Here is a 56,776-nt window from a genome sequence, read left to right as displayed (position 1 = left end):
CCAGTCGTCCGTCAAGCTGGTAAGTTCTCTAAGAATCAGTCTGCCTTGAATTGTGATTGGAGCGAGAAACCCCAGAGGGTCGTAGAGACTGTTGACAGTAGAGAGGACACCTCTACGTGTGAAGGCCTTTTGCTCATTGTCAACTTTGAATGTGAAGGTGTCTGTGTCAACATTCCACAGCAGCCCCAAACTGCGTTGCACTGGCGAGTCTTGAGCACACAGGTCTAACTTTCCAATGTTTTTTGCCCTGTCCTCTGGTGGGAAAGCTTCTAGGACTGTAGGGCGGTTGGAGATTACTTTGTGTAGTCTGAGGTTTGAAGAAGCAAGAGCCCGTTGAGCTTGTTGGAGAACTTGTATGGCCTTTTCTTCAGTAGGAAATGACTTGAGAGCGTCATCGACATAGAAATCTCGCTCAATGAATGTCCGCACCTCAATCCCAAAATCTAGCTCACCAGTCGCTGCTGCTTTCTTCAACCCATATATGGCGACAGAGGGGGAGGGACTGTTCCCAAAAATGTGCACTCGCATGCGATACTCTATAACTTCAGATGACATGTCGTTATCTTTGTACCACAAGAAGCGGAGAAAGTCTCTGTGGCTCTCTTTGACAACAAAACAGTGGAACATATGTTCAATGTCCGCCGTTATGGCCACCTGCTCCTTTCTGAATCTTATGAGCACCCCAACAAGACTGTTGTTGAGGTCGGGGCCTGTTAGCAACACGTCGTTGAGAGAGACTCCTTCATGTGGGGCGCTTGAGTCGAACACGACCCTAATTTTGGCGGGTTTCTTTGGATGGTAAACCCAAAACAAAGGGAGGTACCAGCATTCCTGGTTCTGACTGAGAGCTGGTGCCACTTCAGCATGTCCTCTGGTAAGCATGTTCTCCATAAACTCCAGAAAGTGTGTTTTCATTTCAGGTCGTTTTTCAAGAGTGCGCCGGAGTGACATAAGGCGATCGTAGGCCAGTTGTCTGTTGTTCGGGAGCCGTTGTCGAGGCGATCGAAAAGGCAGAGGACCAACCCAGCTATTGTCGCTGCCCTGATAGAACTCTGAGTCCATTATTTGGAGAAACTGCATATCCTCAACTGATGGTGCAAGTTTGTGATCATCCGCTGTTCGTGTGAAGACCTGCTGACCAATGCTGTCCACATTACATCCTGACACAGGAAGGCTTGGGAGGCTGTGACTGCGCTCAGGAGCTTTGGTAAATGTCTCTTTAACAGTTATTTGACCGTTGCATGGCTGAAAATGGCTTGCACGGCCATTCTCCAGTATGAAAGTCTTATAGCTGTTCACGTGTTGGGGTCTGTGCACTCCATCGAGACAGATGTCACCTACCACGACCCAACCCATGTCGAGTCTCTGAGCAAATGGGGCGTCGTCTGGACCATTTATTTGCTCCCGGACTTTGTGGACTCGAAGCATGTCTCGTCCCAGCAGTAGTAGTATGTCAGCATTTGGGTCTAATGGCGGGATCAAGTTGGCAATCTGTCGTAGATGGGCGTGGTGTTGGGCAGCTTCTGGAGTTGGTATCTCAGAGCGGTTATCTGGAATTTCGTTACATTCGAGGAGTGTTGGCAGAGGAAGACTTGCCTTTCCATTCACTGACTCTACTATAAAGCCAGAAGCACTTCTTCCTGATACTCCTGTGAGTCCGGCACACGTCTTTAACATGTACGGGCGACTCTCTCCTTGGATCTGAAAAACATCAAAGAACTGGGAACGTGCCAGCGATCGATTGCTCTGATCGTCCAAGATTGCATACATTTTCTTTGTTTGATCTCTGTGTCCAGCAGGGTATACATTCACTAGTGTGATTTTTGAACATTCTCTGGCGCTCACTCCTTCCCCACACACCTCAGTACACCGAGATGTGACTTCTTGGGTGTCTGCTTTGTCTCTCTCCCCGCCTTGCTGTGGGGAAGGGGGCGATTTGGACTCCCATGGTGCTGGACCTGGGTGGAGGGCAGAAATGTGATTTTTGCTGTCACACTCAGTGCACGTGGTTTCTGATTCACAGTTCTTGGCTAAATGGTCAGTAGATGAGCAGCAGCGAAAGCAGACGTTTAATTTTTTGAGGATCTGTTTGCGCTCTTCCAAGGGTTTCTCTCTGAACCCTCTGCACCTTTTCAGAGGATGAGGCTTGCTGTGAATTGGGCACTGTTTATTTGGATTCACAGCATACTTAGACTTTTCTGCATCTGCCTTGTCCTGTACTTGAGTTTTGTGAACAGATATGGGTCCTTTGGAGAACCTTTCGTGCATGTGTCTTCGTTCTGATGTTATGGGTTGGTTAGGGCTGTGGACGCTGAAGCTAGGGTCAGTTCGTGTTCTGGCTTCAGTGCGAATGAAGTTGACAAACACAGTAAAGGGGGGAAAGCTGACGCCATAATCGTGCTTGTACCTTGAACAAATATTCATCCACCTTTCTTGTAGATTGTACGGCAATTTTTCGACTATCGCTTGGATCCCTCTTGATGTGTCTAAGTAGGTCAAGCCAGGTAAGTAACCGTCCAACTTGGCTGTCTCTAGCTCTAACATTAGGTTGGCAAGATCACGGAGTCTATAAGGCTCTTTAAGTGTGATTTTAGGGAAGCTGTCGACCTTTTGAAAGAGAGCTTGCTCTACAGCTTCTGGGGAGCCATATATTTCTTCAAGTCTGTCCCAAGCCATAGCTAAACCAACTTCAGGGCATCTGATATTGACAGCTCTCATTTGTTTGGCTTGTTTAGCTGAATCTTTACCAAGGTAGCGCACCAGCAAATCCAGCTCTTCTCCTGGTGAAAGGTCTAACCCTGCTATTGCGGTTTTGAAAGATGATTTCCATGCCCAGTAACTCATGGGTTGGTCTTTAAAGCTGGTAAGGCCTGTAGTAATGAGCTGGCTGCGGGCTAGATATTTGGCGAGGTCGTAAGTGTGTTGGCTCGGGGCATGTTCATTGCCCTGAGTATAACTGGATTTATATGGTGTCTGAACAAGAGGTGTAAACTCTTTGTAGTTGGTGGATGGGGGCTTGTACAGTTCGTTATGAGTAGCTGCACAGTTTGTTTTGTTTCCTTCTTTTATAGCAATTTCTTGAAAGGCGGGTGTAGGGTCTTTGTATTCAGTTTTTACTGGGGCTGTTGATTCTGCTGCATTGATAGCTGTTTGTTCCAAAACATACTGCGCAGTGCATTTTTCTTTGCTCTCAGATAGGGGTGGCCCATAAGCTACACTGCGTGTTTCGAAGCCTAATTCAAGTAGACCAGCTTCTAAAGAATTAGCTTCTGCTATGGCAGCTTCCTTCTCTTGTTCCGCTCTCAGCGCGTCAAGAGTAGCTTGCTCGACTTTAATTTCTATTTCTTTCTTTGTATATGAGGCTCTTGTTTGAGCAGCTTCAGCCTTTGCTCTTGCTCTGAGCAGTTCAATGCTAGCTGACGAACCTGCTCTTGATGGTGGTTTGCGGGAACGGACTGACTCTGTCTCGGCTTTGGAGGATTTACTTTCAGACATTTTGGATTTGTTGTACTTTGATTGTGTCCGCCCGTATACTTTACTTAGCTTATAGGATGGTCGTAGCTCCACGCGGTGGCTTCTGTAGCTATGATGTTTGCTGTGGTGCTGTCTTTTCACTGTAAATGGCCTCGCTAGAAGTCTGACTAGCTATCCACACAGCTAAACATGAACCCAGGAACTCCAGACAATAGATGAGATCTTGAGAAGTTTACTGGTTCTTTCATTTTGTGAAACTGTAACAATAAACATATGTGGAAATGTACATTACTCATCTGTACTGTAAACAACAACTTGTGCCAATGACAATAACAATGCATTTGAGAAGCTAGCATGACGATTAGCACCGCGAATTAGCATATGAACTGGCGATCTCATTTACATATGAATAGCACATAGAAAACTTGTTAACTGTGGTCCATCACACATAAAGACAACACTTGGAGTGTCTCATTGCTTTTCCATTGAGTACTTACAGACAATGCTTTAACAAACACCCAAAGAAGGACATGAATGTGGAGCAGCCATCTCGAAGCAACATAGCAAGAAAACATGAACTTCCTGTCTAACTCTTCTTCTACTGTCACAAAATATCGACTTAAAGGGACCACAGGGCGGCGCATTTACTGACATTTAAAACATGAAACTAACTAGGCAGTAACATAACACTAGCTTTTTTTCAAGGCTGTGGTATTTGCCCGCAAACAATACCTTTCAGCTAGCTAAAACAGAATATTATGCTATCACCGAGCAACATGGCTAATGCCTTTCACACAGCTTTGTCTCAACTCCAAAGAGCCACAGAAGTAAAAGCTCATAATAATAATTGAAACAATCTTTGAAAAAATGACTTACCAAGCATGGCAAACAACTCAAATATGTAGAGCAAAATGTTCTGAAACGGCTTCACTTCAGCTTCGATTGGAGCCGTGCTGGGGGCGGAGTCTGTGAATTTACTCTATTGGTGTCATAGCCCCTGTAGGAGTTCAGAGTTAAGAGGTCAAGAGTTAACGTTTCCATTGTAACACCTCCAGATTTGACATAGAAACACTCATTTTTAACACTCGATTTTAACTACTGTCATTTTACACCTCAGAGTTACATTAAAAGAATGTGACTCTACTTACAGTAAAATTAACTCTACTTTTGCAAGAAGACTATTAACACCAAAACATTTAACACTTTTGAATTTGCTGTGTGGCGTATGTTTGAAATATGCTGGTGCTTAGAATCACAGGCCATCCCTTTTCAGTGCTCCGTGGCTGTGATTCTGTCATTTCTTCAGGCACTGATTGATAAAGGTAAAGCCTTCTCCACCATCAAGGTGTATTTGGCAGCAATTTCAGTCTGCCATATTGGTTTTGAGGGGAAGACTGTTTGCCAGCATCCCTTAACCCTTTAAAACCGGTCAGAGCGGGCACGCTCCATTTTGCACAACTACTTTTAAATCCCGGTAGCACTGCAACCACGTAAGCTAGCGCAATAATTTTTTTTTGCATATGAAACCGGAGAAGTTGTACTTACATCTTATGCCATCAGCTTGTCCTAGGTCACAGTTTCCTTCCATATATAGCTTTGCAAAAACTGCATAAAAAGCGCTTGCAGCAACAAAAACATAATATTCCAGAAACACGCTTTGCCGATCCGATCAGCTGTTCATAACACTTCCTACGTTGGAATAGATGTCAGCGCGAACTATCGCATGTCCGCCATGACCTGCCCGAAACCGGAAGTGACGTCATTTTTTAGTTTTTTTACCATCAGGGCCTCATGGGCCTATACTGGTGTTTTTAAAAGTTACGTTTGACTTTATGACTCTCTGTGTCGTTTCTGGGATGCTTAGGACTAATATTGCACTGCTGGAAATAGTTTATTTTGATGCATATGCTGCTTTTTTGAAAATTTGCACTATAATATTATATTATTTCGTTTTTCCTGCAGTGTATTAAAATTGGTGTATTTCAAAAATAAAACTATGAAGACACTCAAAATAAATTTCCTGTGGTGGGAAACTTTTGTGCAACTTTTTTGTACGTACAGTTTTGAGGGATAAGCCTCTTAAATTTCTCTAACTAGAAATATATGTTAAAAAAACAAAAACGATTTTCAATTTTTTTTGTAGTTTATTGCACTTCTTTGCAATTTATGTAATTACTATGCACTTAATGCATACATATTATTAAAATGTAGGCTGTAATGGTTGTATTGATGTATAGCAACTTGAAATGCTCCCAAAAATGGCACTACAACATGTAAAAATATAATATAAGCTCTGGCGGACTTGGTTCTATGGTAGGTCTTAAAGGGTTAATATGCCATTTCATGATGGGTGCATGAAACGGCATATTAACCCTTTAAGACTGCCAGTGGCCTACATCTAGGCCACTGGCTCCATCGTGGGACCTTCCCACAGTATTAGCTGCGCTCTCCTGTTGCCCATTTGAACACCTGGAACAGGTTGAGTTAAAATTTCTGTCCTTGAAGACAGCTCTATTAATTGCTTTAGCTTCAGCTAAGCGTGTAGGAGAGATCCACGCTCTCTCAGTGCATCAGTCATGCATTCAGTCCTCCTCGGATAATACGAGGGTCAGTATGCGGCTCAGCCCTGCCTTTATCCCAAACGTTGTCAGCACACGTTCCCCTATAGAACTGCCGGCCTTTTACCCACCGCCTTTCTCCTCAGAGGAGCAACAGCGGCTGCATACCATGTGTCCAGTCCGTGCTCTGCTCATTTATATGGACAGAACCCAAAGTGTCAGACAAAGTGACCAGCTGTTTGTGTCCTGGGCTAAACCACACATGGGAAAGTCTGTGTCTAAACAGCGCCTCTCCCATTGGATAGTAGGAGCAATTGCCCTGGCCTATACTAGCAGGTGCCTTCAGCCTCCTGCTGGCTTGCGTGCACATTACACTAGAGGTCTGGCAACCTCATAGGCTCTCTTTAGGGGAGTTTCTATTCAGGAGGTGTGTGCAGCTGCATGCTCGGCCTCACCTCACACATTTGCTAGGTTTTACAGGTTAGATGTAACAGTACCTAACCTAGCGCATTCAGTCCTCAGTGCAGGTTCTTCCCAGTTGGGAGCTTCCCCCCTGTGAAGTTGTGTTCTTAACAGGTATGTCTGGCAATCCGGTAGACAGTATTTCTCCCATAGTGAGACACGAATGCTATGAAAGAGAACTTAAGGTTATGTATTAGGGGTGCAACGATACACAAAATTCACGGTTCGGTTCGATACTTTGGTGTCACTTTTCGATATTTTTTCGATACAAAAAAAAAATGGCCATGCCTTTTTAATTTGATTAATTTCATTTATTAAAGTTATAAATATATATTTTAACTGAAAAGTACAGTTTTTAAATTTAATGGTACTGAAACAACAAAGTAATAAAAAAAATAAATCTATCTGATCGAGAAATCACTTATCTTTGGAAAAGAGAGTTTATTACAGAGAAATGGCTCTTTCCAAAATAAAAGCTATACTATATGCTTCTTCTGGGCTATATTCTCAGCAACATATTAAACATATCAGGTCCCCATAAGGAGAATCATGTGCTAACAGCTGTCTAAATGACTCGGGTAAAGTTTGTAGCATGCGTGCTTGCTGTTTTTGTCTGCTTCCACTTGTTTTTGCACTAGGATGATGTCAGAGTAAATGTGCAGTCATATTCGTTGTGTTCCAACTAGTGCTGTCAGTGTTAATCTCGTTGAAATGACGTTAACGCCACAACACAGCAAATCTCCATTAACGAGCTATCGCGGATCGCCCCGTGCGTGGGGCTGGACGGCGTCAACACGTTAACGAGCAAACTGCGCTAACGCAGTAGTTCCCACCAATGTAATTGAGCATTGCGTGGCACATCCAACATACTGTTTTACTTTAGTCCATGACGCGCTTACCTTCAGGGTCATGCTTCACATGGAAACCAAAATAGTTCCAAACGCCAGATCTCGAATGAGGGTGGGGGAGGTTCAATTTGCCATGTTGCAAGGAGAGCTTAACTTCTGTCTCACTAGCTTGCCCTGCGGTCAGTGAATCTGCGTTTGACTACTCCGCCTAGGCTGCACTTTCGAGCGCAGATCCACTGAGCGCTCAACACAGACAGCATCGTCAGAAGGAAAGTTGATAAAATAAATTGAAAATTTTGTATTGTTCGATACATATGCATGGGTGAGGAAGGGGTCCAGAAACCCCATGACCACGAAGAACTTCCATCTCCTCCCAGATCCTGGTGCAGACCCACTCCTCTTCTCCTCCGTCCTCTTCTCCTTGGAGTATGTGTCCTTGAGGCTCTTCCACTTTCTCCTGCAGATGTAGCCGAAAGCAGAACAAGACTTTTATTCTTGAAACTGATTTCTGGTGTATTTCATAAACTATAATTAAGTATTAAATGATCTCAATCCACTTTTACTATTAGGTGAAAAAAATGAAAGTCCCCAACACAATTAACTACAACTCTGTAGTTAGCACTTTGTATTCCCCTACAATAATAGCATGATTTGTTGTATTTATGATATTCATCAACCGAAATTCCAACGCCAAAACAACAATGGACCTCAAATTTAATTTTGACTAAAATACTAACTCACAGCAATAACAAATAAAAATGTTTAATGTTAATATTCATATTTATGTAACTGTAGTTTCAGAGGACCGATGAGGTTATGGCATGGTGAAACATCTGTCAGCTGTCTGTCAATCCACAAGGATCGCTCCTCATGTCACGTCTGCTGGGAGAGGGTGTGTGGACCCAAATGCAGACAGAGATGGAGTGAGGAGATTTAAAAAAAAGCCAGCCTTTATTTGGGGCTGAACAAAACTACAAACAAAAGCAGAAACTAACAAAACCTAAACTGGGAAGCAAGAAACTGGGAACATGGGAGGCCACAAAGGGAGACAATCCAGCGACAGGCAAAGAAAGAAAAAGGACTAACTACAAAAACAATAACGAGGGAATGGGAAACAGGAGGGAAACACAGCTGGAACTAATCAGACACAATGAGACAGGGAGGAAGCAAACAAGCATTTGTGCTAAAGATCATATTTGTTCAATTTATACTTGATTATATTCTAATCAGTATTCACCATTATTAGCTATCAGCAAAATCACATATAAATCATGATCCTGTATTTTTCAATTACAACATATGAAATCCAGTTGAAATTCTGCATGATGTTGGGACAGATACACATTTCTTATCGTCCACATTCCTGCAGCCAGTCTTACACACACAGGCAATAATCTTCCAAGGTCAAAGCTGAATCAGGACTGCACTTTGAACCAGACGGCAGAGTGCAGACTGCTGGCTAAGACAAAGCAGGAGCAACCTGGGATTGTACAAGGCTTGCAGCAAGTTCTGGGGGCCCTGCCTAGGGCTGCACAGGGCTTGCAGACTCTGGTGATGGGTGACCCTTGAGCTAAGGCAGAGAGGGTCCAACTGGCTTGGTCCCTGAGGCGTGGAGGCCACAGGAGGCTGGGCAGGCTTGGCATAGAACCAGAATAGTCAATGGCAGGCTCAGAGGCAAAACAAACAGACAACTCCATAAGGCCAGGAACAGAGAGAAACAAATTTGGACTGGTTGTCTCAATCCCACTAGACTTACTTTGATTATTTTCTGGATTGAAAACAAGACCATCATTACAACCTTCAGAATACATTTCTGTCTCTTTGTTTACATTGTCACAACCTAAATGATCATGTAAGGTTCATTAGTTTGGCAGTTATGCAGTTAAAAAAAAAGTTCTTTTGAGAGTTTAACATTAACATTTGAGACTGTTACAGGAAAAATGATTCTGTTTCTTTACCTTCTTTTAAATGTACAAAGATGCCTTTTGTCTGCCCTTTGCCTATGGTTAGATTAGTTTAGAATTATCTTTTTAGACTTTCTCAGCAAAGACATACTGTTTTGGGACATATTGTTTTAGATTGTTTTATCTCTCACAGCCTTCTCCCAGCTCTCTGCTGACGAGACTAGCGCCACATATGGAGTTGTTTATTTTATTTGTTTTGTATTTTCTTATCCTGTTCTCACTGTCTTTCCTATAAAAATTACCAAGCCACTGTGCATGGTGTGAGTTGTTCTTAGCAGCTCACCCGTGTACACGTTTGATAAAGAAAGTAACTTTGTCTCATTGTGTCTTTATTTCTCCTGGATCTTTTACAGAGTTTTCCCCCAACATTTCTTGGTCCTTCGACAGCCGGATCACCTCCATCGTGTCCCATCTCCGTGACCAGTCCACGTTGTTCGCCTGTCGACAGCCCACACACCAGGTGTGTGGAAAAAGACCAGGAGCGTTAAATTCGGGTCTTGGCCAACGTCTTAGAAAGCGACCCACGGTGGTGGGACCCGATCGAGGTGGACCAGACCCGGCGACACCGACCAGGTAGATACAGACACACTGACACAATCTTGCGTAAAAGCGCATTTTGAATTCAGGGAATTTAAAATAGCGGAAGTAGCTCGTCGACTGGTAGCTCTGGGAGCTCGTCGACTGGTAGCGTAGCTCGTCGACTGGAAGCTTTGGAAGCTCGTCGACTGGTAGCTTTGGAGCTCTGGGTAGCTCCCCCAGCTGGGTCTAGACTGGGTCTAGGGAGTAAGTAGCTCTGGGAGCTCCCCTTATTATAAGGGTTCCGGTCGCGCGCGTCGAAGCTGTGAATGTGTGTGTGTGTGTGTGTGTGTGTGTGTATTGTTTTAATTAATGGAGCAAGCTGAATTTTCACGGTCCAATAAGAGACTGAGCTGCTCCTACTGTGTTTTTTCTTTTACTGCTATTCACTGACGTGCTGGTGAGTTGAGAGAACGGTCGAGTTCCGTCTCGTAAAGTTCACACCGCTTTTGGAAATAGTCCGAAAGTAGAAGGGCGTGTGAGCAACCACTCTCGTCTCTAATACCAGCGAAGGTGATAGCAGCTGTATTGTGTATATATTACTTAAACAAAAATAAGTAAATACATAAATAAGATGGGTAATCAAGCAAGTGAAATTAAAACTCACTCCTGCTGACGAGCAGTGGTGAGAAAAGTCCAGACGCCGGACAAAAACAGTGTCTGTAAACTGAGAGATTTAAGAAAACAAAATATAAACAGTCAGAAGAACAGAACTCAACTGCCAGTTTAGTAAAACCAGAAGACGAGACACTGTGCAGTTCCCACAATCCTTTTAGTAAACCATCACTCACTCCTGCAGCCGCATCTGCAGCACCACCCATATCAGGAAGAACTTAATAATCCCTTATTAAGTGAAAACTAGAGATCACAGTAGTTTGAAGTAGTTTAAAAGGGTTGAAAACAGACCCCACTGAGTAGATATAAATATAAAAAGTACGAAATAAAGATGAACAAAGGGAAAATTACAGTAGAAATGATCTTTAGAGTATTTGACATTAATAATAGCAAGGACAACAACCTGTAAAGTGATATTAACAATGAAACACAGTTGGCATGATGACCATGCCCAGCATGTATAAAATGAATATAAAGCAAATAATTCACACGAAAATATTTTAATAAAATAAATAAGGTATATTAAGGCTGTGTCACTGTTCAGCCAAGGACAGTGTGTGAAAAGGTAACTGTCTCCACCCTGGGAAAAGGATGATTCTGCAGGTCATCTGAAGCCCTTGATGGATACAAAATAAAATATAAATAATACATTATAATAGAACTGCCTGGTCCGCCATGCAACAGAGAGAACAAATGTGACCGCTGATTGGATGAATTCAAAATTATCTGTTTGCTGAATAAGATGATCCTAACTATCAAATTGGCTCAGTAGTACTATAGTGGTACACACTGCTAAAATATTATAATATGCTATTGCTGTCATATAAGACAAAGAGGATAATATTAACAATGACAATATTAATATGAAGAGGCACCTTAATCTGTTATGATGTGTGGTGAATAATTGTTAAGCAGTAGTCTGCATCAAGCTTAAGGTTTGCTGAAACTCAGTGTAATGACATGTGAGATGAAGACAATACGGAGAATAACTAAACTAATGAAGTGCATAGAGGCACTTGACCAGCTTGAAACCTATCATCCTAGACTGACACATTGCTGAGATATAGAGCACACCTATAATAACAACCAATAAGCAAAACCCTGTAGACAACAGCTACAACTACAGGATTGAGAAGCTGAATTAAATATGTAGACACTGCTAAGCTGATGAGCATGTTCCACATTTTCTTTTCTTTTTATTTATTTGTTTCTTTTAGAGCAGAAGCTGCTGTAACACACCCAAAGAAAGACTCTAGGTCTGACCAACCGTCTCAGTCGTGGGCAAAAAGATGTCAGTCAATAAAATTCTAAAAGATAATTTATTGACAAAAAATATATCAAGAGACAAAACGACACACTTAATATAAAATTCATAGCGCAAAACCAATCCATCCCAATCATATCTGATTTCATCACATTACATACCTGCACAGAGAGACAAAACAAAACAGCAGTGGTTGTAGTGTGGGCTATAAGTAGACCAGTGTATCAGTGCAATCAAGTACACCTGCCTCTAATTAGTCCAACCTCATTCCAGCCATTGGCTCACCAAAAATGTGACACACACAAAACCACTCCCAACCCAGTGCAACTTCACACAATAATATGGAGCTGAATTAACACAGGCACATTAGTCTACCATGTTACAAGCTGCATGCTATTACAAGCCAACATATGCAGACTTCTGCCTTGTTCGGGTGGCAGCATTTTTCTTTTTTCTTTTGTGTCCTGACACGTTTATGTTTTTTGTTTTTGTTTGATTATTTTGTTGGTTTTGGAAACGAATTTAAACGAACTTGTGACAATACTTGAGAATCACAGTGATTAGGCATATGATTGAAAAATGCCTAGGTTTAGAGCTGTGAGCTATGAGCTGTGAGCAATGCAAAGTTAAATATATATATGTATAAATGGGAAACAACCCTAACTTCAAAGTTTGAAATGTGTGAGATCCATGAATTGTTTGAAAAACTAGAAATTATTCAAAACTGCCTTAAGTGAAAATGTAGTGTTGCATCTATTCTCCCAAACCAAGACGAACAAAAAAGAAGAAGCTTTCTGTAACTTCAAAATAAGGCTGACTGTTGACAATAGACTAAAACACTAATCCACAGGTGGCTATCAGGAACAGAGAGGCGAGCAAAGTCACAAACACTAAGGCTGCAGACAGCCACGCAGAAACAGCAGATAACATAGAGACAACGCCTGCTAGAACCATGGAGAGGAAGGTCACTTCCCACGAGATTGTAGGAGTAGAGGACAAATTAGTTGTAAAGTCAGCTTCAGGCCACACAACTGTACAACAATTAACTGCCCTTTTAGAACTAGTACACACAGCAAGTGGCCGCAGGTGCTTTATTAAATGCATATATGACCCGTTGTGTCCAGTAAATTTGCTAGGTAGAGACGCTCTGACAAAACTTAAGATAGCAGTCATGCCATTCTTTTCTGGTATTACACCTGAGTGCCAGAAACCGACCGAGTATCACAACATTCTGAGATTTAAACAAACTCCAGGCCCAGATCCACCTTATGATCAGCAAGTGTGGAAGCTAGGAGAACAGCATTTGACTTTACAGCACAGGCCGAAATTGTGTAGGTTACGCAGTAACCACAGATAGTAAAATAATGGAAGCAAAACCATTTTCTTCTTCATGTTCTGCACAGAGCGCTGAGCTGATAGCTGTGATACGCGAAAGCTAAATACAAACATACATACAGACAGCCAGTATGTTTTCTCTGCTGTGCATCATTTCGCAAAGCTCTGGCAAAACAGAGGAATGATTACATCAACCGGTAAACCAGTCCAGCATGCAAGCCTCTTACAACGCCTGCTGACTGTAATAAATTTACCACAACAACTCGCATTGTGTAAATGTGCAGCACACAAAACTGATAGCTCTTTTATTACTACAGGCAACAATTTTGCTGACAGAGCCGCAAAACAGGCGGCACAAAAGACAAACATGACATTGATGGCAGTAAACACACATCAGATTCCACTGGATGTGTTGCAAAGTGAACAAAAAGCAGCGAGCACAGCAGAGCAGGCAAAATGGCTAAAACACGGTGCAGTTCTGACAAACGATTTAATGATGTGTTATGGCAAGCCAGTGTTGCCAAAATCGCTCCACAAGATGGCGGCATTAGTGACTCATGGCTGTACGCATTTGTCATCGGGGGGAATGACCTGTATTGTCAACTCTCATTTTTACACTGTAAATTTTGAAACTTCAGCAAAACAATTTGTCAGAACGTGCATGACGTGTCAAAAATATAATGCTCAGGGTAACCTGCGACCACAAAGAGGCCGTTTTCCAACTCCGCCTCATCCTTTTCACACAATTCATATGGACTTTATTGAGCTAAATGAATGCCAAGGGTAAAAATACACCCTAGTGGTTATAGATGTATTCTCAAAGTGGCCAGAAATCTATCCAGTGAAAAAGGCAGATGCAATTTCAGTAGCAAAGTGCCTGTGCAATCACTTCATACCCACATATGGCATCCCAGCTTTGATACGATCAGACAACGGCACTCATTTTGTAAATGATGTCATCACTAAGGTCTCTGAAGCACTCGGTTTCAGCATAAAACACCACTGTGCTTATCACCCTCAGAGCGCAGGCCTTGTAGAGAGAACTAACGGCACTATAAAACAAAGGCTCAGGAAATGCATGGCAGAAACAGGAAGGCCGTGGCCTGAATGTTTGGGTTTAGTGAAAATGTGGATGCGCTTAACACAAGGCTCCCATAAACTAACTCCATTTGAAATCATTCATGGCAGGCCGTTTCCACTGCCTATTACCAGTCAACCAATAGACAAAGCAATCAGAGAAAACACATTAGCAGAATGGATGTCTAAGCTGTTAGAAAACAAAGAGATCATTGTACATAATCAACAACCTGATGATGTTTCTCCAGTGTCTTGCAGACTAAAGCCCGGTGACTGGGTTCTGATCAAGGTGCTCCAAAGGAAAAACTGGAGCACACCCAGGTGGGAGGGGCCATACCAAGTCCTCCTCACTACACCGACCGCTTGCAAAATTGCGGAACGACCATCCTGGGTCCATCAGAGTCACTGCAGGCGAGTCAGTGAAGCCATCTAAACACAGCTGACGGCAGGCGTGCCTACTTGTTGTGATCTCGCCCGGTGGAGGGGTCAGCTTTCCTGGCCGGGGGGTCTACTCGCGACAGGAGGGTGTGTTCCGTCGTCATGAGGTGGTGGCTCTTATCAACTGCAGCGGCCCTGACCATGGCCGGGCTCTTCACCTTTGCTTCCATGAGGGACAACAAGTCACGCTACATGGAGAAAAGGCAGACACTGTATGACAAAGGAAAGTACACCAAGTTTCCCCATGGCTATGCCACTAATTTCTGGTGGCAGTTTATGAACACTACAGCTTACTTGAATAATAAAACTGACTGCTATGCAAATACATATACACTTTCTGCCCACCAAGGAACGAGAGGAAGTGTATGGACTGTTCACTCAACGAAACCTGTGCCAGTAACGCGACACTGATGAGCCTCAACTGTCGCTCTGACTACAGCTACCGAATGCCACTACAAACAAAGACTCAGTACCAGACAGGATGTGCACGGACGGCACCCAGCAGCAGAGGAACCAGAGTTTTGGCTGACTGGTACTTCCTATGTGGCAACAAGGCTTATCTGTCACTCCCTGAAGGTTGGGGAGGTCTGTGCGCCCTGGTGGAATTATCAGATCACGTTTTCTTCATGCAAAGTGTTGCACATCACCCAAGCAGCCGGCAGAGACGTGAAGTGGACATCGCCTCCCCCAATTCTTTCGGCATTACCGTGGACACTGGAGTGCCGGGAGAGTTTCGCATCTGGGGAGGAGGAGTGAAATTCTTACAGAGCTTGATCCCCGGCATTGGAGTTGCCGAGGTGCGGGATCACGTGGAAATCAACCGATATGCTCTGCTACGACACATCAACTTAACTAAGACCCTGGGAACCGCCTTAGCAGGAGAACAGCAGGCCATCAGAACGATGGTGCTGCAGAACAGACTGACACTAGACCTGCTAACAGCATCACAAGGAGGAGTTTGCAAGCTGATCGGGGAAACATGTTGCACTTTTATCCCTGATGGATACGAAACTGGAGGAGACATTTATGAAGCTTTGCAGAATTTGACCGCTCTGCAAAAATATGTCACTGAACACACACCTGGAGCAGCTACAGCACAAAGCTGGCTGGACTGGCTGTTCAGCGGTTCATGGCTGGCTGCTGTAGCAAAGCCATTTTTCCTTCTAGGTCTCATCATGATAGCACTGCTCATATTAGTGTTGTGTGTGTTGCCATGCCTAAGAGTAATGATTTCACAGATGATAACAACTACAATGACTGCTTATGTTGCCGTGCCTGAAGAAGAACAACATCCCGTTGCAATTCTGTTAGAGGAGAACTTGTACTAGCTGCTAATAAATGACGTGGTGATTAAAAATGACTTGTCAAGTGATCATGCACTGATTAAAACATTAGTAGGTTATGCAAGTTTTCATGCTTTTATTTTTTTTTAAGTCTTGACTTTTAAACAAAGTTTTTCATTTTAAATATAAAGTTTTCATTATTTTACATATAAAGTTTTCAATTTAAGGTTTGCATCATTTTAAATATAAGGTTTTTATCCTTGTATTTTTTGAAGTTTTCATTTTAGTTTTCATCCTTTTATTTTTTGTAGTTTTAGTTTTATTATTTTTTCTTGTTTATTCCACTTGTTATTTCATTTACTATGATTTTCATTTACTATGTTTTTATTTTTATTTTGTTTTATTCTTTAGACCAAATGACTGCCATTTCTGCTATGATGACATTTTGAAGATTTTGGAAATTAAAAATTGCCTAACATACTTAATAAATGATTTTCATAGACAATTGTTGTATACATTTAAAATAAGTTAAACAGGGGGGAATGTTACAGGAAAAATGATTCTGTTTCTTTACCTTCTTTTAAATGTACAAAGATGCCTTTTGTCTGCCCTTTGCCTATGGTTAGATTAGTTTAGAATTATCTTTTTAGACTTTCTCAGCAAAGACATACTGTTTTGGGACATATTGTTTTAGATTGTTTTATCTCTCACAGCCTTCTCCCAGCTCTCTGCTGACGAGACTAGCGCCACATATGGAGTTGTTTATTTTATTTGTTTTGTATTTTCTTATCCTGTTCTCACTGTCTTTCCTATAAAAATTACCAAGCCACTGTGCATGGTGTGAGTTGTTCTTAGCAGCTCACCCGTGTACACGTTTGATAAAGAAAGTAACTTTGTCTCATTGTGTCTTTATTTCTCCTGGATCTTTTACAGAGTTTTCCCCCAACAGAGACTAAGGCGAATTCAGGGTCAACATTGTCAGTCTTTAGTCCATCAAGCAAGGAAACAGAAGGCACAGCCTCATCACTGGCCAACTTGAAAACAGTATTTAAAGACACAGGCCCCGCCAGTTTGGCATTGAGCCCTCAACACAGGGAAATACAGTCCTGGGCCCAGTTCTCCCTGTTACAGGAACATGAGAACTGGTAAGGGAGATGAAACAGAGACACGACTAAGACACAACTAGCATGGGAGCGATATGGAGAGAGGTGGAGAGAGACGCAAATAGGAAAACCAAACATGAGACGGAGAGGGAATATACAAAGACATGACTAGGGAAACATATACACAGAGGACATGACAGACACAGGGAGGAGACAAAGACAAGAAAACATGAAACAGAAATATAAGTAAACTCAAAACTAAAACCTGAACTTAAATCAACAAGGGAAATAATCATGAATGCAATATAAACTTAAAATGCTGGGTCGAAGATCCAGAACCCTGACAATGCCAACACACTCAAAATCAAGACATTCAGAAAAGATTTAAAGGGTGAGTCTTCACAGTCATATTTACTATTATCTTCAGGTTCTTTAATTTTTATTTTCAGTAATCTTCATAATAACGTCAGCCCTAAAACTCCACCCTGATGAGACCCAGAAACCAAACATTCAGGAAACGGTGAGACCACTAGTGTAGATAACACTACGTAATGTGGTAACTTGTTTTGTAAGAACATTTCCACACCCATCAAGTTCGCCCAAATCACTGGAACAAAAACATCAAAACAAAGCTCAGAAGCTTACGATAAGCCAGAACCATCATTATGCTGTGTAAGAAACACAGCGGATGCAGATTGAGGGGAAGTTAGATAGTGGACCCAAACGCAAACATGTGGAACAGAACTGGATAATAACAAAATGTGAGCTGTTTATTATAGCTAATAGAAAATATACAAAACAAAGAGCAAGTCGGACCAATATGAAACTAAACGCTAACCTAAATTGGGTAAACTGTCACGGACCCGGCTCTGGGGACTACGTGAGCAGTGTGGATTATTATTATTATTATTGTTATTATTATTATTATTAGATGTGTGTGTCTTCTGCACTGCTACTGTTCTGTGTCCACATTTAATGTACGCAGGTGTGTGTGTGTGTGTGTGTGTGTATGTGTGTGCAGCTGTTTTCTGTTGACCAAGTTACAGGCACCTTCAGGCCTCGTGGGTGTGGCCCTGCTGGAGGACTGGCACACCTGAAGTCCTTCCCACACACCTGCTGCTGATCAGGGCTCGTCGGGGGAGCTATTTAGGAGAGTGATGGAGCTCCCACCGATGCGGGATCATTGAGTTAAACTCCAAGTCAGTGTGTGTCAGTGTTCGGTAGTGCTGATCGTGCTGATCGTGTATGCCCGCGGGGGTCAGTGTTTGACGGATGCTTCTGTTTTCCTGCAGGAGGAACGTGGAACAAGAAGGACAGCACGCACAGGGTGTGCAGAAACACGACAGCGGAGAGCACGAGCACGGATGTTGGAGTGGGACACACACACGGGAGTCTAGGGAGCAACGGGGATTTATTGTTCATCTGTTATTTACCTCACTGTAAATAAACACATTGTCTTCACTAAAGAATCCAGCATTTGGGTCCTCCTTCCTCAAATCCCCACGGTCTGCCTTCGCTGACCATGATATAAATAGAATAAAACATTTTTTAAAACCTGAATACAAGTAACATGAATACCTGAATAATCTAAGTCACTAGTCTAGTACATCATTAGTTGTCAGCCATGGACCGGATGTACCAAACCTATAATCTTTGTTTGTTATTGAAGGAAATTGCCGTCCCGGGTTTCCTCCGTGGCGTGAGCGATAAGCAGAGTTCTGTCCTTTCCTTTTAAGATTCCTAATTATTTAAAGTAACACTCAGGTATGCCATTCAGCGTGTTAGTACGAGCTCGGGAGCAGCTTGGGAGAACAAGAAAACAGAGACTGCTTTAGGTTGCCTTCCCAATCGACTCAAAGGTTTATTTGATACACAGCAGTTTATATAGAGGAAAAAAAGGTTCGTGTGTCAGCAAGTTCTCAGTTCAAACCAGTACAGACCAAATAAGGAAACGTCTTCCTGCCTTGTGAGCAAAGAAGTATCCTGTGTGTAGTTTATCAGCTCAGCTACAATTTATGATCATCCCAGCAAAATACACAGAATACAGAGTTCTTTCATTAGTGAATTCTGAAACAAACCACCTGGCCTTTAACGAGCCTTTTTCTAAGAGATAAGGAAGGGAGGATGGGAGTAAGGAAGTGGTCTCGTCTCTGTGGTGTTTTCGACCTTGGGGTACCAGCCTGTGAGTCTTACACATTAATTCTTGGGTCAGAGAGAAAGAGAAAAACAACTATTAAATGGGCCTTATTGAGTAACTCTTTTCTGTATAATATCACAATAAAACAATATCCTGTAAATGCTACCATGGTATCAAAATATCATAACAGTTCTCCCCTTTTATCATGAAATGATAACATAGTATAAAGACAGAATGTAATAACATAATATAAAGACAAATCATAAATGTGAAACAAATCATAAATGTAACTAGTCCTTTGAGGAAGCTTAATATCAAAATTTTAAAAAGAAGAAAAGAAAGAGAAGAAAACGTCATACTCTTCTTGAACAATCGAGTAATTCACAATCTAATGCTCAATACATACATCAGGATCATCATCGATGACATCTGACACATAATCTGGGTCAATTTGTGCCAATTGCAAATACATTGAAGTAGCTGTACTAGTAGCTATACGGGTTATCATTGAACGTACACAGGGTACCACACAACAGACAATAATCATCAAAAACATGCTGCAACGGTTACAAAGGCTACAATTAGTTCCTTCCATCTCCCAAACGTGTCCTGTAGCCACTTATGTAGCCACTGACCGTGACCTGTATTGGCAATTAGTTCTATCTGCAATGCTTCAAGTTTATTCATAGCTTGTGTGAATGAACCGTTAGGGGCGGTGTTATTGGGAATGAAAGTACAGCATACATCAACGGTTACTAGACCACAGGTACCGGTCCAATTAACAGGTAAAGCTAATCTAAGGGTATTATTGCACAACCAATAAGCGTTAGGGATTGCTCTAGTTAGGCGCGTGACCATATGTGATTTAACTAACTCCCCCCAGTCAGTGTCATTTAATACACCCTCTGGGGGAACAATGATCGAGTCTCTGCTCGAACTTGAACTGTGTGTGTGTTCCTCCAGATATGATACAACTTCAGCCACAGAGACAGCTAGCCATGTCTCATTACAGCGTGCACCTGGGGAGTCAGAGAAAAATGTATAGTTATCCTTTGTATAATCTATGTGTGTGTCTGGGCCAGTTAACTTTAGTCTGCGCAGACATATCATACTAGTATTAAAATGGAGAGGGATCTGTCCTAAGGGCAGTGAGGGTTTTAACCTATTCTTGGGGCGTTTCATTGGGGCGCAGGTCCCTGCGGTGTCATTAGATAACTTCAATAATTCGCCTAATGGAGTCTCAGGGTTAGTTGGTGTGTGTGTGTGTCTAAGTAGGCAGTCGAGAGGGCTCAGAGTCAACTGTAAAGCGTCTTTAAGGAGAGCATTATCTCCGCCGATTTCCTCTAGTCCCTCAGTGAGGGGGAAACCGGATATGGGGTATCCTACTATTACCTGTTCTGGATTAGCCTTTGAACAGACATAACAGTTACTGTTTCCTAAATCACGAGCGGCTGTTCTGGCATTTTCATACCAGGCGTTAGCTCCTGTTCTAGAGAGTGCATAAAATGGTTTATTAGTGGCGTTTATGTTGTCATTTACTGATTTTAGGGAACGTAATGAGTGCATTAAGTAGGTGTCTTGCAAAATAGAGCATGAGGTATAGTCAGCAAAATATGACCTGCAGAAATATGAACATGGTTGCAGTTTACAATACAAAATAGCAAAGAGAAATCCTAAGGTTAATGCGATAGATATGATAGATAACCTAAATATATAAGAAAGACAGTTCTTCAGTCGTCTTCTGGCCTGGTCCCAGGTTCGAGAGACATTGAATACGCGCCGTATGATGACAATGGGCATTTCATTTTCTCCATTATCAGGATGGAGTGAGTCTAGCTTTATCAGGTTAGACATCATGTGGTACTTTTGGCTTTCTGTTCCTGCTGGATGTTTGAGTACCTTGTTGTTGTTCTTTCAGACGTTGTGTGTTAATCAGTGATTGTGTGTGTATGTACACTGGATCCGGGCGCTGGCTCGCCTGAGATGTCATCTACCCGTGTGTGTTTATTTGCTCTAGTTCCGGGCGCTGGCTCGCCGGAGATGTCATCTGCTTGATCCGACGCCTGAGATGGTCCGATTGGGCTGGTCTTAACCCTGCTGGCATGAATCCACTGAGGTTGTCCGTCCGTAAGGATGCTGGTTCTTCGTCACTGCCAGTACAGTCTGGGGCTGGAACACGCGCGGCCTCCCAGAGAGTCCTTGGTTTTAGTGGCTTCTCCAACATGCATCTCCTTGTCTCCACTGGTGGAACTGTGGAGGGGAAAGGCTGAGAGAGACAAACTTTCTGATAGTTATTATTCAGTTTTTCTACCAGGTTGTGAACATCAGTGGACAATGCAATATACATCACCTTCTACTAGCGGTGCCCCTCTGGAAGCTGACCATGGTGTTGGAAATAGTCTTATTTCAAATGGAAATAATTTGGTTACTGTAGATTGAGTCATTCTAATCTCACACAGGACTTGAGTAAGTAATTTGACCCAGGTCATTAAAGTTTTAGCACACTTTTGAATTACTTCTAATGTGAATGAAGATCCTCTATCACTGTTAATCTGGTGAGGTATTCCGAATCTGGGTATTATTTCATTGCTCAACTTTTGACAGACTACTTCTGCAGTTTCTTTTGATGTTGGATAAGCTTCTACTCATTTACTAAATTGATCCACTATTACCAGTAAGTACTTGATGCTTCCTTGCGCTGGCATATGTGTAAAATCAATTTGTAATGTATGAAATGGAAAATCTGGTTGTGGTAAATGCTGATGTTTCGCTTTTGATTTTCCTACATTAGTTCGTGCACATGTTAAACAGGTTGCTAATATGCTTTTTACTGCATGTGATGTTTTCTCAATTACAAATCTTGATTTTATTGCCCCTATTACCCCTCTTTGTCCGACATGACTCACACAGTGAAAATGTCGGGCAAGGACTGGCATCAGGGAATATGGGAGGGCAATCAAACCCTTAAGATTTTGTATAAGCCATCTCTGTCATCTAAGGTACAGTCATTATTCTCCCAATAGGTGTAATCACATGCAGAGGCTTGCTCTTGTATGAATTTTAAATCAACATTTGTTCCTAAATAGTCTGGGAGTTTAACAAGTGACAGCTGTAGGGGCACAGATAATACTTCCTGCGGAGGTGGGAGCTGTGATGCAGCTGCAGCCTTGGCTGTCACGTCTGCTAAGGCATTACCTGTTGCTTCGTCTGTGTCAGCTGTACTGTGTCCTTTCGTTTTTACAACTGCAACGGCCGATGGTAGCTGTATAGCCTGAAAAAGTCTTTGCACAAAATCAGAATTTAGCAATTTATTTTCCATCAGCAGATCTAAATCCTCTTTGTCTCCACAATGTGCCAAAGTCATGCACAACGCCAAATGCATAGCGGCTGTCTGCGTAAATGAGTGAGCCTCTAGTATGATGTCAGGCACTGTTACCACTGAATAGCCACAAAGAAATGAGTTGTCATTCGGCCTTGAACAGGACCCGTCCACATAAACCGTGGCTGAGTCTGGGATAGGTGTCTGCTCTAAATCTGGACGTGGTGCTGTGGATTCCTGTATACGTGTCATGCAGTCATGATCGTCAAGCCTGTCTGAGCCATCCTGTCGGTCAGAAGAACACAGCATAGGATCAATAAATGTGCTGGCGAATTGGGTGTGCTGCTCGCTTTTATAGTGAGATTTGCATATTTTGTGTAGTTATGTTTGCTAGAATGGTCGTGACCTGGTGATTGGTGTGTAGAATAGTGTCATGTGAGAGTGTGAGCTTCTCGCAGTCCCTTATCATGATAGAGCAAGCTGCTACTGCCCTCAGGCAGGCCGGCATTCCTGAACAATTCAGGCAGCACCTTTGAGTGGCGGAGGTCAGCACTCCCTGTAATGCATTGAAAGAGGCAGTCATTTCTGTGGACCACAGTATTCGAGGAGGCTTGTCTTTTTTACAACAGTCACGCAGAATGTGGTCATGAAAAGAACAGTCTGGTATCCACTGTCTGCAATAGTTCACCATGCCCAGGAAGGACAACATTTCCTTCTGTGTAGTGGGACGAGGGACAGAGGTCACAGCTTTGACCCTGTCTGCAGTCATGGAACGTTTTCCGTGAGACAGTGTGAATCCCAAATATTGAACAGAAGTCTGACAGTACTGCATTTTCTTTGCTGATGCTTTGTGGCCAGTCTTTTGGAGGTGCTGGAGAAGCATGTGTGTAGCAGTTTGACATAGTTTTTCACTTTCAGCACAGAGGAGGAGGTCATCCACATGTGGATCAGGGTGCAGCCCTGGAGGAGTGAAGCACCATTGAGAAAGCAGCAGAGCTGTCTATCATGCCTTGGGGCAAACGAGTCCAAGTGTACTGCTTATTTCTATGTGTGAATGCAAATAACGGCTGTGTGTCTTACTGAGAAAAAGGAGCGGAGCATAAATCCACCACGGTAAAGTGTGTATGCAAAGCATGTCAATATGCTGTGAACATCTGAAACGAGAGGTGGCAGAGGAATGTTGACTGCATTAATTTGCCTTAAGTCTTGTATGAAACGCCATACGCCAGGTTTGTTAGGCTTTGGCACAGGATTGACAGGAGTATTATATGGAGATACTGTAGGCTTTATTACTCCTGTAGTCTCTAAATCTCCTATCATGACATCTAGGGCTGCGGCTTTTTCGGCAGAAATGGGATGTTGCTTGACATATACTGGCTTGTTGTGTTTTAATAGGTGTACGTGATAAAGTGTACAGTCAATAAATCCTATATCATTCTCACTTTTAGACCACAATGTCATATTCTGGTATTCAGCTGGCAACGTAAGTGCAGAAATAGTACAGTGGATAGGTTAGGTTAGATCTATGTGACGACATATTTCGTAACCTATGTCTGAGTTATGTAACAAAATCACTGTTTGACCTTCACTTGTGTGAGCAGTTATCATGTTGTTGAAAAGTGTGAGAGAAACAAAAGTGTGGCTCCCAGTCATGGGATTACCTGTTAGTGGCGTCTGTACACGTTTTTTTGGCACAGTGTGTGACATAGAGTACCGGACAAAAAGGATGTTGAGTTCATTCTCTGCTGAGGGTCCAGCTGACACAGAGGATGTTCCTTCTCCATCATGTCGGTACATAGGGCAGAGAAAACATAAGCTGTTATCAGTGTCAGCAAACATTTCACACTTTGTGTTAAATTAAATACACAAATTCATTTTTGCTCTGGGTGTCTGCGGCTGCTGGAAAACTGAGCTAAATTTGCACCTCTAGCTTGTCCAACAGTGCATAAAGCGTTTTATGAATACTAGGATAGATTCATCAGGCTTCTGTTTACACATAGTTACTGCATTTAAGTCAATTTTGTCTCTGGACATTGTTAGCAGGAATTTCTTTAGATTCTTAAAGAAATCGGTGATTTTGTCATTATTTACCCACAAAAACTCTGCAGTTGTGGATGCTTTATCATGCTTTGGGTCTAATTCACCTATCTCTCTTATGAGTTGTGACTCGGTTACTCCAGGAATGCATTGACACAATATGTACCTGTAATCCGGACCACCCAAATGGTGATATCTGGTACTTCTCTGTAGTGCAGAGACAAAGGCTGTAGGATTTTTAAGAGGATCGGGAAGCTCTTTAATAGTTGTCACTAATTCTGAGATTTTAGGGGGCTGAATACAACACTGATCTCCTATTATCATAAAGGGGTAAGTGTCATTGACGTCACTAGATTTTGGGTCTGTTTGTTTACTACCGCGAGTGTTGGCGTAAGGACCTTTGTCATTCTGGCTTTGTTTTTCCTTTTTTCCTTTTAGATAAGTCTTTATTAAAGTTCGGGTAACAGGTATTTCTTTAGCTACCTCTAAACCTCTAGCTACGATATCGTGGCGTTTCATGTGGGTGTCTATCGTGGACACTGCCTGATGCAAAAGTTTTTCTTCATAGTCGTCTGAATTGTTTTTCATAAGTTCCTCACATTCTTCTTTCAAAAGTTTTTCTCTCTTTCTATGTTCTGCTAATTCTTCCTCGCGGCGTATATATTGTTTTTCCTGATCCTGTTTAAAGAGATGGCTGAGACCCGTTGCATGTGATTCAGGTTTTTTGTCACTGTCTTTTAAGCTGGTTGGATCAAAGCGCTGACGTTGTTTGCATGCGGCTGCGGCAGCAACTATTAATTCGGTCTCATCTTCGTAAGGCGGCGGGGCTGTGGGCTGAATGGCTGAGCATGCAAGACTAGCTTTTCCCGCAGTAGATTTATTTTCTTTGCTAGAGCCTGCACTAGTTTTATTTGATGTTAAAGTATCTACGCCTGGTTCCGGTCCTTTTGTCCATAGCGGTAACATTTGATGCATCACGTCGCGGCATTCTATCATATTTTCTACAGGACTTTTTAAGCAGACTACTTTTCTTATCACAAATGATATTCAACATTTCTACTGACCTGGTTTCTGGCGATAATCGTTCGGGATAAGGCTCCGAAAAGAGATTAGAATGCATTGTACTCACAGTCCGTAAGTTGTAAACAAAGTCAGTCACATAAGCACTTCCGCATGTTCTGGATACGTGATCATGGATGTCTTCACCGATTCGCGGACGTAGGTTACACGTAACCGGAAATGGGAGTTATACTGAGCCGTTATTTGAGACTTTATTTTGTATTTTATTAATTTTTTGGTTTTACAGGTACTTTAGATTTTTTATCGGACCTGTCTGTGGTCTTTGAATAATTCTGACCCATGTTCAGTGATTTCCAGAGGGGTTTACACGCTTGAAGGATTTATGTTAGTATTTTCGCTGCGGCACAGCTGAGGTTACTTTAAATTTATTGCTAGCAATTTTTTGTTTGTGTGAGCAACTCTCACTTAGCGAGCAACTTCTCGCTTAACGAGCAACTTCTCGTAAAACAACAGGCAACTTCCTGTGTCTTTCTGCTTTTAATTTACTGCTTTTAACCCTTGTATGGTAATCGGGTCTGTGAGACCCGTTTTCAGTTTTCTTTCGTTTTTTTTTTTTTTTTTTTAACAAAATTAAATTTAATTATTTACTAGCTTTCTGTGAGTGAGCAACTTCTCACTTTTTAACGTACGTTTCAAGACAACAGGCAACTTCCTGTGTCACTCTTTGGTGAGCAACTTCTCGCTTAACGAGAAATATTCAAGACAACAGGCAACTTCCTGTGTCACTTTTTCTGAGTGAGCAACTTCTCACTTTTTAACGTACGTTTAATTAAACAATTAATTATTATTATTATTATTATTTTTTAACAAAATTAAAATATTCAAGACAACAGGCAACTTCCTGTGTCCACCAACACCACACAAGGGTTAATCTACTTTATTCGGGGACTGAGGAAGTCGTCAGTGTATCTCTCTGGATCACTAAGTGAAACTTCGTCAGCATATCCCGTTTTTTTTATGGATCGATCACTGAGAGAGGTATAATACGGTCTTTATATAAATATGAAAGACGTGTATTTACCTTCTGTCAGCCATCCCACTTCTGACACCAAAATTGAAGGAAATTGCCGTCCCGGGTTTCCTCCGTGGCGTGAGCGATAAGCAGAGTTCTGTCCTTTCCTTCTAAGATTCCTAATTATTTAAAGTAACACTCAGGTATGCCATTCAGCGTGTTAGTACGAGCTCGGGAGCAGCTTGGGAGAACAAGAAAACAGAGACTGCTTTAGGTTGCCTTCCCAATCGACTCAAAGGTTTATTTGATACACAGCAGTTTATATAGAGGAAAAAAAGGTTCGTGTGTCAGCAAGTTCTCAGTTCAAACCAGTACAGACCAAATAAGGAAACGTCTTCCTGCCTTGTGAGCAAAGAAGTATCCTGTGTGTAGTTTATCAGCTCAGCTACAATTTATGATCATCCCAGCAAAATACACAGAATACAGAGTTCTTTCATTAGTGAATTCTGAAACAAACCACCTGGCCTTTAACGAGCCTTTTTCTAAGAGATAAGGAAGGGAGGATGGGAGTAAGGAAGTGGTCTCGTCTCTGTGGTGTTTTCGACCTTGGGGTACCAGCCTGTGAGTCTTACACATTAATTCTTGGGTCAGAGAGAAAGAGAAAAACAACTATTAAATGGGCCTTATTGAGTAACTCTTTTCTGTATAATATCACAATAAAACAATATCCTGTAAATGCTACCATGGTATCAAAATATCATAACAGTTATAGTTTCTTATTCCGGTCAAACTGTGGATCATAGTATGTTTGCAACATCTATAAACAGTGAATTAAAGTACAGAAAGAAACCTATTAGAAATGTTTTTATAAATTTATGTCAAATGTTACCTCATGGCAGCAGCTCTCATTTAGTTAGAATGTTGTTATAAAAGTTATTGGGCTTTAAATTCTGTTTCACTGTTGCCCTTTTGACTGGTAGCACAAAGACTGAGAGAGGGTAGAGAGGGAGAGCCCACTATTATTGCCTATTATTGTCAATGTGAAACTTCTTGCAGTGATACTGAGTTTTGTATTTGAACAATTCTGTGTTGTCAAGATATCCACGAAAATCACAAGTGAGCAAGAGGTCCATCCTAATTGTTTAAATGTCAAGAAAAGGGGTTTGTTGAGGCTTTTTGCCACAAGAGGGCAGTCTTTCAGCATACTGACTGAATTCTGACTTCTCTGGGCTCTTCAGTATGGAGTCATTTTAAATAATGCAATGACTGCTGCACGACTAAACAAGAAGCCCATCAGCTCAGCTCAATGTTCTGCTATACTGTCACAAGTTTGGGAGGGGACGTGAAATGTGTAATCAGTCTGATCTGTTATGCTTCCTCTCATGCCACGCTGCAATGGAACTGCAGTAGTTTTTCAGCTGCTAAGACACAGCAGTCACTCGCCATACCTTTTACCTGCAGTCCATATAAAATTTATATATATATATATATATATATATATATATATATATATATATATATATATATATATACACACACACACACACACACACACACACACACACACACACACACACACACACACACATATACATATATATATATACATATACACACACACATATATATATATATATATGTGTGTGTGTGTTTGTGTGTGTGTATATGTATATATATATGTATATGTGTGTGTGTGTGTGTGTGTGTGTGTGTGTGTGTATGTATATATATATATATATATATATATATATATATATATATATATATATATATATATATATATATATATATATATATAAAAACACCCAGCACGCCCCTGCGGGCGGTTTATCCTTCAAGCTCGGGTCCTCTACCAGAGGCCTGGGAGCTTGAGGGTCCTGTGCAGTATCTTAGCTGTTCCCAGGACTGCGCTCTTCTGGACAGAGATCTCCGATGTTATTCCCGGGATCTGCTCACTATACGCCTAAACGTATAGTGAGGCTGCACTGGGAAAGTCCGGCAGAATCCCGGCCCGCGGGTTCTTCAGCTCCCACCTCAGCAGAGCTTCGATAACATTGTGAAGGAGACTGGGCACATTTTGTACGAATGGACCATGTTCAACACCTTCATTGCTGAAGCTGCTTCACTTAGCTGCGGCCTCAAAGTGTTTGTTGTGGTGGTAACCCCCAAACCAGATGGTGGATACCAGAGGTGAAGCGAACCATCAGGCTGAAAGAGTATGGGGATGAGGGGGACGACTGGTCTATCTCCGGGGACGAGGGCACTGAGGCAGTTAAACAAGGCCTCGGTGGCAGGCTGCTTGGGTGGATGAGGTTCGCCTTGAGTTTCTGAAGGCTCTGGATTTTGTAGGGCTGTCTTGGTTGACACGGCTCTACAATGTTACATGGAGATCGGGGGCGGAGAAGGATCACACTCAGCCTCACCGGGAAAGTCTATGCCAGGGTGTTAGAAAGGAGAGTTCATCTGTTAGTAAAACCTCGGATGCAGGAGGAACAATGCAGTTTTTGTCTATACCCTCTCAAGGATATCCAAGGGTGATCCTTATACAACCATCGCAAGAGCATAGTCAAGTCAGACTTGTTTCATGTGGGTGTTGGATTCCGCCAGGGCTGCCGTTTGTCACTGATTCTGCTCGTAATTTTTATGGACAGAATGGTCTCAGACCACTTGAGTGGTCTCAGAATCTCATGTTTGCTTTTTGAGGATGATGTGGTTCTGCTGGCTTCATCAGGTTATGGCTTTCAGCTCGCACTGGAGTGGTTCACAACTGAGTATGAAGCGGCGGGAATGAGAATCAGCACCTCCAAATCTGACGCCATGATCCTCAGCCAGAAAAGGGTGCAGTGCCAACTCTCAGTCAGGGATGAGTTTCTGCCCCAAGTGGGGGAGTTTAAGTATCTCGAAATTTTGTTCACAAGTGAGGAGAGAAGGGAGTTGGAGATCAATAGATGTATTGATGCTGTGGCTGAAGAAAGCTAAGCGTAAAAGAGAAGCTCTCAATTTACCAGTAAATCTACTTCCCCACCTTCTACTATGGTCACGAACTGTGGTTAGTGACCAAAAGAAGGAGATCCCGGATAAAAGTAGCAGAAATGAGCTTTCTCCGAAGGGTGGCTGGTTTTTCCTTTAGGGTGAGGTGTCCAGCCATCTGTGTGGGCGCTCAGTTGAGGTGGTTTGGGCATCTGACAAGGATGCCTCCTGGATGCCTGCTGGGTGAGGTGCTCCAGGCATATCCCACCATGAGGAGGCCCCAGGGCAGATCCAGGACCCGCTGAAGAGATTATATCTCTTGGCTGGCCTGGGAGTGCCTTGGTGTTCCTTCAGACAAGCTGGAAGAGGTGGCCAGGGAGTGGGACATCTGGGCTTCTCTGCTTAGGCTGCTGCCCCTGTGACCCGGCCCCGGATAAGCAGAAGAAAATGGATGGAAAGCTGGATCTGAAACATGAAAGTATTGTAACTATACAAAAAAATAACATATCAGGAGTATAATATATTAGGCATCCACAATGAAAGCACTGAAAAGTTTTGAACCAGTTTCATCACAGGATTTTCCCATTAAATACCACTATGTAGTAAATTTATATAAGCATCAGGAATTGGACTTGTCACAGTTTAGTCTGCCATTTTTTTTTCAACTTAGCCCATGGGGTGACAAAGTGGAAGGTTCACAGGAAATTTAAGATGATATTGATGACATCCCTCAAACCAAACAGACTAAAGCAGAGATCTACAACCGTCCAAAACATATCTGACTTCAATTCTACTTAAATAATAACAAAAAAAACCCCCAGAATTCTTTACTGAGAACAATTCAGCATGATTAATTGAGATGGAGAAGTTAATAGGCTATTTGACAGTTAAATTCCGATGATTCACCATAAGAACATAGAATCCGGCCAGTGATAGGAATTAGGACAGGACCTTGTTTTGGCTAAGTCTATACAAGGAATGTGATTCCAGTTCACTTTGCTCTGCTTGTGCCAAAAAATAAAAAATAAAGAAGAAGTATTTCATTAAATAGGTAGCATATAAGAGGCTGAGGCTGATTGGCTTACAGAAGGCAGGCAAAAAAAATTACTGGACTAAAGAGTAATGATGTAAATACTGAGTTTGTCAATGTGGCAAAGAGGAAGTGATGCAAAAAATAGACTAGCATGCTGAACATGCAGGAAAGCAGACAAATAAATAATTACAGATCTTCTTCATTAGTTTACTTATATTTATATTGGCTTCTCTTCATTGGCTCCATGTTAGATCCAGAATCAAATTTAAAATGATTTTCGTCACATACAATGTCTTGAATAATCTTATATTAAAGACCTCATAATACAATACAATCCCAATAAAGCCTTTTATTCTATGTAATTCCATAATAATGGGTCAGAACCGGGAAACTGTGAAAATGTGGAAACAAATCAGTTTCTAACAGACACCCTTCCTGACACAACACCAAACAGATTTGTGATTTGGATCAACTAATAATCTAACTAATGATACATAGGAAGTAGAACAGAACACAGACAGATGACTAAGATAATAAAACAAAAAACACGTGGAAAATAAAAAGTGACAAAGTCCAAAACTTTAAAAAACACTGGGTCAATGACCCAGGAACCCTGACAGTCACTTAGGTCTAGGAGCAGGACTGAAAAGTCTTCCTCTCAAGTGGTGAGCCCCAGATTGATGATGCTTTGGATTAGTTTAATCCTTTTCAGTGGAACAAACTGTCGATGTGACCTGAGATCTTCGACATCTGCATCCACATTTAATGCTAAACTGAAAGCATTTCTCAGGGTTCTTACTTGTTACTCTGTGTGTGTGTGTGTGTGTGTGTGTGTGTGTGTGTGTGTGTGTGTGTGTGTGTGTGTGTGTGTGTGTGCACGCACAAGTGTGGGGTACTCTAGCTGTTTGTTTCTGGTTTACATGTGTGAGGTGGATGTGGGTTCTGGGTAAATGTTTTCAGATGCATTTATTTGAGTGCAATGCACGGCAAAATGTCTTGAGATTAAAAGTGCTACATAAGTACGTTTGAATTAACTTGTTGTTTAAAGCAGTGGTTCCCAAATGTTTTTCATCAGGTGTAAACCCACCTTCATCAATACCACCTGATAATCTGAACCAGATCTCAGCATTATTTAACCATCATTGTCAAACTGTGCATGAAATGTCAGTATTGGCAGCATCCATGTAGTATTTATATTAGTTCCATTAAGTTGAAATGCATACCATTCACACATCCTCCTAGAGGTAGAGAAGTGAAATATTTCAAAATTTTGTCTCTTACTTGTATTATAGTTTAGTCTTTACCTTGCATATAAAGTGCCTTGAGCCAACTGCTTTTGTGTTTGGCCCTATATAAATTAAATCTAATTAAAGTGAACTTCTTGCTAATATTTTAAATCATTAGTTTTCACAGTGGTAAACATATGCCTTTTTTATTTAGATTCAAGGAGTCTGCACTTTTTTGTTTTTTTCTCTCTGGGGCAGGGTTTGAACAGTTTTGCCAAGCTATTATGCTAATATATGGTGGAGTAGTTATGCAGGATTTAGATACTAAATCTTAAGTTGCTCTGCAATGTGTTAATCAGAGCGAAAGTGCTTAAGGAGTAGAGAAACCACTATAAAAGAATCAGTCAAGTTACTTAAAAAAATAAATACTGAAAAAAAATCTGCCCAAAAACAGTTTGAGTCTATAAATCAAACATTTTTTGGTTGATTTGAACCAAAGTCACATTCAAGATGGTGTTCTTTTAACAACCTTTGGCTCTTCATTGAAGAAAAGCAGAAATGACCGACATTATTGATAACAATATGGTAGTGTGATAGTGAGTGAACATGGACAATAGCAAGAGCTAAATAAAACCCAAACAATAAATTGCAAGCATTTATTATCTGCACTGTTCGCACTAAAAGCAACAAAAAAGGCTGCTAAAAATAATATAAAATCAATAACAAAAATAAATATCGGTGTGAATAAATAAAAAAGTAAAACTTTTTCCTGGTTTTACAGGATTTCCTTGGTATCTGATTCTGAAAACATCATAACTACACTAATCTGAATTTTCATCATAATATAGTATTTATAATCTAATTATGAGTAAAATGTGGTTTCCTGATTTACTGACTGTCTCTGATGATGGTACTCAACACGTACAACTGTGTTCTTCTTAAAAAACCCAAATATTTCTGCTAATACAGCCTATATCTACTCAGTGACAATGAAAACAGAATATATTATAATGTGTGATAACCAAATAGATGTGCAATGAGCTTTTTAATGACAGTTATTGGGTGATTTCATCTCCTGCTGTTACAGAAAACACATCAAATGAATAACAGACAGGAACATGTCATGTAAATGTCATTTCCTATAAGCTAGCAAAATCCTTTACAGATGGCAGAGCGCCTTTGGCAAAAAAGGGCAGCTGGAAACATTAATAACTAACAAACACAGGTCTAATAACAAACAAACAAATGCATTTTTGTCCTTTTTAATTACTGTTGTCTCACAATTCTGTTCTTGAAAAACTTGATATTTTTGTAGACATTTTATACATGAATACTAAATATAATACACAACTCAATATAAATAAATATACACGTTTATAAATGTCCAAAATATAAATAAACAAATATGTTGTTTTCCAGGGAATAGTTATGATTTGGTCATGATTTACAGTGATCGTTGCTGTACAGTAAGGTTTAATCATTTTTCTTTATTTTTAGAAAAAAAGCCCCATGTGTTGGTACTGCAGAGAAGGTCAAACGCGCTCCACTCGTTTTAGGCACAAGGAGATTTGCTATGATGAGGCATTTTGCAAGGCTTCAGGATCATTCTTTAATGATCATGTTTTGAGAGTTTACATGTAGCACAATTGTGTTGCTATCACTGACTCTCCCTCAAAGCACTTCACTCAAAGGCCAGGCAGGGTGAGTATAAAGCTTTAGTCATACAACACCTGCAATTATTATACTTTTCAAACTATGCAATGCCTCTGGGTTTAGCATCATTCAAAATCTTTATTTTTTTAGCTTCAGTATTTTGTGTTAGGTACTGGATCTGCTGAATTGTTTGACTTAATTATTTGTGATTTTTGTGTTTGTGATTTGTTCGGTACCAATTTTTTTTATGTGACAAGTCATACTTTTTCCTTTTCCTTTCAGACGTTAAAGACAAGGCAGAACTTTAAGATGTCCGTCTCTCTCTGTGGCACACAGATGTATCGTTTAAAAAGAGTCACATACATACATGTTTTATTCATGTATTTTTTTCCTAAACCACTTCCTAGTTATTATCATTTCATCTTTTGTGATACACACATAGGAAATTTTCTTGTCTTTGCATCTGCTTTAATATATTGGCACTGTTTTTTTCCATGTAGCTAAAGGCTATCAGTGCTGTATTGCTGTTTTTGAAAGATCACCTACCATCAGAGTTGTTAGTAACTTCCTCATAGAAGCAAACAAAAAACTTTATTAATCAGTTGTCTGTCCTGAGTGTAGGGCATTCATTTGTTATGTTCATTAATAATTGTTATTAGATGTTGATAGATACTACTGAGAAAATTTGTCACAAGTGTCAGTAAATGAATGTACTCAGAATTAAATGGTTTTTACACATTTGTCACAATTACATGTTTCAGATCATTAAACAAATGTTAGAAATGAGACAAAAATAACCAGAGTAAATACAAAATACCATTTTGAAATGATCATTTCAGAACTGTTGAAGTCAACCACACTGAATGGTTTTTCATCACGCAAACGACCTGTTTGGTCACGCCAAAGCAAATCAGTCTGATGTGAGTCTGGACTTTGATCAGGCTGCTTCAAAACCTTTACAGTATTTATTTATTTATCTTTTGACTTGCTGTTTTGGATCATTGCCCTGCTGCATGAGCCAGTGCATTTGATGTTGCACTGGGTTCTTTTGTGACCTGGACGAGTCATCAATGTGCTCTTGGAGTCATTTTGGTGGGCCAGCCACTCCTGTAAAGGCTTACCTCTGTTTTAAGTTTACCTCATAATGGTTGATGGGTATCACCCTGGTTTGGTGAGTGATAGAGCCTTAGAAATGGCTCTAACAAGACAGATAGCTGTCAGTGAAATTGTGGCATGACTGTTGCTTTTTGAGATCTTACTTCACATTGTCAAACAGGTTTTATTTAAGTGATCCCCTGAAAAAAGTGTGCGTGTTAGTCCCCATAGGAAAATAGTTCCTCTGCATTTAACCCATTCACCCAGTGAAGCAGTGGGCAGCCGCCAGTGCAGCGCCCGGGGAGCAGTGTGTAGGGACAGTACCTTGCTCGGGGGTACCTCAGGGTAGCCGTTCAGTGGAGTCGAACCCCCGACCTTCCGATCATGGGGCTACCACTCTACCTACTGAGCTATCCCTGCCCCCCCCTTTTTTTTTTTTTTTTTTTTTTTTTTTTTTTTTCCGACAGTGCTCACTTTAATCAGACCTGGATGTGGCTACCGAAATTTAAAATATATTTTCAAAACATTGTTTCATGTATGTTGTTCTTGCACATGATTTCTTAATTTATGTTAAGAAATCACTGATTTTATTAGTTTCTTGTATTTTGTTATTGTTTCATGTGTATTTTCACACTGTCTTATGGGGGCAACAAGGAGTGGTTGTGCACCCTGAGAGTATTGTTTGCTGTTTGGTGTGCCCTTTAATTTAGTGTTCAGTTTGATTCAAATGGGAAAAATACCATGACTTTGCTGTTTAAATATTTAAAACAAATATAAGCCCTACGTGCGTCTATTTTTTCATCAAATAAACACTTAAAACTCAGTTAGGAGCTGATACTTTCATGTTTCCTGAGAATATGTCTGAAGCAGAAGCATGTGAACGATCACAGTTTCCTGCCTAGATAGACGATCTGGTTTCAAAAATACAACCCAGATGTTTGTGGCTTTATTTCTGCTAAGCTAGCTCCTACCCTGAGCTGATGGTTGTGTCAGTTATGCCTCATTTCTGATCAGCCTACTGATAAATGTGGTCAAGACACCCCTGCGTGAGTCATACGCCTCGATGTGACATCAAATACTCAGAATGTTGTGCCATAGTACTCGAGAGGAAATCAAACAGATTTCCACAACAACTATTAAAAAAACAATTCTTTTTTTTCAGTGTTATGCATATTTGAAAAAAATGCCAACTGATGTCATGTGATAGTTAAACATTATTGTATTTATTTTGAGAGTTTCATTAGATTAATTTGATGTTTTTCCAGTGTGGTTGTATTTTAGTGAGCCTGATAGAAGTGAATAATTTACAATGAGTTATGATACGCAACTTTGAACCTTGACATTGATTCTTTGCTTTGAGACACACACAAAAACATGTCAAGCAAAAAATATTTTTACACAAAATAAACATACAAATATAGGTTTACAGTTTTTATTATGTAAATATACAAATATATAATAATTATTTTATTTTATATACTTTTAAAAAGGAGTGAAATTAAGAAAGAAATTTATTCATAAATGAGAGAAAATGTTGAAAAACATTTTTTAAAGTTGTCTCAACACCTGATTTAAAAATGTTGTTAAGTACACACTAAATTTCTCTTAAATAAGTCTATATTTTATTAATATATTAAACATATTACAATTTTTTAAAATATTTTTTATTTTAAATCTTATTTAAATATTATACTGTGTGTTAATTTCTATATATTATACATATTATATGTACGTTTGTTAAAATACTTCACACTATGAATAATTCAAGCATGTGTGCATGTTTCAGTCTAGTTAATGTAGCTACTAGAAAAAATATAGAGAAATGAAAGGCGGTTTAAGACTTTTGGACAGTAGTTTATAAATATATATTTTTATAGGTTATATTATATATATTAACATTTATATCTATGTCTCTTATAACAATAGGGAGAGACCCTGATGAGAGTGTGTGTAAAGTGTGCCTCTCTGTGTTCTGTACTCTCTGCACATCAAGGAGGGGAGAAATAACGGGACTGGAAAAAAGGCAAAAATAATCTTAATGTTATTATAGCATCATCACTACCTCTGTCACAAAGTGATAGCGATAAATCAGTCGGCGAGGAAAGGCCTTATTATCACACTTTCATTGCTATGATTTATGTGTAGATTTTGTTTTTATTATTATTATTTTTTTTAAATTTGGGGGGTCTACAGGAGAACTCAGGCCTGGCTGTCATTTTTATAATATAAGCACATTCTGCTAATAATTCATTCATGATATCTACAGTATAAAGACGCATAAAGTATGTAACAATAAAACAAATGCACCCTGAAGTGTCTTCCCTCGATAGTTTGAGACTCTGAGACACTTTAACCAGAATTTATGTCTTTATGTCTAGAAAACTCTTGCAGGCCTTTTAGCAACTTGGTTTGTTTTGTTGCCAAAATGGGCTTTTTGGGTAAATGAATTTCAGTAAGAATCAAAAGGGCAGCGGGGAATACGTTGTTTCCAGTTAGTCACAGCTCCAAAAAGTCTCCCGCCAGACAGCCACAGAGCCGCACAGCTCTGTCGTACACTCATTTTACACCTGTGACCACAATCCAGGAACATTCACATGTAAAATGTCAGGATGGATAATTCCATTAGAGTGATGCGTTTTTACCATGCATTAGTTGTTAATGTTTATATACATATTTTATATATCACATCCTGTATACATGCTGCATATACTGGGCAATGCATACTTGAGTGTATGTCTCCTGGCCATTGTGAAATGCAATACTTGGATATTGTGTGTAGTATTTTTGATTATTCCTCATGTTATTTAAAGCCTTACTCAAATATCATGCTCTCTACTTTCAGGATGATATATATATATATATATATATATATATATATATATATATATATATATATATATATATATATATATATATATTTCTTTTTTTTTTTTCACAGATTTTACAGCTTGTAGATGCGGTCTGATAAAATGCAGCAGGAGGTTGTTGTTTTTAAGTCTTTCTTTCTCACTGAATAATATTTCCTTTCTAAGAATATTAATAGTTTGACATTTCTCTGATGTGAGCTGATGTTTTGCTGTGTGTGCTGCTCCCTAAGGCTTTGTGTTTTTGTTTAAGGACATAATGATCTCAGATATCAGGGTTACTGATAGAAGTTGATATTTAATGTAACTTCATTAAAGACAAATGCTTTGAAACCTTCTTCTTCACAATACTAGTGGAATTATACAGTTGTCTGCTGCGGCTAAGGACACTGATTAAAAAACTAATTTTAAATCAAACAAAATGTTGCTCTTTAAAATTGATTTACCATACTATATTTATTTATAGAGCTCTTTGAAAACAGGCACAGCTATGACAGAGTATTAGGACCATGTTAAGAAGAAATAAATAGTGTTTATTTCAGGATTAAAGTAGATATTTTGAGATTAAAGTTGAAGTGATACTTTGATAAAAAAGTCAAATGTGGAGGTTACAGTTGCCGTTTCAAGACAAACTGGCACGGCTGCTACACTCTCTAAAAACTCTTTGTGTAGATAAGTTGATCAGCCATCTTGGGATACAAAATACAAACTCTTTACTGCATCAATATTCTTGCATCTTTCTATTCACAGCTATTTCATTTTGCACAAATCTGGCTATCTATTCCAAGTTTGTGTGTTTTTCCTTCTGACCAGATGCAGCTCTCCGCACCATCTTTTCAGTGTGATTAATTGCATGAAGCAATATTATGACTCTGTTGAGGCAGATATTATTTAATGGCGTCAAAATTATGTCATAGAGAGTGCTGAGTAAAAAAATCATTTCTAGATCAGTTTATTGAAATATCTCAAATGAAAATAATAATAGCAAATTAAAAACATCAAAACAGCCATGTGCATCAGTTATTAAACTTAACATTTATAATTTATCAACAGTTGATCAATTGTACATTCTAATACAGTATGTTGTGTGCCAGTGTCACAGCATCAAGGGGAATTTTAGTTTAATGAAGAGAAAAGCATAAAAAGGTGCTGTATATGAAGTAAGGACACTTGTGTGTTAGTTAGTTGTGTGTCTTTCAATCTAAGTTAATATTTGTGAGTCTAGCTTTGGCGCGTATGCTGCTCATTTCCATTTTTGGTGGGCGAAGCCATGGCAATATAAAGCTGAGCGCATCATTTGTCTGTCTCACTCTCAAGTCATGAGCTGTGGTGACGATGTGGTTCCTCCTCCTGCTTCTCCACCTTGCTCACATTGAGCTGGTGATCTCACAAGGCAAGTTAATTCAGTTTATTTCATTCTGAACAGTAGTAATATTGTTAATTGTTGGTACTAATTTGAATTTCTCTATATGACCGTGTGTGTGAATGCGTTAGAACTGAGTCCAGATGTGATCCTGAATTTGAACCAAAAAACCCCCCAAAACAATCAATGCAGTACTTTTGTGTAAAATTCAACTTAGGAAGAAATCCTTGAAATACCTTTGAAATATTATTTATATTTTAAAATACACCCATTCTCTCGGGTCAGGGTCGCAGGAGCCTATCCCAGCTGTTTTAGGGCGAGAGGCAGGGTACCCCCTGTGCAGGTTGCCACCAGTCTGTCACAGGGCAAACATATAGAGACAGAGAACCATTCGCACTCACAATCACACAGGGCACCTATGACTCTCCTTCTCTCATTTTATTTAAAAACTATATGTAAAATTGTTTTATTTATAGCAGCCTTTTCAAGGTGTGGAAGAAATGTAACAGTTCAATTCAAGTGTATGTCCAGATTTCTGTTGTGATTTTTTTTAAATCAAGACTTTTCAAGTGCAAACTGGGTTTTTCTGTCAAAAAAAAAGTCAAGAAAAGTACAGTATTTACAAAGAGCTCAGTGACAAGAGGCACGTGTTAGAGGAGGGAAGTCCGAGATTTTTGTGACGGATTCTGCAGATGCAGGTGCAAAATATAGTCAGGACAATATTGAAATTAAGAACACAGGCTGATTTTGTCCTGAAATGAACTGACTGCACCTGTGTTTAAAACAGTGCAATATTTGTAAATTAAATAAATAAAATAAAACTAACCACACCCATCAGCATGCCTCCGAATTGTACTCGCATGCTATTTTGGCCCATTAGCAAATTTAGCCCTCGCTGGAAATCACAGTGGTCCAGTGGTTAGTACTGTCACTTCACAGTGCGAAAGTGATTCAAATCCAGCCTGGGGCCTTCCTGTGTGTAGTTTGTCTGTTCTCCTCGTATCTGCATGGGTACTAAGGGCTTAGTTTAATTGGTAATTCTTAATGATGATGGTGAGTGTGAGCATCAGCGGTGTTCTGTCTCCATGTGTTAGCCCTGTGACAGACTGGTAACCTGTCATGGGTGTACAATACCCTTCCTCTTAATCTATGCCATTTACAATAGACACCCCATATGTTAAAAAAATATAAACCACTGTGGTTTTTCATTGTTGTTTTTGTATAAATCTGCTGAGGAATGATGATATTATCCTAAAGAAAGACATGAAGGGATTAAAAAGATTTGTAAAAAAAAGTGTTTTTACCGATATTCAGATAAAAAACAAATAAACAAAAGACATTTTAAACTTACAACTTTAAATATTTACTTTGCAGTTCCCAAAAGTAAGTCAGCCATGAAAAAATCATAACAATAATAATAATTTGCTGTATAAACCTTGTATGTTCCTAGCTGAGGACAAACTGATTCTAAAAAACAAAGGAGGCTACCCATGTGAAGGCTACCTTGAAGTCTACCATAACAACATATGGGGTTATGTTGGGGATACACACTGGGACAAGAACACTGAAAAAGTGGTTTGTAAGAGCACTCACTGTGGGAAACCTGTGGAGAACTCAGTAATAGATACTGTTAAGCCTTCTGAAGACAGACCGATCTGGCTCAATGAACTGAAGTGTGAAGGACACGAGAGCGCTCTGTGGAAATGTAAACATCCTGGTTGGAAGTCCAGCTATTACTCAAAGCTCACAGTGAAAAAACTTAAGTGTTCAAGTAAGTTTGTTAGATCTTTCTTTCTCTTTTTTTTCTGGGGGTGGGGGGGAGGTGGGGTGGGGGTGGGGGGGTATTGAAAGTACTGACAAAAACTGCAACTTTAAAAGCTTAAACTCTTCGCTAAAAGTTGTTAAGAAAATTAAGAAAATGAACTGTATTGGAAATTACTTGATAGGATCGATTGTGGTGTTTGTTGTTTTTTATCTGTATTTATATTTGGCTGGTAATTGAGTGCGTTCCTCAAGGTAATATCACATTGAGCCTGGATAGACACAAATGTGCTGGAGCTGTCAAGTACTCCATTGATGGCAAACCTCCGGGTTACTTTTGTAACAACAGCATTGGTATGTATTTTCTTTTTGCTAATCTTCTATGTGGCAGAGCTGTTCAAATATTGTCAACATTTCTCTCTCAATTTGATGCTATAATAATATTTTATTGCTTTTCGAAATGTTTTGGACTGTTTTAATTCCTCTCTTAAAAAGGTGAAAAAGAAGCCAGGCTTCTGTGTAAAAATCTCGGGTGTGGTGGACTCAGAGAATTTCCTCCCTCAGAGAGTATGGTTAGTGATAATTTCAGGGACTCATCAAAGATGAAGATCGATTGTTCAGCCTTTAAAAATGCAGATCCAGATCATCTGTGGCAGTGTGTGAATGGCGAACAGGACAATTCAGCATCATGCAAACCTGTTTCTGTCATATGTGAAGGTAACACACACACACACATGTAAACCAGAAACAAACAGCTAGAGTACCCCACACTTGTGCGTGCCCACACACACACACACACACACACACACACACACACACACACACACACACACACACACACACACACACACACATATGGTGAAAGTGTTTTTATGAACAGGTTATACGAGACTGCAGCTCAAAGGAAACCAGTCAAATGTGTGTTCTGGGCAGCTGGAAAAAGAAGAAAATAACAACTGGGTACCTGTTCAACAGGACAACTTTGATTTTGATGTGTGCCAGCAAATGCACTGCGGTAACTCTCTCAGCCCAAACAACAGCACAAACAAAAACCTTAATGTGACATGCACAGGTAATTCAACACATCTATATTCCAACACAAACAACTTCCAAGCAAACACTTCACACTGTGAAACTGCTCTCTCTCTCTCTCTCTCTCTCTCTCTCTCTCTCTCAGATAAAGTTAAAGTAGTTCTGAAGGACTCTGGTAAAGACAGCAAGTGCTATGGTACAGTTAATATTGAAGTGAAAGGTTCAGTTAATCCTGTGTGTGCCTCCACCTGGACTAAAACTGAAGCTGAATTGGTCTGCAAGGAGCTTGGATGTGGGGAAGTGAGTGTTCAAGTTTAGTCAACATAAGTTACCTGGTGTTCTGATACATGGATACTGAGTGTATCAGAAACTGTCCATACAGCAGTGCTATGGACTTTATTGTAATTAGTGTACTAACGTGCACCATTAATACTGAATGCACATGAAGTAAAAGCTGCTGGAGATGATAACAATATTATATATTTCTTTGATGGCACAAGAATATTAGTGATCACCATGTAGCTTTTTCTCCTCAGTATAGTTGGATTGATGCTTTTTTACAGGGTTGCAACAAATGTTTATTTTGTGAATTTTAATAATCACTTGATTTGATCAACATGGCATTGTTTGAACCTCAAAATAATTAAAGCAGGGGTCCCCGACTCCAGGCCGGTTTTAGATCTCACCTTGAGTCTACACACCTGAATCAAATGATTAGTTCATTACCAGGCCTCTGGAGAACTTCAAGACATGTTGAGGTGGTAATTTGGCCATTTGAATCAGCTGTGTTGGATTACTGACACACCTAAAAACTGCAGGACATCGGCCCCCGAGGCCTGGAGTTGGAAACCCTTGATTAAAATAAATGAATTAAAATTAAAAATGTTTAAAGTAAGTTCAACAGTTTGAGCTCCTAATCAATCCAACCAAACAAGTGGATGTTAGTTTTATCTGTACTGTTTGATAATTTAAGTTATTCCACTGTCTGTGATTTATATTTATTCACCACTCTTTTTTCCCCAGGCTAACAATATGCAGTGACTCGTTGTCTTTAAATCAGTCAGTGTTTTCTGTCTGTCAATGAAATAAAGCAAACTCATAAATGCTCTGTTCTAGCTGATTTATACTAAAGTCGAACGTCAAAATTCAAGAGGGATAATGGACCGTGTGAGCTGCAAAGGCAGCGAGTCCTCACTGTGGCACTGTCATTCTCAGCATGGCAAGAACATCCAGTGTTCAAACCAACCTTATGTGGTGTGTTCAGGTGAGATACAGCAGTGGAAATGTACAGAGTGGCTGCTGATGGCCTTTGTCTACTTTTATAATGGGATTTTAAATCCTGCAATAAATTCTATGTCGAGAGAGAAAATGAGTTACTTCATTCAGTGAAATTGTGACATTGTTAAATTCTGATTATATTTTTCCCAAAATGTGTTCAGTAAGAGTTTAATTTAATGTATTTATTCTTTTTGTGTTTCGTGGCTGATAAATCTCTTATTGTCGTGGTACAGACAGTGTGGAGGTGAACCTGGCAGATGGTCCTGGAAGATGTGCTGGGAGATTGGAGATAAAGCATGAGGGCCAGTGGAAGAAAGTTCCTGCAAAAGAATGGACAGACGCTCAATTAGCAGCTGTCTGCAAACAACTGCAATGTGGGGAAAAAGGCAAAACTGAAAAGTTCAGTCAGGGTTCTGGTAGCTTCCTGTCAATAACGTGTCCGAAAAATAAGAAGATATCAAAGATATCTGAGTGTTTAACAGAAAACTCAAACAACCAATTTTCGGATCGGGAAACGGAAGCAGCTGGAATCACCTGTGAGGGTGAGTGTTATTTTTTTTATTTCTCTGCCCTTCAGTGACATCAGCCGGAAAAACGGTTTCCTTTCTTAAAGGAAGAATGTTTGTATCTTTGGCTTTTTAATTGCTTAACACTGATTATATTGGTGAAGTTTGATCAAAACGGGAAATACTAAATTATTACTAATATACGACAAAAGCTTAGAACCAGGAAAAAGCCATTTTCGTTCATCGATGTGAGGCAGAAGAAAAGAAAATGTGTTTTTTCCCCTCAGCTTATTCTTGACCTCATTCAGGCTCAAGAGTCCTTCTATACCTACAGTTTAATACTTGCAAACTAAGAAACGGATTTTTGTTAATCTGTTTTGATCAGAAAAGTGAAATAAGACACTACAACTTTCATTGATCATGCCATATTACCATTTTTTCTTTAACATGCTGCCTTGACTTTTTACTCAAATGTAATTTACAAAATTATTTTTTGGAAAGTCACATGCTTCTTAAGGAAAGTCTTAAAGCCAATGCCCATTTTTTTCTTATAAAGAGAGATAAAACTGAGTATATTTTAATCTTATAAATATTAAATTGGCCTCCAGTTAAATCTTTACTTGATAATTATTATAATTAGTGTTCAATAAGGTGACCCCGAATAACCACTTAGTTATGCTGGAATAAGCCCAGACTGTGGTATATCTCCATTCAGCTTCTTTCACCAAGTATGTATTTATGCACCACTTTCCTATTTTTGTGTCTATGTCTTTGTGAACCACTGACCTTTCAACAGGTAGACGACCTGCACAGCCACTTACTGTATATCATGTTTCTCTCTTTGTGTCCATCAGGTCACAAGGTGGTGTTTTTAAGTGGAACCTGTTCTGGTCACGTGGGGATAGAGCATGGCAGAGAAATCTACTGGCTCTCTGGGTCTAAAGAGACATGGAACCAAGAGTCTGCAGACACAGTGTGTCAGCAGATGCATTGTGGGAACGCTTCCAGGTTTTCTTTCAATTCTAGGGCTGATATGATTAATAAAGTTTGGAAAAACTCTTTTAGCTGCTCATCCAGAAAAAAGTCTCTTTTTGAGTGTAGCCGAACTACACCTCTGCCTCCTGACCACCATAATTCTACTGCCTATGTGAAATGTTCAGGTAATGTGAAATATGAATGAGTTAAAGTATAAAACTAAGAATAAGGTCATTATGGAATTGATTTATTGTGTCACAGAAGAGACAATTTATTTATAACAGACTTTACCTTTTAATGTCCATAGATGTACATTCACCTCCTTGTTTTCTCTCAATCAAATTTCTACTATTTTCTATTTTTTCTGAAACCTAGCTTGGTCTAAGAAGTTGTGAAATATCTGCTGATACTAGTTTCCTCTTAAATTTAACTTTTTCATGTCACAACAGGAAATATTGAGATGAGGTTGACGAACAGCTGCTGGGGAAAAGTCAGGATTCATGTAGAAGAGAAAGAAGGAGATATGTGTGGAGACACCTGGACAGAAGACAAGTCTGTGAAGCTGTGTGAAAAGCTGAACTGTGGGACACCCATAAAAGCCCACAACAGTCCCAAAGATGGTGATATCCTCTTTAAGAGTTTACACCCGACAAATCAGACTACTGACCTGACACAGAGCATCTTTGTCAAAAACCAGGACAATGATAAGTCCTGTAAACAAAAACCAGCCTATGTTGTTTGCTCAGGTAATTAATTGTTTTTTTTAAAAAAAAAAAAAACTATTTTTAGATTGCAAACATATAATAAATGTTGTGACTTTCCTTGGCAGAATGTTTCATTTTCAACTAATTTGCCTCCTTTGGAAAAAATTGCCAGTTTTATTGTTGCAGTTTATTGGATTGTTGAATTTTTGTCACTAAGTTACAGGATACCAGAATTTAAAAAACAAAAAGAGACTGATTTTTGCTTTAACATGAATCTGTTTTTAAATATTCCTTCAAATCCTTTTTGTGTTAAAGAAGCAAATTTGAATTTTTCTGAAGTTACCTTTTCATCTTTTCACTACGACTATGATGGATAATTAAAAATAAAGTGACAACATTACTAATTTGTTTCAGGTAGTGTCAAGCCCAGATTTAGCATTCCCAGTTACAAATGCTTTGGAAACGTAGAGGTGGAGTATGAGGGGAAGTGGATCCCTGTGTGCGAGGATGCTCTCAAAGACACTAACAATGGAAACACCATCTGTCAGGAGCTTAAATGTGGTGATGCTGTCGAGACTCTTCCCTACTTTGGACCTGCACCAGCAGAGAAATTAGCCATTTCAAACCTAAACTGCATTGCAAATGCTAACAGTCCATTATCTGCATGCAGCAGTATTACTGCTTCTACAGCTGCCTGCAAACACAGTGGCCTCCGATGCTCTGGTGTGTATAATGATCTTTGTGTCAGCAGTTTCTGAATTATTCTTTGCTCCTTCAGCCTAATTTTAAAATAAAGGCTTTGAAACTGAATTGAAATTGAAACAAACTGAGACTAGTTTGTATTTCAGAAAAATGTTGAGATAAAAATAATGCTGCGTTCAAACTTTGACATGCTCGCCTTCAAAGGTTACTTTTAGTGAAATAAAGGGTAGAATATTAACATCCTCACCTCCATTAATGATATTTGTTCTACTCAGTTTTACTCTTTTCTTTTCTGCTTGTTGTCCATGTCACCAGTACGGCTCTGCCACACAGTCTGACTCACTTAATGTCTGGAATCAGCTGGAAACAGCTGGCCTGTGCAGTCTGATGGTTATAGAAATATCGCTGTCATCAGTTGTCATCTCTTTGTTATCACTCTATAAAATCATTTTATTTACACAGCAGTCAGAAGGGTAGCTAAACTTCAAAAGTGTAAAACTTTAAGTTGATGCAGGATCATAATGTCATTTCTGTGTGCAGAGTGTGTTATTTATATCATTCAGATCCTGTTGGTTACATCATGTTTTGTGAACTTTTTATTTCTCTTGTCTGTCTCAGAATGGAGGACGATGGTACCTGACAAAAAGGCCTGTAGTGGAACAGTGTTGGTTCACTGGAGACAGGGACTCAGTGCTGTTTCCAGAGAAAACTTCAATGAAACTGAGAAGGAAAAGCTTTGCCAGAATATGGACTGTGGTGGATACCAATCAACAAATGAAATCCACCCCCAAACAATTGAAATAGATTCTTTTTGGAACAAAAGCTTCAGCTGTGGTGAAAATCCAGGAAGCATTTGGGAATGTGAAAATAAAACCACACCCTCAAGGAAGGAGCCCGTCTTTATTGAATGCAAAAGTAAGATTTATATCAGCAGGACTGATCTTAAATGATCACAGACTTTTTACATTTGCACTGGAAACACTGAAGAGTGAAACAAGACACTCGGAGTGTGAAGGAGAATTATTCCAGATACACTGGATAAAGTAACAAACCAAAGCTAAAAGTGTTAAATGAACTATTTGATTATGGACTTGTGCTTCATATTTTGACTTTGCAGTGCAGAGAAGATTAACTGATCATTTCTACCTCAGTGCTTTATGTCTTTATCAATACTTGACTGCAGTGTTTATTGCTTTCCTTCCCAGAGGAGCCCAATGTCAGCCTTTCACAGGGCTGCCGTGGGGAAGTGAGGATAGATGGCGTTCCAGTGTGTGCTAGTAACTGGGATCTATTCTATGCACACAAAGTTTGCCAAGAAAAGCTTTGTGGCAATGCTGTCTTTATTGAATCCAAAGCTTCATCAAAGGGTTCAGGTAACATTTACCATGTCAGCTGTGAAAAGTACCATTCCATCATTGGCCAGTGCAGGAGGACTAAAGGAAAGTGTGACAAAAATGTGGTGTTCATTACTTGTAGTGGTAAGTGTGAGTCCATACACCTCTCTTTCCATAAACTCATCCCTATATACAGTACATACATGTATGTCCTCTCTTAATTCTGGTAGTATTTTAATTCATTATCTTGGGATAATTTTTAGGTATTTATTTTATAAAACAGAAGATTATTTCTTTAAAATAAAAATGACATTGTCAAGCTCATTATAAGATAGTGAAGCTACAAATAATTTGCATTGCAAACCATGACACTTATAGTCTGGCAGGTTCTGTCCAGAAATCTGAGTTATTTGTTGAAAATTTCTAAAAATAAATATGTGGAACACATGTTTTACACTCCAACTTTAATAAATGCAGAGTGATGACAGGTGCTTGCTTTGCTCCTAGTGATTTTGCTAAAGCTAAGGTGACCATCTCTAACATCATATTTGCCAGACAGAAGTGGATGAGCTTGTTTTCTTCTTTAAACACAGTTTCTTTGCTTTTACAGAAAGTGTAAAGTTCCGCACGACTGAAAAACATGGAGGTGTCCTTGAAGTCAATTATCGAGATAAGTGGGAAAGAGTATGTCCATTTAATCATTCCCAAAACTTAAAGCTCTGTGAAGAGATTGATAAAGAGACCCCTAGCACCTCTACGGAAATCAAACAGGTAAATCTTTACATTTTACATCTTGAATCGGTCACTGATTTGTCTCATATTCTACAAACCAAAATCATGGACAGTTTCCTGGCTCTGTGTCTCAGCTTAATCTAATAATGAAGACTGGAATCTCACATTTTAAATATTTAGGTTTATAAAATGGAAAGAAATGCATGAGACTTGTATCTGAATAAACACAAATTGACCAAATGTTTGAAACTTTCTGGACACTTTGCTGACACAAAGTTTGCAGAAATATAAAAGAAATTGAATGTCCCAATACTTTTGGTCTGGACTTCTAGTGACTTCTTTTGCTGTGTGTTGCTTCAGTCCGGCCTGTTTTTTACTGCCAGAGAAAATTTCAGTGTTTTTTATTTTGGCTGTATCTCTAAATGTGAAAAAGTTTAAATTTGATTCAAGGTCAACTTAGAAACAACACTGGAGTTCACTGATGTTACCATGGATGTCAGGCGCTCTGTCAAAAGAAGTTCCTGTGAAAGCACTAATCAAGTTAAAATATATTGTCCCGGTAAGAGAAACCATGAATCCATCAATCAATTAGTTGTTTTTGACAGAAAGACACTTTTTGTATTCTGTAAATCTGAGCTGACTTACTTTGATCAACGTGATACAGTGGAATTCAAACTCACTGTAACTGAATCCGGAAAAAAACATAATAAACTGGCTGTGTGTGATTTCAGACTATGAAACACTGACTACCGCACCACCAACCCCACCACGTCCGCCTATACCCACAGGACCTATTATCGTGGGTGTGATATTTCTTCTTGTTGTAGTGATCTTGATTTCTTCATTTATACGAATGTATGTCAGGAGAGTCAGGGAGTCCAGAGCTTTAGGTGAGTATATTTATTACATGACTTACACACATGTTTTTTTATTTGTTTGTTTTTGCTCTAATGAATTACCTTAAAAGGCATAAAAATCCTGACTGAACATGAGATCAATCCAGAGCTTTCATGCTTAAAGGAAAAGGGTGTTGGAAACTTTTAGAGGGCAGTCTTTCAGCATACTGACTGAATTCTGACTCAAATAATGCCGTCACTGCTGCTGATTGAACAAGGAGCACATCAGCTCCACCAAACTCGACCAAATGTAAATACAGAACAGGGAAAATTAAGAACGCCTGTGCTTGTGGTGTGTTTTTCATGCTCCTGTGCTCCTTGTACAGTTACTTCACTGGTACATTAGCACAGTGCATTGGTGAGACAGCTGTTGCTGTATGAGTAAATTTATAACACTGTAACCTTTCAGCAAGAATGCTGCCAGGGAAAGACATGGAGTTTGAAAGTGGAGATTATGAGGACGTCATGGACAAAGACAATGAGATGGAAGACTTCAGTCGTGGCAGTGAGTCATTCATTCAGTGTTATCTTATCTGTTTTTCTTTCTAAACAGTGTTTAAAGTCCATAGCTTAATGGCCTTTGATATACTCTACACCACTACTATCGTTATTTTAATTTGGACACGATAATATGAGAAGCTGCACCACCTACACTAACTACTGCATGTTAGTACTACAGTTTTCTGTCTTCATAACTTATTTTTAAATAACTGTACTATATCAAGAACGTCAGTGGCTCTGCCCATATAAATTGTTACCTGTTTTTATATGTTTTATATAAAAACATGTATATGTTTTTTATCCTCTTCAACGTCATCCTTCCTGCTGTCGAGTTGAAGGTGCACAAATTTAAATTTCACCTAAATTTCAAAAAGATAGACATAAAACAGGTATAAAAAGTAAAATTATCTTTCAAAAAAGTAATATCAGGACAACGCATCTTCTCTTTGACAGGATTACACCATCTTTTGTTCACATATAAATCCAGACCCCCACCTTTTCTCTTGCCACTAGCTTTAGCTTCTGTGTCAGATTGTATCAGAGTGGAAACAGTTATATACACATTATCCAATCCAATCCAACTTTAGTTATATAGCACTTTAAAAACAACAAAGTTGACCAAAGTGCTTTCCAATAATAAAACAGAGATAGCAGTTAAAAACCATACATTAAGCATACAAAGAAATAAATATAAATAACAATAAAATAAATACATATTTTATGTAATACATATTTAAATATGAAAAAGAAGATAAAAAGGTAAAAATCAGTGTATATATATATATATATATATAAAAACACCCAGCACGCCCCTGCGGGCGGTTTATCCTTCAAGCTCGGGTCCTCTACCAGAGGCCTGGGAGCTTGAGGGTCCTGCGCAGTATCTTAGCTGTTCCCAGGACTGCGCTCTTCTGGACAGAGATCTCCGATGTTATTCCCGGGATCTGCTGGAGCCACTCGCCTAGCTTGGGAGTCACCGCACCTAGTGCTCCGATTACCACGGGGACCACCGTCACCTTCACCCTCCACATCCTCTCGAGCTCTTCTCTGAGCCCTTGGTATTTCTCCAGCTTCTCGTGTTCCTTCTTCCTGATATTGCTGTCATTCGGAACCGCTACATCGATCACTACGGCCGTCTTCTTCTGTTTGTCTACCACCACTATGTCCGGTTGGTTAGCCACCACCATTTTGTCCGTCTGTATCTGGAAGTCCCACAGGATCTTAGCTCAGTCATTCTCCACCACCCTTGGGGGCATCTCCCATTTTGACCTTGGGACTTCCAGGTTATACTCGGCACAGATGTTCCTGTACACTATGCCGGCCACTTGGTTATGGCGTTCCATGTATGCCTTGCCTGCTAGCATCTTGCACCCTGCTGTTATGTGCTGGATTGTCTCTGGAGCATCTTTACACAGCCTGCACCTGGGGTCTTGCCTGGTGTGATAGACCCCAGCCTCTATGGATCTTGTACTCAGAGCTTGTTCTTGTGCTGCCATGATTAGTGCCTCTGTGCTGTCTTTCAGTCCAGCTTTGTCCAGCCACTGGTAGGATTTCTGGATATCAGCCACCTCCTCTATCTGCCGGTGGTACATACCATGCAGGGGCCTTTCCTTCCATGATGGTTCCTCGTCTCCCTCCTCTTTCTTGAGGTATTCACTGAGCACTCGGTCAGTTGGGGCCATCTTCCCAATGTATTCTTGGATGTTCGTTGTCTCATCCTGGACTGTGGTGCTGACACTCACCAGTCCCCGGCCCCCTTCCTTCCGCTTAGCGTACAGCCTCAGGGTGCTGGACTTGGGGTGAAACCCTCCATGCATGGTAAGGAGCTTTCTTGTCTTTATGTCAGTGGCTTCTATCGCCTCCTTTGGCCAGCCTATTACCCCAGCAGGGTACCTGATCACGGGCAGGGCGTACGTGTTGATGGCCCGGATCTTGTTCTTACCATTCAGCTGACTCCTCAGGACTTGCCTGACCCTCTGCAGGTACTTGGTGGTTGCAGCCTTTCTAGCGGCCTCTTCATGGTCCCCATTTGCCTGCGGGATCCCCAGGTACTTGTAACTGTCCTCTATGTCTGCAATGTTGCCTTCTGGTAGTTCAATCCCCTCAGTTCTGACTACCTTCCCTCTCTTTGTTACCATCCGACTACACTTCTCCAGTCCGAACGACATTCCAATGTCATTGCTGTATAGCCTGGTAGTGTGGATCAGTGAATCGATGTCTCGTTCACTCTTGGCATACAGCTTGATGTCATCCATGTACAGGAGGTGGCTGACAACTGCTCCGTTCCGTAGTCGGTATCCGTAGCCAGTCTTGTTAATGATCTCACTGAGGGGGTTCAGGCCTATGCAGAACAGCAGTGGGGACAGAGCATCTCCTTGGTAGATCCCGCACTTGATGGTGACTTGTGCTATGGGCTTGGAGTTGGCCTCTAGTGTTGTACGCCACATCCCCATTGAGTTCCTGATGAAGGCTCTTAGGGTCCCATTGATCTTGTACAATTCTAGGCATTCCAGTATCCAGCTGTGGGGCATTGAGTCATAGGCCTTCTTGTAATCAATCCAGGCAGTGCACAGGTTGGTCAGTCTGGTCTTGCAGTCTCGGCTGACTGTTCTGTCTACCAGTAGCTGGTGTTTTGCGCCTCTGGTATTCTTGCCAATCCCTTTCTGTGCCCCACTCATGTATTGACCCATGTGCCTGTTCATCTTAGCCGATATGATGCCTGACAGGAGCTTCCCTGTTCAGGGAGGTCGCTGTGGTCTGCCCTCAAATCCTCTAGCCACTGAGCATTGCCGTTATGGGTTGCATCCTTCTCCCATATGCTCTTCCAGTATTGCTCCGTCTCCAGCCTTGGTGGTGCTGTTCTCTTATTGTTCCCTTGCCACTGAGAGTACACCTTTGCTGGTTCTGTGGAGAACAGCTGGTTTATTCTCCTGCCTTCTATCTCTCTGTTGTACCTCCTCAAGCGGCTGGCCAAGGCTGTGAGTCTTTGCTTGGCAGTTTCCAAGGCCTCAGGTATGGACAGCTTGCTGTATTTCTTAGGCACCGTATATGTCGCACCTTTCTGCAACTCCGTTAGTTGGCTAACCTCCCTCCGTGCTACTTTGATCTTGCCCTCTAGCAGATCAGCTTGTTAGTGTCGGTAATCATGGTTGTAGGTATTGCCCGTAGTGCTGCATTAACATCATCTAGCAGATCTTCTGAGGGTACTTCACGTAATCTTGGTAACCGGCTACGGGGGATCCAGGTTTCAAGCTTGGCCATGATCCTATTTTTCAGGTCAGTTCCTCTCGCACTCAACGATCCTTCTCCTATCGCACTTGGGGCTATGTACCCAATCTCGGGTGGGGGTGATGATATCTCCCCCCCTGACCTGGCGTCCTGACTCCTCCTTGCCGTAGCATTTGTGTTGTACCTCGTCAATCTCTAGCTGTGAGAGCAGTCCCTTCTTTCGAATGTTGGAACACTGAGCTACTAGTTGTTTCGCCGTCATTGTGGATGTTGGGTATCGAAGAATCCATAGGTCCCTCATCCTATTCATGTAGCCCCTTCCGCCGGGGTTACTTGCGTAGTAGCATTCCAACAACGCCCTGTTTTCGTCCCTTGCCCACCGATGCCTTCTTGTTCCAGTAGCCCACTTTTCGTCAGGGTGCCCTGGTTCCTCAACACCTGACGCGGACCTTGTTGATCCGGGCGACGTCCGAGCTGGCATGCCTTCATATTTATCTGTCTCGCTCATGTCTGCGGTAGGCTTGCTTAGCATAGGGGGTCTAGCCTTAGGACCCTTACTGGATACAGACGCCCCAGGCAGGAATCGAACTTGCGATCCTCTGTTCCAAAGGCGTGTAGTCTAACCACTACGCTATCCAGCTGCTATATATATATATTAGGGGTGCAACGATACACAAAATTCACGGTTCGGTTCGGTTCGATACTTTGGTGTCACGGTTCGATATTTTTTCGATACAAAAAAAATGTTCATGCATTTTTTATTTGTCATTTATTAAAATTATAAATATATATTTTAACTCAAAAGTACAGTTTTTAAATTTAACCCTAACCCTTGTGCGTGTTTTTTATTTTGACAGCGAATGCGCACCTGCGGACCACTTATGTGCAGCCCTGGTTATTTAGCTCATCATATTGCAGCCACAGAAATTCTTTTGTCCATGAAACCATAAAGCTGCACTTTCTTTTTGCCTTATAGTCTGATTTGTCATAACTTCAACGTTTTGTGGTAAGCTTTTCTTTGGCTGTCACTTCTTCACCCTGACCTGTCTTATTTGGCTCAGCAGAACTGAAATGCTTTTACACATGCACTCACATAAGCTCAGCGATTCTCTGCGCGATCAACCTCTCACATGTTTAAGCTTGCTGCGGGAGATTTCACTTGTCATGTTTGCATAGTAAGCTAACGATTAATAAGACGATGTCAGAGGAATTGGTGCACAAATTATCATCACTCACAGATCAGTGCTGTCGCTCTCTATACACAGTTCGCACGATTGCAAAGTGAAAGCAAAAAAACAAGCGCAAATTCAAACGCGACTTCAATATGTCACATATTGACAGTGGCTCACCGATGCCAATGACATAATTACCCAGCTACATTTCTGAAAGAATGCAAAAGCATTGACATATATTTTTCCTACAATAGCCCGACGGGCAGGGAAGAGATAGATTTTGGTAGCCCGACTGAAAAAATCGCTAGCTCCGGGACGTCGGGCTAGCGATATTGCGAGCCCTGTATCTGATTGAGGAATCACTCATCTTTGGAAAAGAGAGTTTATTACAGAGAAATGGCTCTTTCCAAAATAAAAGCTATACTATCCGCTTCTTCTGGGCTATATTCTCAGCAGCATAAGGAGAATCATGTGCTAACAGCTGTCTAAATGACTCGGCTAAAGTTAGTAGCATGCTTGTTGTTTTTGTCTTTGCACTAGGATGATGTCGGCGTAAATGTGCAGTCATATTCGTTGTGTTCCCACTAGTGCTTTCAGGTTAATCTCGTTGAAATGACCTTAACACCACAACACGGCAAATCTCCGTTAACGAGCTACCGCCGATCGCTCCGTGCATGGGGCTAGACGGCCAACACGTTAACGAGCTAACTGCGCTAACACACTAGTTCACACCAATGTAATTGAGCATTGCATGGCACATCCAACATACTGTTTTACTTTAGTCCATGACTCGCTTACCTTCAGGGTCATACGTCACATGAAAACCAAAATAATTCCAAACGCCAGATCTGAATGAGGTTCAATTTGCCTGTTACAAGGAGAGCTTAACTTCTGTCTCGCTAGCTTGCCCTGCGCTCTTCCTTCTGACTATGCTGTCTGTGTTGAGCGCTCAGTGAATCTGCATTCGACTACTCCGCCTAGGCTGCACTGTCGAGCCTAGGCGGAGTAGTCGAATGCAGATTCACTGAGTGCTCAACACAGACAGCATCGTCAGAAGGAAAATTGATAAAATTAATTACAAATGCTGTATTGTTCGATACATATGCGTACCGAACCGAAAGCACTGTATCGAACGGTTCAATATCGATACGAATATCGTTGCACCCCTAATATATATATATATATATATATATATATATATATATATATATATATATATATATATATATATATATATATATGGACTTTATATTGGTAGATATAAAGTCCAGGCACAGATCTGGGATGTGAAAGTTTATTTTTTAATACAATATTAGCTTTTTTTCATTCAGGATTCAGATCTGAGACTGAATTTGTCTCAGAAAATGATGGGCGGAGTGTTTCCTCTTTACCTTATGATGATATTGATGAAGCAGATGAGGCTCAACCCCTGACCTTTCCGGCCACTACTACTCCTGCTGCCCAAGACATCAACGTTCATGAAGGTGTCCATAATGAAAACACTAGAAAGTTCTGAACCAGTTTGAACACAGTGTTTTCACATTTCAGTACCAATACATTTCAAATTTGAAAATGGCATCAATCTAATCAGTGTTTAACTGTGCCAAACATTTTTCTTTGTGACAGACGGGGTAACCTACGAAGTGGAAGATCCACAGGAGAGTTATGATGACATTGATACAATCCCTGAAACTGCACAGACTACAGCAGAGATCCACGACAGCCCTGAAACACCACATGACTTAAACACAGCAGCCCCAGGATTGGTGAAGAGGGATGAGGACTACCTAGAGCCAGATCAAGACAAGTGAGCCAAATGCAGCTTTAGAAACTACTTAAAAAAAAAAAAGTCTCACAAAGTGGCTCATGACAAACACGACAAAATTAACTGTTCTTTTTCTCTAATTAAAAATAAGAGGTCAAAAATAATTAAAATATATTCATGCAACATACATTTACTGAAATTCCTTGAAGAAAACGACATTTAATGCAAGAACTTAATTTTAAAAGAATTTAAATCCATCCCTTGATCCTGTATAGCAAAAAACTTAAAATGTAACAAAAAAGACAGATACTAGTGTTATCAATAAATCATTCCATGATATTGTGTTTAATAGTAGTTGAATGTAAAGCTTTTATCAAACATGTCTGTACTGTGTGGTATTACATTTTTCATTCAGTTTTCTTTGTTTAAATGCGTGACGTTGATGCAACACATGAGCTAGCTAATAGATAGATAGATAGATAGATAGATAGATAGATAGATAGATAGATAGATAGATAGATAGATAGATAGATAGATATTAAAAAGGTTTGCTTAGCTTACAGTTTCTTAAAGGCGGGGAGCTAGCCTCCTCTTCCTGCTTCTTGTTTTCAGGCTTAGCTAAGCTAACTGTCTTGTTACATTTATATTCAGCTATAAATGTGAGTGTAATATCGATATTTTCATCAAACTCTGTAGAAACAAACAAGTGTATGCCTCATAATATTAAGCTACTGTTCTAAATATAGTATACTCTTTAAAACATAAAGAATTCAATAAGTTTTGGTTGCCATCTTTTGTCTTTCTGAGTGATTTTGTTTCAATTAACACATCAGTTAATGGTCCAACCTGAAATACCAGTGCTGTTGGTATTTTGAAACTGGTCCTTTAGTCCTCATGTTAAAGATGCTCAACTTCACAGGAACATATCTGAGTGACACGTGTGTGATCTTTCATCGTGTTTAGCTTCGCTGGTACATTTTGTTTCAGCACTAGTCAACATTAACATGTGATTTCGAGTCACTGTGAATTACGGATGTACTTTGCTAACAGAACTAACTGGCCAGCACTACGATTAGCTGCTAACTCCCAAGCTCTACCCTACTCCCAGTTGAGATTACATTCTGTTCATAGGGATGAATAACATTGCTTTACTGACAATGAACAACATTTTTAGGTTTGATCCTTTATGCACATCTAGTGATGCCTCAGACACTCGGGGATTTTGGAAATGGCTTAGATGTTGAGTATCAAACTGTATGTTATGTATGCTATTTATAGTTTGATACACAGCACAATAAGCCATTTTATCAATAAGACGTCGCTTGTAGAGTCACCCGAAGCTCTGAACCTGAAAATATTACATGCAATTCTTTCAGGTTGTTGACTCTTTCACTAATGTTTGGGTTCAAAAGAATTTGAATACATTTTCATGATCATGCACTTTAATGTTCTCTATTATAATTA

General features: G+C 40.3%; 2 protein-coding genes and 2 long non-coding RNA genes across 4 annotated transcripts in view; 1 reads left to right on the top strand and 3 right to left on the bottom strand.

The window, feature by feature from the left end:
- The window catches only part of LOC308407765, a 10,591-nt gene extending 6,164 nt beyond the window's left edge, over positions 1-4,427 (bottom strand). The window contains exon 1 of the long non-coding RNA XR_013973716.1: positions 4,351-4,427. This is a non-coding gene — a long non-coding RNA (uncharacterized lncRNA). The remainder of the gene's footprint in view (positions 1-4,350) is intronic.
- Positions 4,428-24,072: 19,645 nt separating this feature from the next.
- Positions 24,073-27,186, bottom strand: LOC308407142. The gene is made up of 2 exons (XR_013973631.1): positions 26,447-27,186; positions 24,073-26,055 (listed from the first exon to the last, which is right to left on the bottom strand). It is a non-coding gene; the product is annotated as an uncharacterized lncRNA (long non-coding RNA).
- An 11,512-nt stretch (positions 27,187-38,698) lies between these two features.
- On the top strand, positions 38,699-55,358 carry LOC308406668 (scavenger receptor cysteine-rich type 1 protein M130-like; the record flags this gene model as incomplete). The annotated part of the gene is made up of 19 exons (XM_080897808.1): positions 38,699-38,756; positions 40,177-40,497; positions 40,743-40,841; positions 40,983-41,204; positions 41,368-41,559; positions 41,665-41,819; positions 42,636-42,783; positions 43,031-43,339; positions 44,158-44,463; positions 44,728-45,024; positions 45,397-45,705; positions 46,303-46,599; positions 46,890-47,162; positions 47,629-47,789; positions 48,201-48,303; positions 48,482-48,640; positions 49,056-49,151; positions 54,879-55,031; positions 55,174-55,358. The coding sequence occupies 19 exons, from the start codon at positions 38,699-38,701 to the stop codon at positions 55,356-55,358; spliced, it is 3,843 nt and encodes a 1,280-aa protein (XP_080753934.1).
- LOC308406576 (uncharacterized protein) lies at positions 49,993-53,015 on the bottom strand (the record flags this gene model as incomplete). The annotated part of the gene is made up of 2 exons (XM_080897657.1): positions 52,518-53,015; positions 49,993-50,367 (listed from the first exon to the last, which is right to left on the bottom strand). Exons 1-2 carry the CDS (start codon positions 52,905-52,907, stop codon positions 49,993-49,995), a joined length of 765 nt encoding a protein of 254 aa, XP_080753783.1. The 5' UTR covers positions 52,908-53,015.
- Positions 55,359-56,776: the final 1,418 nt, after the last annotated feature.

Source organism: Rhamphochromis sp. 'chilingali' (assembly GCF_963969265.1).
Source record: "Rhamphochromis sp. 'chilingali' genome assembly, chromosome: 12".
NCBI classification, from domain to species: Eukaryota; Metazoa; Chordata; class Actinopteri; order Cichliformes; family Cichlidae; genus Rhamphochromis; species Rhamphochromis sp. 'chilingali'.
The sequence above is the reverse complement of the archived record's forward strand: the minus strand, read 5'-3'. Positions and strand labels throughout refer to the sequence as shown.